The sequence below is a fragment of the Pseudorca crassidens genome, chromosome 13 (genome assembly GCF_039906515.1).
Source record: "Pseudorca crassidens isolate mPseCra1 chromosome 13, mPseCra1.hap1, whole genome shotgun sequence".
NCBI lineage: Eukaryota > Metazoa > Chordata > Mammalia > Artiodactyla > Delphinidae > Pseudorca > Pseudorca crassidens.
In genome coordinates this window covers 4,030,337-4,102,425 of record NC_090308.1, presented here as the reverse complement: position 1 = coordinate 4,102,425, position 72,089 = coordinate 4,030,337, and the positions used below count along the sequence as shown (strand labels likewise).

The 72,089-nt window shown below is 36.6% G+C and overlaps 1 long non-coding RNA gene across 1 annotated transcript; it reads left to right on the top strand.

Annotated features, from left to right (window-relative positions):
- The first annotated feature begins 12,971 nt into the window (after nucleotides 1–12,971).
- Nucleotides 12,972–16,943, top strand: LOC137204924 (uncharacterized). The gene is made up of 3 exons (XR_010933908.1): nucleotides 12,972–13,101; nucleotides 15,200–15,318; nucleotides 16,428–16,943. It is a non-coding gene; the product is annotated as an uncharacterized lncRNA (long non-coding RNA).
- The last annotated feature ends 55,146 nt before the right edge of the window (nucleotides 16,944–72,089 follow it).

Below are 72,089 nucleotides of genomic sequence, written 5' to 3'. Positions count from 1 at the left end.
AAAGGCAATGTTACTAGCCTTCAACCTCTCTATTATCAAATCATGAATTAACTTCATGTTTAATTTCCTCAGAAATATCTCAGTTTTAAGGGGAAAAAAAGCTGGATATGTGTAGCTTTATCATCTTGGGGAGCTCTAAAAAACAACTTTGTTAAAGTTCCTCTTCTGTTTTATAATTCTCTTATTACAAATTTAATTTTCCAAACAACATTTCTCAACACATTTTTCTCTAAGCATATCTTTATTTGTCTATCCATCTTCTCAACTGCTTCATAATACACTTGAGAGCAATGTAGCATGGCATGTGCACTCATAAATGGCTTATAAATGAATAAACCCAGATAGATGATAGATAGATAGATAGGACTAGGTATACATATAGATGTAGATATAGTTATATATCTTCTATCTCTGATAGGAATATGATGGCAGTTGACTTCTGAATTTTTCCTTGTCTTTTCTTGGAAACTTTTAGAGAAATAAATTGAGCAACAACAGAAATCTCAAATCTTCAGGAAAATTTTGAGAAAACACACAAGCTCCAAATTTTATTTAAATGTCACCTACATGAGACCAGCAGGAACTGTGGGAGAAATTTTCAGTATATATTGGTGTGGTGGGGAAGTTCGGGGGACTGTAGCTGTGTCAGATACCAGAAGCCAGGAGTAAATGTTCACCCCTAGGAGGGAACCCCATTTAAACAGAAAGTGGTTTCTGAGCGAAATAGAAAAAGATGCCAGAGGAAGTACTCAACAGAAAGCCAAAGGAGGCAGATTTCAGGAAACAACACCTTCTAAGAAGCATTCAAGGACAGAACTCCAGAATTTCTCTCCTTTATATTCTAGACCATCACATCTTCACTGTCTACTGAGCACAGGGCAGCTAAGAAAGACAGAATAAAAATATCCAAAATAACTTCCAGGTAAAACAAGAACAACAATCTAAATTTTTAAACTTCCAGGAAAAAATGAGGGTGATAAAATGGCACCAAAAGAGATGGAGATACAAATAAGAAATTATTTTTTCAAAGAAAAATCCACCCTAAAATTGGTATATCAATATATAAGAAAGAAGGAAAATACAATACTGAAATACCTAACTCAAAACATTAGAAAAATAAAAGTTAAATATAGAAAAAGATGAATAGCACAATAGAAAAACACACAAGGTTTGGGAATGAAAAGTTCATAGGAAAGAAGTTCTTATTATCAATGCCACTCATAATAAGAGATAAGTAAATTTAAAATTACACAGAGATGCCACTTCTATCTTGTCATATTAGCAAAAATTCCAAAACCTTGACAATATAGTTTTTTTTAATCAAGTTAAAATATACATTCATACAGTCCTAATGGGATCACTAATTGCTTACCCCTAAGGAGGTCAATTGACAATATATAAGGCAATTAAGGCAAACAAAATTGTATTTTATGCTTTGTTCTAGGAATCCAACGTCTTAGAATTTGTCTTACAGATATTACACACACAGACACACACACACACACGTTATTGACACCTAAATACATATGTTGTTATTGTAGCATTATTTTTCATAGCAAAAGATTATAAACAAGATAGTATGATTCATAAGAGAAAAGTTGTTCGGTTTAAGTGAATTAAAATTTTAAAAATTTGCTCTTCAAAATACATTGTTAAAAGTTTGAAAAAATTGAAAATTTCCACAGACTAGCAAAAAAGTATTTTAAAAACAAACATCTGAGAAAAGCCTTGTATCTAAAATAAATAAAGAACAATTGGAACAGTTACAACCCAGTTAAAAGTTAGGCAAGAGGTATGAGCAGATATTTCACAAAATAAAATGAGCATATTGGAAATATGAAAATAACAAATAACCATTAAATGCAAACCAAAACCACCACTACAGATACTGCTATGGATGTCTAGGTAAAATGGGTAGAATTCAATGGCTAAAATTGAAAAGACAAACAGTACCAAGGGCTGGGGAGGATGGGGAGTAAGTGTTCTTTCGCAGGCATGCAAAGTGGTCCAGTCACTTTTTGAAACAGTTAAGAGTGGTCACCAAGATTTCCAGGGAATCACTGATGGATGAAAATATTCTATAGACTGCTTATGTTTTACCGTTTTGAAATTTTTTAATGAAGGTATGATTGACAGACAAAAACCTCTACATATTTAACGTATACATCTTGATGAATTTGGAGATGAATATATACCCTTGAAAAAGTCACCATGTAATATGATCTAAACTTGACCATCATCTCTAAGAGTTCCCCTCCTCCTTCTTTTTTTTGATAAGAACATTTAACATCAATATTAAATCACTGTGTTATACATCTGAAGCTAATATATTGGTGTATGTCACTTACACTTCCTTTAAAAAAATTTTAAAACACAACAAAAAATAACATAACAAAGTAAAATTATTTTCCTTCAAAACTCTTTAAAAAAAACACATTTAACATAAGATATACCCTCTTACCAAATTTTTAAGTGTACCGTGTTGTCATCTTTGTACACCATGCTATATCGGTCTCTAGAACTTATTCATCTTGCGTCATGAAACTATGCAGCCTTTGACCAACATATCCCTGATATCCACCCCCTGCCATGCCTAGTAACCACCATTCTACATTCTGCTTCTGTGAATTTGATGGTTTCAGATTCCTGATGTAAGTGGGTTCATGTAGTATTTGCTCTTCTGTGGCTCCCTTATCTCACTTAGCATAATGTCTTCCAATTTTGAACATGTTTGTAGTAAATGGCAGGATTTTATTTTTCAGGCTGAACAATATTCTATTGTATGTATATACCACATTTTCTTTATCTGTTCATTTGTTGAGGGACATTTATGTTGTTTCCATGCCTTGGCTATTGTAAATAATGCTGCAATGATATATCTTCGAGATCCTGACTTCAATTTGGGTGGATATGTACCGAGAAGTGATGGATTGCTGGATCACCCGGTAGGTCCATGTTTAATTTTTTGAGAAGTCACTATACTATTCTCCATAATGACTGTGCCAATTTACATTTCCACCAAGAGTGCACAAAAATTCCCTTTTCTCCACATTCTCATCAACACTTGTTATCTTTTGTCTTTTTGATAAAAGCCATTCTAGGTATAGGGTGATATCTCTTTGTGGTTTTGATTTGTATTTCCCTGATGATTAGTGATGTTGAGGATTTTTTCATGTACCTTTAGTCACTTGTATGTCTTTTTAGGAGAAATATCTGTTCAAGTACTTTGTCCATTATTTAATGTGGTTATTTTGGATTTTTGATAGTGAATTATAGGAATTCCGCATATATTTTGGATATTCACACTTTATCAGATAGATGATTTGCAAGGATTTTTCTCCATTTCTTAGTCTGCCTTTTCATTTTGTCGATTGTTTCCTTGGCTGTACAGAAGCTTTTTCTTTTGGTGTAATCCCAGTTGTCTGTGTTTGCTTTTGTTGTCCTTGGTTTTGGTACTATATCCAATAAATAATTGACAGGTTGTGGCAGACCTTTGCATCACAACCTTTTCCTCTTCTACCTGGACCTTTTCTGTATTGGAGTATTCCATGCTTTGCTCTTCCTGTAGACAAAGAAGAGAAAAAGACGTTGGCCTTGGAAGCCACATATCAAAGGTGGCAGAGCTTCCCTGTGTCTGAATTTCAAAATGCCTGTTTGGAAAAGAGCTTTTCCTGCCCTTTTCCTTCCCCCAACCCTGGGCTTGGTACTACTCAACAGCATTATGTGAGCAAAGATAAGCTTATGTTCTGCTGAGTTATATATTTGAGGACCAGTTAGTTTTCTGGGTTGGTAACGATCATGAACAGCATATTTTCTATCCATGATGCACTGTGTACATCTAGTCTTTTGATGTTAACTCTCACTTAGTACATCATAATATGCACCCACATTTACATACCCCTCCTCAGTTCAGAAAACCCAGATTGCCTGGTATTCCTCTACATCATAAACAATGCTGCTATACACATTCATGTGCCTATCTCCAAACCTATGAGAACTTCTTTGGAGGGGATAACATACACAAAATTGATTTTTCTGAGCCATATGCCTTTAACTTAACGAAGTACATCCTGTTCTCTACAGTCGCCTTCAGAAGCCAAAATAATATAAATCTCAGCAACAAACTGACAAACTTTTCAAACATAGGATGGATTTATTCATAGATAAACAGCAACTACCTGGTTCTTCTTGGAATAAGGATAGGCATAAATCAGAGTTTTAAAAAATTAGGTAAAGTTAAACAAAACAAAATATTATAGGCAGTGAGGGTGGCTAAAAATGAATTTCTGAAAAAAGTGAAAGGCCATGCTTTTACTGTTTATGTAAACGAGTCATGTCTTCATCTGCTTTTGTAGGCTCTCCTCATTGCTCTATACTTAAACATTGGGTTACCTCAGGACTCTGTCTTCAGGCTTCTTCTCTCTCTGTGCTCACCCTCAAGATGCTACCATTCACTATCATGGTTTTAAATACCATCTGTGTGCTGGAAAACCCAAAGGTACACTCCGGTCCAGAACTCTCCCTGAATTTCCTATTTCCAGCTCTCTACTCAATACCTCCTCTTGGTTTATAATAGTAATCTCAATATTAATGTATCCAACACTAAACTTTTTGCTTGTTTCAGGCTTGGGTTCATTTCTAAATGAGAGAAAAATCAAAACAACATTGACTAAAACAAAATAAAAGTTCTTCTGCCTCATGAAAACATGAGGAGTCAGGGCGGCATGACTGCTCCCTATTAACTATCCACGTTGCTGCCCTTCAAAGCTCCAGCCTTGTCCAATGTCTCATGGGTCAAAACAGTTTAATCAACCCCAGCCATTCAATATCCATTCTAGCCTTTTGAAGAAAGGAGAGATGGAGAAATGTACAAATTCCCCTCCTGGTCTTTAGGGACACATGCCAGAAGTTTCTCGTGCTTTGAAGGTCTCAGAGAAAACCCTAATATATTATTCCCTACTAAGGTTTGGAATAACTTGAGAAAAAAATTAAAGGAGCTACAAAGTGAAACTCAAATATATCTTTGATGACATGGACAAACCTGGTTGTATGTCTGTTGGTCAGGTGATCATGGACCTTGACCTTGGACCAGAGGCAGAGCCCCACAGAGGAGCAGTGGTCATTATCCCTGTGTGTGAGCAACTTATTCCAAACAGGAAGGATGGTGGGGTTAAGCCAAGCATGTGCAGTTATTCCGCCCAAACATACTGATGGGTTACGCCTCCCCACCTCTCAAGGAGACAGAGAAAAGCCAGGAGAGTGCTCTGGATAAATCTCTTCTCTTAAAAGCCAGAAGGGTCTAAGCGTTCATCTTTAACACAGGATACTATCCTCATCTTAGGAGCGGGGTCACATTTCACTGCAAGAAATCCTAACGAATGTGGTATGTTTTCAAGGGGGTCTTGTGTTCAGCTAAAATTTAGAGCTTCTGTTCCCAATGAAGAAGAAACCATAGTTTCTTGTGGCACCAAGTCCATTTCACTGCAACCTGCCTTCCTCTTGGCCACCGGAACATCCCTGTGTATATCTCTTATACACAATGTCTCCCCAAAAGACAGAAGCCCAAGGTGCCAACCAAATGACTTTGCATATTATTCAAGTTTCAGGATGTCTGAGAGATGCTCAGTCATCTTCATCAGATCTGGGTGTGGATCCCTGTGATACAGTGTCTGTGTAATAAAAAGTATGTAAACCGTCATGTATACCAATAGAAAAGGGGAGTAGGAAAAGGTAACCTCAGCAAAATCTGCACTCAGAAGGCAGGCAATGGAACCCTTGTCAGTCCTAGGCTACAGCAGCTTCAGGTCCTGCCGCCCAGGGATTATGCAAACTCTTACCTCACAGTGGATTCAGTTCTTTGAGTCTCAATTTGTCCCTACTCTGCTCTCTCAGAGCAGCAGCCCTTCTTCCTCGTCTTTCTTAGTTCCTGATTACATCCTTTGGAATGTTTTCCCTCATCCATTATTCTCCACGGCCACACCTGAGATGAGCTTTGGGGAGTCCACTCTTTGGGAGATCTGTGCAGACTATAGTTTACCTTTAAGGTTGCTTATCTTCTGTGGGAATGGCAGCTCCAGGAAGGCTGACACTGTGTCTTGTTCAGTACTGTAACCCCAGAATGGGGAAGAGTGGTTCCTGCTTGTACCATGTACTCAGTGACTATTGGTAGAACAATGCCCAGCCTTGTTGAGTCCTCTATCCATAGAAGGGAGAAAAAGAGACCGTTCTCTTTTATCCCCATTGTTCTATTAATTTATGGGTTCGTCGTACAACAGCCAACAGGTTCAAGGAATCTCTGTTGTATGCTTCTGAAATTCCAGGGATCCGTTTCTTTCACCAGACAATACATGCATTACTGCCAGTTCACCTATACTATCTCTTTGCTGTAAAGGTGTCAGTGTATGAAAAGATATGTGACCATGTTTTTAGTAGCAAACCAGCATACGCTACTTTAAAAACCCTTCCTTCCTTTTTTTGAAAAGCTTCTGCCATGTGTTAATTACTATTAAGGGCACTGAGAATATGAAGACAGAAGAATACACAGGTTTTTTTTCTTTAAGAGCAGTAGAATGCAGGAAACCTAGATATGGAAGTTAAAAAAAAAAAAAGAAACTTAGGATGATGTAATATCTTATAATAAAGGGATGTGCTGAGGAGCAAATTGGAGGGAAAGGATAACAAGGGAGGGTGAGGATAGGAGTAAATTTCCAAAGGAAAATAATTATAAAGTAGGCCCTGCTATTCTTCAGAAATCATGGTACTCTGACACCAGATTCCCAGTGCTCTTCGGACCCCTAGGCTCTCAGCTGCATGACCAGCCCATTCCGGCTTCCCAGACTGTAGGACACGTGCTCTGTTGCAACTGCTCTGCCCCTATTTCATCTATTCTATCAAAATGCAATGAATTTCCACTCATTTTCCTAAATTCGACTGCACACACATAGAGTTGTCGTTTCTCAAGAAATCTTATAAACTAATTTTATTCAGTATAAATCGTCATCATTAAGTTAGAAGTGACTTCTCCCAAGGGCATTACTATTTAACACATGAGCAAAGGACTGCTGAAGTTGGAAAATAATTTGATGCTGAGAATGAATTGCTAAAGGGAGCAAGGAGGAATTACTGGGGTCAGAGGGAGTTTCTCGGCACTCCTAAGTGTGTTCCAAGAAGCAGCTTCTTTCTCTGCTGTCGGTGAAGTCTGTTTCGTCTCAGGGTTTAGAACGCCTGATGGATAGGGAATTCTCGCCTGATGATGCCTAGTGATGGTGTCCACTTCAGAGGAATCTGGTAGAGATCTCTGATGACCCCTTAGCCACCCAGCCCCAATATGTGTGCTTGGTTTATTTTAGGACAGAGGTTTCCATGTGGGGAATGATAATGATCTGAACAAAACCAATTTCTCCCCGCTCTCCAGTTGATAACACATGGCCTCCATTATAAACACTCATAAGCACCTTTTCTAAATTCACACATATTTCTGTACAAAAACTAATGGTCCATTGAGTCGGGAGTTCTGTATGTGACAGTAGCTGGTGCCAGATGTTCCAGAGGAAAGCTGAAAGCCCCCATGATGGAGTTAACCATCAAAAACTAAAGCACCGGGAGAAGTCTTAGCTGACCCAAGGTGGAAATCAATCACAGGTCTTGAGCCGAAAAGATCATTACTATTGGCAGAATTTCATCTTGGCAAGTGCTGTTGCACCCACCATTTTTCCATACAAATTAAACTAAATGCATTATGAACAGTTGGTAACTATTAACAGTGACTACACTTTTCGACAGTCTCTAACAATTTTCTTCAACTCTTAACCATGTTAACAGACATGTTAATTACTGCACTAAACAAGGCATATAATGAGACGAGTTAATGTGCTTCTCTATATGGAGAAAGGGGAACACTGAAAATATAACGACAGAATTATACACATTTTTTTTTTATAAATTTATTTATTTATTTATGTTGGCTGTGTTGCGTCTTCGTTTCTGCGCGAGGGCCTTCTCTAGTTGTGGCAAGCGGGGGCCACTCTTCATTGCGGTGCGCGGGCCTCTCACTGCTGCAGCCTCTCTTGTTGCAGAGCATGAGTTCCAGACGCGCAGGCTCAGTAGCGGTGGCCCACGGGCCCAGCCGCTCCGCGGCATGTGGGATCCTCCCAGACCAGAGCCCGAACCCGCGTCCCCTGCATTAGCAGGCAGACTCAACCACTGCGCCACCAGGGAAGCCCTACACACATTTTAAAAATATGTTTTCTTAGATATCACAATAATGAGAATTCTAGGAGGTTCAGGGAAAATTTTTAATAATCTATTTAAAATATAAAAGAAATATATTCAGAAATGTATTTATGTTCCTTACAGTGTTACTTTTAAAGTCAGATTGGAAAAGGTGATGAAGCAGGTAAATAAAATAGATTATATCCACAGGATTAACCTCTCTGTGGCTATTGAAATTAATTTTCTGAAATATATTTAGGAAAAAGTGGTCACAAAAATTTGTGCAGTATGATTCAATCTGTTGTCAGGCTACCATTCTATCTACATAAACATGGACACTCAGACTTATATGCATACGATCCTGGAAGAATATATATCACAATATTCACAAAGGCTCTTCAGAAATGGAAGGATTATATATATTACTTTTATCTTATTTTTTTTGCCTGAAAAAACGTATTAATTACATTTTAGTATGGAAATAGGTGTTATTTTACAAAGCAAACAAACAAACAAGAAAATACCAGTACTACAGTTGTTTTAAAAAAGAAAAACTCCTTCCTAAATATAGCCAGACACCCTCTTAACAGTCCCCTTTAGAATATTTGAGACAGGTAGAATCTTCCAAAAGATTTTTAACTAACTCCGAGAGAGAGAATAAAGGGGAAACAGCAAAGAAAAGACAGGAAATATAAAACCAGTCAAGCTTTCAAAGTACAGGTTTCGTATCCCATAACTACTTTCCAAGCTCACAGATCATGTTTCAGTTGTCATCCTATCTCGTTCCAGCCCTAAAATTTTAGAACAACTCTTCGGGCAACATGCTATGATTCCCACACTCTCAGCTCTAGACAAAGATGCCATTTTATTTTCAAATACACACAAAATAAGTGATCTTCAGGTCATCCCAAACTCTCCATCTGCATCTAGTAAAAAAGACCCATTTCAGGTAATGGACAATTTTTTTCTACTTCCGCTTTTTGCTCTGAGGGATGTCAATTATCAAAAGCCCATTGAACATCCATTTGTAACTGATAAGTGAAGCTGTCACTCAAATATAAGTGTATTTTCCTATTCTCAGGCTCCCCATTACCTCCAGCACTACAGATTATGGAATGACCTACCCAAGTCCAAATTATTGCTATATCTCAAAGGGATTCTTTTCAGGATATTTGAGTCTGAGGCCAAATTTTGAATCTCAAGTTTCCCATGTCTTAGCTCTGTGTTTTTTGAGCAAATTGATTAATCTTTCTAATTCATAATTTGTTCTCCAGTCCCACTTTTATGGACATTTGCTAAAGATCAAAGGGGGTAGCAGCTGTCAATTGTTTGTACTGTGTCTGGCACAGAGTAAACACTGAGTGATAGGAATGTCACAAGTCTTACAGCAGTAGTTCACAGGGACTCTGTTCTGAAACTTTTCCAAAGACTTTTAGTTACTTGTACAGTTATTTATTAGCACATTTAGGACTGGAGTTGAGCCATGAAATGTGTCACTAGCTGCTCTTGAGCGTGGGGAGTGGAGATGACCGTGCCGTTTTTACTTCGAGCAAATAATCTAAGAGGCAGAAATGCATGGCACCTGGGGAGACCCTCCCGTCACTCACGTTCACTCCCTGTTAGTGCAGCAAATGAATTAGATCTTTAGCTACACACACAGCCAGTGGTGGGAACACACGGGAAATCAGACGCAAGAAAACGCACAGACTAGAGACCTAATCCTCTATGAGAAACTAGAAAATACTGCTTAGTCTCACCTCACCACAGACACTGTGTGGTTAAGGAGAGGAAAAGCAGTTTGCTTGTTAATGTGGCTAGCCTAATATGGCTTATTATCTTTTCCTTCTTTCTTTTTTTGGAAAGCTTCCCAGATGATGATTTATTTGCCCTTCCAAATAGCACCTCGGAGGCTGAAGAAAGAGGAGGGGTATGAGGGAAAATGAAACTTGTTAACAGGGTGGAATTTTCTCCCTCTCCAAGTTAGTGGATTCCTTGGTGTCTATTCAGAGGGTAAAGAAAAGATCCTGCCTGTTATTCAGCTTCAGCAAACACAAAAATCAAACACGTCTCTGTCTGCAGCCTGAGGGGCAGATCTGTGAGTTGGGCTGCGGTGAATTCCCGCCTCCGGGAGCTTCACATCAGCACTTGACTAAGAGGGGGACTCATTACAGGAACAGTGATTCCTTGGCAGAATTAAAGCATCATTTTTTTCTCTTCCCATCACTGTGTTCATTTCAACTCCTCTCCAGAAGTTTTCTCTCTAGCCTGGTGAGGGAAGGTGATGGATTTAGAGGAGCTAGGAGAGGAGAGAAAGAAATGAACCAACTGGTCCAGGAGACATAAGATACAACATGCAGGTCCCTTGTTTGCGTGGTTCTATTTCTAGACCGTGAAGAGGAGGAGGTATGAATCGAGAAATGATGCCAAGAGTAGAGATGCAGTGTTTCTTCCTGGTGGTGGAGGGGACAGGGAGACGCAACTAGTTGCAAAAACATCTTTAGCTTTTTCTTGAGTATGAAGAAGAAGGGGTTATTTCAGGTGGGAAAAGTGTTTGAATTCCCAAGTTAAATATGCAGAGTTGGAAGCACACAACTGAAGAAGGTAGGAGAGGGAAGAAATCCCACAACGCTAATTTATTTGTGAGCAGAGGGAAATTAGGAGACAAGAAACATAATTAATATGCACTCAAAACAGTATATGTATCTTCACTGGGTTAGGCACTTTTATAGGTTAAATTGTTTCCCCCAAAAGATATGCTAAACCCCTAATCCCTAGTACCAGGGAAGGTGACCTTATGGGAAGACAGGGTCTTTGAAGATGTAGCTGAGTTAGGATGAGGTCATGCTGGGGGTGAATGGGCCCTGATACAATATGATGGATGGGTGTTCTTACAAGAAGAGAAGAGACACAGAAAGACACACAGGTAGAGAGTCACGTGACCACAGTGGCAGAGATTAGAGCGATACAGCACCAAGCAAACACCAGGGACCATGGCCACCACCAGTGGCTAGAAAGAGGCAACAGAGCATTCCACTCAGAGCCTTAGAGGGAGCCTGGCCCTGCCGGCAACTTGAGCTGGGCCTCCTGGCCTCCAGAACTGTGCTGGAATACATTTCTGTTGTTTTAAACCATCCAGATTGTGGCAGGTTGTTTCAGCAGCCCTTGGAAACTAATATACACCCTGAAGGAACTATGACCAAAATAGGATACCATTTTTACTGTTAAAGGATCTACAACATAACTAGGAAGGTACCTTGTGAGGGTTGAAAACAACCTGTTACCACTGCTGAGAGAAGAAAGAGATCAATGTTACCATACTGAGGCTGTCGGTGAAGTGTTTGTGCTAAAATTTCTGACTGAGGCCTCATGCTATACTTATATAATTATAATTTTAGAACCCTATTATTTTGAAGTTGAAATGGACTAAAGAGAATATGCAAGCTCTTGCAAAATGCGCTCGAATTAGAGTTAAGGTCCCCAAGAGTCACTTCCTCACTGCCCCGGCCCTGCTATTTCTGCCTCTTTAATGGGGCAGGTTCACTGTGATCTGTCCCAGAAACATGACATCAGGTCATTATAATGCTGTCATTTAGCATAAACGTTTAAGAGTTGACTGGCTTACAGAATACTAAGACTTAAGACCTGGATTGTGTAATAAGCAGGACCATGAGCCATCGGAGGAGAACATTGGCCACACCCTGCCGACTCCTGAACGGCCTGGGCATCTCTCTCGCCCACTGCTCTCCTGCCACTGCTGTCCTCGTCCTGAGACCGTGGTTGCCGCCCTCCCTCCTGGTTCTTAGTCTGTGACAAGTCATCTGGGTGTCTGAGCCTGGCCTCATCTTAATCTCATGTAATTAGTTGTACAAGCAGTATGTAAATGTGTAATTAAATGTCAACTTCTTAATCTCAAAATATTTATATTAGCAACTTCATAAGAGTAAGAAATCTGTCATGAAATAAGAAAACGACTAATAGTTACTCCTTTCCAGGAGCAACAGTAAATAATCCAGCATCACACAATGTCCTGCTTTGTAAGAGCAAGTTGGAAATGAAAATAAAGTAAAAGTTACAAAATCTTTTTACTTTTGAGGTTCTTCCAATAAGATAATAAACTCCCAAAGGCAGAGAATATATTCCAATGTTTCTTTATCTCTCCGTGGACAGCTGAGCCTGTGCATTTGTGCCGTCGGTGCTGGTTGAGTGTCACTCCCCAGACCCCGACCAGGAACATCCTAAAACACACAAAGAGATTGACAGGACACCACGGGAGCCGGCTGTCACAGGGGTAGGTCAGCCACCAATGGCCCGGCAGCCTGACCATCTCTTGTGGAAACTCCATCCCAGTGTGTCAGTTTGTCTCCTTTCTATTGTCAGGATATGGTTAAATAGCCAGGAGAAAGGAGCTTTAAATTGAGGTGTACTTCTGACTTGTCTATCTTCCTAGAATTCGAACTTCTTCAAGCATCCAACCGTATTTTCTACTGCTGAAAGTTCCAAGTGCCTTTGCTCACTGCCATTCACTAAAGGGGTGGACATTTTATATTTAATGCAAAGAACAAAATTCTATTATAACTAGCTCACAACAGGATTTATGGATACCTTTTTAAACAATACTCTCTGTCCCTAAGCAATATATGCCAGGAACCAATTAAATGCAATGTGCAGCCCTTCTTGGGCGACTGGAACTTATTCAGAAAAATCACCACTGCTTTTGTTATTATTCAAACCTTCCGAGTGCAGATCAGTTCCAGAGTGAATTCAGTGAAGTGCACTGCAGACAAGGCCCCCTCTGATCCTGATGTGTCATCTCACAGGGAACGTGTGACAGACAGCGGCAAAGAATATTGAGAGTGGCTTACAAGCTGAAAAAATATTGGTGTACTACAGGTATGTTGGTGAGTTGTATCTGAGTGCAAAATGTCATAAGAAAAGCATGACATTTAAGGAAGAGCTGAGACCAGTCATACCCAGTACCATTTGCAAAGAGCCTTTCCCTAGTTTCTTTTGTCTTATCAAGTGATCATACAAGGCTCTAGGTTCAGACTCCTGGACCTGATTGCTAGAGATGTGCCTGCCCAGTTGTCAGAGGGCATCACATAAGCATATATAAAATAGGAAATTAAAGGAAATATAGGAAAACAGTGTCTTTATAAAGCAAACTTGTTTTTCTTTAAATTTACACCTTTTTCTTTAATTTTTTACACAAAACTATTATGTAATTGTAGAACAACTGAAGATAGATAAGCAAATAAGATGGAAAAGTATTATCAAATTTATTAATCACAGTTAACATTTAGCTCATTTCCTTCCATTATATATTATTTATATATATAAAATAAGTTATTAATATACATTATATATAATTATGCTGACATTATATATATTTACACTGTTATATAATATAAATACTATTTTATTATTTATATGTATACATAATTTAGTTTTATACAGTTTTTACACATTTGTATATGGATATGATTATCATGTTCTTTTTCATGTATCAATCAGTTTCATATGTGTCTAAATTATCTTTGAAAATATGAGTTAGGATATTAATAATATTTCATAATTTGATCATTTTGCTGTGAAGTGAACATTTGATAATTTGACAGTTTGACTATCCATGGGTATTCTATTTTGTTTCTAAACTTTTAGTATTATGTATAATTTTGGATGAACATCCTTAATCAAAATCTTTGCCTACATCAAGTTTTACTTAGATTTCTTCCTAAGAGGTAATAAACATTTTAAGAAAGAAAAAGAGAGAACATCCCCCAAATGTCTGATTTTTCAAAAAGTATATGAGAGGGCTCATTTTATTTCAACCTTTCTGAAATTGGGAATTACCATTAAAAAATTTTACTGCTCTCTCAAGCAAGAAAGTGATATTTTTGTTTTAATTTTACTTTAATTATTAAGCTAAACAATGTAAATCACTTTATTCATCATCTGTAATTCCTCTTCTCTAATAGTCCTGTTGTAATCATCTTTCCACTAAATTTTAGTATTTTTCTTATCACTTATATGGACTCTTTCTACGATACTTTATTATTGTAAATATTTAGTACTGTAAATGTAACCCTCCTCGTTTATATTTGTTGTAATTATTTTTCTTATTTGAACTTTTAAAATTACGTCTGTGATTATTTTAACATCTTCAAATTCAAATTCACATTTAATGTTTATTTTCTTCTCTTGTATTTCCTGTTGATTCAGGTTTGGAAAGTGACTTTGATTTCAAGATCAGATATATGATCTCCTACAGTTTTATATTTATCTCTGGTTTTCATTTTTTAATATAAATATTTAATGTATTAGAATTTCAGCATTTCTTCTGAGGTGAAGCCCTAAAGGTCATGTTTTCATTTTTATAATATCAAAATTAACAAAGAAAGTGAATCCACATTCTCATTTCTGTGTAATTGTACTCAAAATTTCTATGTAATTGTACTTAAAATCCTTAAGTGACTTCCCTTAAACACAACGCTACTCTTACTATTTTTTAAGTGGGATGATATTTTAAATAATGGCATCATTTTGAAATGTAAGAAAAATAGATGAAAAATTTTTGAGTAACAAAATTAAAGGTAAAGCGAGATTTAATACAGCTGGTAACCATCCCCTATCTGTATTGGCTGAGTGATGGGATCAGAGAGTAAATCTGGTTAAATTGATATGAAAATATTACCCTATCTGTTGAGGATGTGATTTTTTTAAAACCTACAAGATTAGAATAGTAAACTAGCATGAGTAATGCACAGCTGCAAAGATTAATGCTACTGCTGTCTCTTCAGCTAGGCTGTCTCAACTACTGATGGCATTTATGTAGGACTGGCCTGCTTTGATGAATTGTTTGCAGTAATGACAGATGGACCAAGTTAATCAAAATGGCCACATTTATGATAGAAATAATCCCCAAGGGCTGTTTAATTGTTTGCATTTCTGAATTTTCTGATATTGACTGTTTTTTCTCTTGCCACCTTAGACAATAAAACTCAATGTGAGGAAACTAGACACATATGCAGAAAACAGGCTAAGAACCACACGGGTCTCTGAAACCAGAACAAATGTCTCCATCGACAATGCCTGTAACAGAACCTGAAGGTAAATCACAAGACAATGAAAGCTTATTGTCTCCTATGTGGTGTCCCATGGCTGAAATGTGCCGTGTTTCTGATGGATTTATTCGTGGGGCTTTTGGGGATAAAGAGAATCATGTAAGTTAGGACTTTGCTGACATGAATATGATCTGGCACCGACACACTGGGATCTTTTTGTGTCTACACGTAACTCATTCCCAGGACCCTGGAGGGCATGTACGCTGTGGACTTTTCTGCTGGGCCCTCAGTGCTCTTGAGGATTTACATTAGTGAGACAAATGGCTAATTCACTACAGCCAAATGTTGCACATTTCCTGATTAAAGACAAGCCTCCCAGGACTGGGCTTCATTTATTTCTCCCGTAGTGAAATATGTGTGGATTTATATATTTTCATTACTACATAAATACGAGCAGTTTATAAAATGCTGGAGGAATTATCAAAGTTAAATCTCCCATTCCAAGACTATGAAAGGAATTTTCCTGTTGTTCCTCTCCTCATAAAAGCATGAGCCGCCATGTAATGATTTAATGAAAAAAATGTATTTAATTTCATTACTTAAAAAGTGAAATGAACAGAATTCAGCACATCCACTAATGAATTCAGCTGGAGTGAAACCCTTGGTTTCTGAAAAGTAAAGTCTGCTGAAGAAACTTGTACCACTAATTTCCCCAAGTTACTGATTATTCATAGAGATGGCATTGTATCATAATGTCAAGGTCGTTGGTTTAGTACACATAATTATACTGTAAATTTTCCAGGTTATCAAACTATTCATTTGCCTGTTCACCCATCCCAGGAATACTTCAGTGGCTCCCTTGTGCTTGCCTCCATTTAGGGACGGGGAACTCAGTAACACACAAGACGAAATATTAGTCCCCTGGAGCTGACTGTGAAAGGCAGCCACTAAAAATAGCTCCAGATGATACCTGCCTACTGGCACTCATGCTCTTATGTAATTTCCTCCTTCTTTAGTGTAGAATGGACCTCATGACTCTTTTCTAACAAATAGAAATTAGTGAAAGTGATGGGAGTCCCTTCAAGGTTAGATTCCAAGGAGACTGTGGCTTCCATCTCTGGTAAACTTTATCACTCTTTCTCTCACTTGCTCTAGGAGGAAACATCTACTTTGTGGGCTGCCAGAGAAGAGTCCACATGGGAAGAAACTGAGGTTTCCAGCAAAGGGTAATTAAGGACAAGAGCCAGTGAGTGGACATGGCGGCAGGACTCCCTCCTGTTGAGCATGAGGTGGCTGGTCAATATCACAACCAGAAAACTGACACTGTTAAAGTCAAGACACAGAACATTTCCATCACCTCAGGGAGGCTTCATGTTGCCCTTTTGTTAGCTACGTCCACCGTTTTCCCACCCTTCCGTCTCCTCTTTTACCCTTGGCAGCCACAAATATTCTTTGTATAATTCTGTCATTTAAGGAATGTTATATAAACAGAATCAATGTATACTGACTTGGGGATTTGCTTTTTCACTCAGCAAGGAGATTCACCCATGTTGTTGTGTATATCAATAGTCTTATTTTTTTCTTTTTATTGCTGAGTAGAATTCCATGATATGGCTGTATCATAGTTCATTTAACGGTTCACCTATTGGAGGACATCTCAGTTGTTTCCAGTTTGGGGCTACTATGAATAAAGTTGCTATATCATTCATGTACAGGCTTTGTGTGAATGTGTTTTTAGGGTTAATGCCCAGAAGTGTTATTGTGAGGCAGTATTATAAACAGATGTTCACACAGTGACTGTATCGTTTACATTCCCACCACCAATATCTGAGTAATCCACTTCCTCACACCCATGCCAATATTTGGTGTTGTCATTATTTTTTATTGTAGTCATTCTTATAGGTGTGGAGCAACATCTAATTATGGTTTCAATTTGCACTCCATTAATGGCTAATGACATTGAACAATTTTTATGTGCTTATTTGCCTTCTGTATATCCTCCTGGGTAAAATGTCTGGTTGTGTCTTTTGTCTAATTTCTAATTATATTGTTACACTGAAGCTCAAAATATTTTTGAACTAATATTTTATATGAGGTGTGAGATTTTGGTTGAGGTTCTGTTTTATTTATTTTTGTTTGTTTGTTGTTTTACCCATAGATATCCAACATAATTTATTGGAAGTCTATATTTCATCCATTGAAATATGTTTGTACCTTTATAAAAAGTCAGCAGGGCATATTTATGTGACTCTGTTTCCAAACTCTTTATTCTGTTCCATTGGTTTATGTATCTATTCCTTCATCAACACCACACAGCTTGACTATAGAGGCTCTATAATAAGTCTTGAAATTAGGTAGAGTAATTCCTCCTCTTTATTCTTCTTTTTAATAGTTTTAGTTTAGATTATTAAGACTTTTCTTCTTTCCTAATATATGCATTTAATATCATAAATTTCCCTCTCAGCATTGTTTTAACATTGTCCCACAGATATTCTAGTTTTTTCAACTTTCTATATAAATTTTAGAATAATCTTGTCTATAACTACACAATATTTTGCTAGTATTTTGAAAGAAATGTGTTAAACTTATATTTCAATTTCAGGAAAATTGTTACCTTCATTATGTGAGTTTTCCAACCAATGAGCACAATGTGTCCCTCCAGTTATTTAGATATTTGATTTATTTAATTAGTGTTGTATAGTATTTAGCCTACAAGTCCTATACATTCATTAGATTTACACTTAATTATTTCATTTTATAAATGATCATCAATGGTATTATATTTTAAATTTAAGTCTACATGCTCATTGCTAGTATATAAAAATACAACTGAATTTTGAATGCTTATATTGTATCCCACAACCGTGCTAAAGTCTGTTTTAGTTCTAGCAATATTTTTGTAGACTTATTGGGTTTATTCAACAAAGATAATCATGTAAACTGAAAATAGGAAGTTTTATTTCCTCCTTTAAGATCTGCTATGCCTTTTACTTATTTTTCTTACTGTTTTGCACTGGCTAGAACTTCTGGCTAAAATGGTAGTATTTTGAATGATAGTAGTACTAGCAGGCATCTGTGTCTTCTTCCAGATCTTAAGAGAAAAGAATTCAAGGTTTTATAATTAAGTATAATATCAACTATATCGGTTTTGCAAATATCTTTATTAAGTTGAAGAATTTTCCTCTTTTCTTATTTTTCTAAGGACTTTTATCATGAGCGGGTATTTGTGGATTTATCTTTTTTTTTTTTTTTGCAGTACAATCAGTTTTTGCTTTACATATTTTGCAGCTCTGTTGTCTGGTGCATACATGTTCAGGATTACTATATATTCTTGGTTGATTGACTCTTTCAGCATTAGGTAACATATATCCCCATATTTTGGGTTTAATGTGTTCTTTTTCCTTCCTGATGTTCTAAGTATTTTTAAAATCTTTTACTTATATTTAGGAATTTCTTTTAGCTCTCCTTTTACGTCAGCTCTTCTGACAAAAAAAAAAAAGTTCTCTTTATGTTCTTTCATCTGACAATGTCTTCATTTCCCCTTCATTCCTTAAGGACATTTCTACTAAGTGTAGAGCTCTGGATTAATAGTTCTTTTCTCTCAGCATTTGAAGACTATTATGCTGCTTTCTTTTGGTCTTTATTGTTTTTGGTGAGAAGTCCACTGTCATTTGATTTGTTTCCCCTGTAGATAAAGTGCTGTTTCTCACTCACTGATTTCAAGATGTTTGTCTTTAGTTTCAGATATTTGACTATAATAAACATCAGTGTGGATTTCTTTGGGCTTGTCCTGTTTGGGTTTCACTTAGCTTCTTGAATCTGAATATGAATCTGAAGTTTTATGTTTTTCACTATATTTGAGAAGTTTTCTGCCATTATTTTTAAAGTATTTTTCAGCCCCTCCCACTTTCTCTTCTATTTCTGTAATTTTGATGACATGTATGTATGTTTTGTTATAGTCCTATGGGTCGTCGATGTGGTGTTCCTTTTTTAGCTATTTTCTCTCAGTTGCTCAGACTGGATAATTCCTAATGTTCTATCTTCAGGCTCATCAGTTCTTTCCTCTCTCCCCTGGTTACAGGTTGTATGCTCCTGTGTGCCCCTTCAAAATTCCCATGTTAAAACCTTAAGCTCCATGTGTTGTATTTGGAGATGGGGTCTTTAAGGAAGTAATTAAAGTTTCACGAGGTCATAAGGATGGGGTCCTGATCCAAAGGGATTGGGGTCCTTATAAGCAGTGACACCAAAGAGCACTCTTTCCCCCCTCTTCTCTCACCCTCTCTCTTCTCCCTATCCTTTTGCTTATGCACAGAGGACAGGCCATGTGAGAACTTGGTGAGAAGACAGCTTTCTGCAAGCTGAGGAGAAAGGCCTTACCAGATAGGAACTCAACCGAAATCTTGATCTTGGGCTTCTGACCTCCAGAACTGTGAGAAGTAAATTTCTGTTGTCTAAACCACCCAGTATATAGTATTTTGTGTTGACAGCCTGAGCAGACTAAGATACCCCTTTATTCTGCTGTTGAAACTACTGTTGAGTGTTTTATTTCAATTGGTGGCACTGGACATGGTTACTGATGAAGAACAAGCACTCACTGAAGTAGTGAGGAAAACAATTCACAAGCAATGCAGACTCATCATGTAAATATCAGCTATTATGCAGCAGGCTTTATCTAAGAAAAAAAAAAAATCCTGGGGCCTAAGTCTTGAGTTTGAGATCTTTGGAAATTATCTAAAATTTTTCAGTTAAAGGATTAACACAAATATGATTGATTAGCCAATTATTTGAGGGGCTATCATTGTTTTTCAGTATTGTCTTTTAAATACCTATTATTTTAATAAGTTTCTGAACTGTCTGTATGTATTCAATAAATAAGTATATATCGAGGTCACCTTATTTCCCTGAAACCAAGGTGAGTATGGAAATTAGAGGAAAAAACACTAACATAGTTAATAGGCTTTTGGACTGTGTTACCTTCGTAATCTTATAATAATGATTTCTGAATTATGCCCAGAAACAGAAAGTCTTTTGTATTTAGCATGGCTACTGGCCCTGTGTCTAATTTTGTTTAATATCTGTCTTCTCTACTTTTAGTAGGACCTGTTTCTTCCTCTTGTTTATGACTGTGAAGGAGATAAAGAGCATTAAATGCATGCAGTGTAAGTCTTCTCTTTGTCTCTATCTTTGTATAGAATTTATCCTGAAAAATAACAGAGTCTCAGAGGGCTTCCTGATCCCCATGGGTGGTCCGAGGCTTCATTGTGGCAGCTGGTAAGCCCAGCCCACTGCTGTGGAGCAGCAGGGGAACCACTAGAAAGAGCCAGTTACAAGGATTTATTTTCTGTTTATTTTTTACCCTAAATCAACTGAAAAAAAACAACTGTATAATATTTAGTCTGATAAGTAGAAAAAGGAAAATGCAAGATTTAAATTATTGATTCATAAAATAAGGCAACAGACAATTCAGTTCATTATTGAGCATGGATTTGTCATAGTCAACTAGCAGGCAGAAGTGCTATGCATACAGATACTAAAATAACAGGAAAGGACAGCTGACTGGGAAACCAGTTCCCCTGCCCCAATTATTTTCATAATAGTCTCTATCTACTACCTTCATAGATAATCCATAAACAGAGTGCACCACCAACTCCAGATTTTCATCGCATTTGTTTTTATTTTTGTGGTAGATAAAGTTTTCAACCATGTTGAGATGAAAGTTTAAAGTATTATATTGTCTCTGCATTTATAGGTTTGTCACAGTATTGGGTAATTAGGCATGTTGGCAGTCTAATATCCAAGTTAGATGCATTATGCTTTTGTAAAGAACTGAACCAAAGAGTGGTAAAGATACAGTGAAATTCCTGAATCTCAAAAGCTTTTAAATATTTGAATATATATATATGCATATGTATGTGCAGTATAATATAAATATAGGAAAAGTAGCCAAAAGGAGCCAGTTCTCAAAATCCAGAGTCTTCGTGAGACACAAAATCAGACTTCAGATTTTGAGGGCCTCACCCATCCAAAGATTTAGCTAGTACTGTGGGGTCATTTACTGATTCATGTAACAAATATCTATTTACAGCTTACAGCAAGCCAGGGCCTGTTTTGGTGTTAAGGGTCAATGAATTTTAGGGCTAAATCTGCAGGAATAACTTGTCCCTAAGGAGCAACTACAATATGAGAAACCAGCGATCCTCTCGGCCCTGCTGACACACTGCCTTCCCTCTTCTAGACTTTCAAATCTTATTAAAGATAGGATTGCTTTTCCCTAGAGTTTTTGTCACAGAAGCCATCTAAGACACACTTTCTTCCTTAGAGAGGTCAGGAAGAGGGCTTGAAAACGGCCATCAGTGGTTGTGTTTCAGGGAGAGAGAAATGTAAAGTGTCCAAGAAAAGCATGAATAGGGGGAAGACTAGCTGAGGAATCAACATATACATGTGAAAGCAGACAGCCATGGTGTACTGTGACCTCCTGCTACATGAGAAACCAGCCTGAAACCTATTGGCTCAAACAAGAATGAGCTTTCTGCTGGCCTTGCTGGGCTCACTGACAGGGCTGTGTCAGCTGGTAGCTCAGCTGTGATTGCGGTTCTATGACAGCCTCACAGGCCTGCTGTTGGAGCTGGCTGTTGCCTGGACCTCTCTTTCTCTCTCTCTCTTGCTATTATTCAGCAGTGAAGCCTGGGCTTCTCCACGTGGCAGCAGGAGCATTCTAAGAGATTGAAGACAGAAGCTGCGAGGGCTCTTGAGTCCTAGGCTCTGAAACTTCCAAAACTTAACTTCTGCCACATTCTGTTCATCAGAGTAAATCACAAGGCCCGGCCAGATCTAATGGACAGTGACGGACCCTACTTCTTAAAGGGAGTGGTGCAAAACATTGTGGCCTTATTTGATCTACAATATCAATTAAGGACTTCATGTCCTATTATATCATAATATATTTTATATGTATATATATATATATATATATATATATATATAAAACTTTCAAAATAATCCCCATTGCATAAGAGGTCCCTGGAAATGCATCATTTTTAAACAGATAAAGGAAGAAAAGAAAAGAAGGAGGGTGAAGAAAAGGCTTTTCGTTGTGTTGAAATAATTTAAAACTTATAGAAAATTTGCAAGAATGGTTTAAAGAGCTTCCATATGCCGTTTATTTAAATTCTCCAATTGCAAATTTTTTCTATATTTGCTTCCTCACTGGGATAGCAGAAAACTGATTAGTTGTTGCCTAGCCTGTCGGGGGAGAAAAGGGAATGGGAAGTGACTGCTAATGAGTAAGGGTTTACTCGTGGGGGGGGACAAAAATGTACTAGAACTAACATATTGTCATGGTTGCACAACTCTGCTAATACACAAAAAAACAAAAAAAACCCACTGAATTCTACACTCAGTGAGTGAATTTTATGATATGTGAATTATGCCGCAATAAAATTGTTAAATACGGTCTAAAAGCATTAAAAGAATGGATTTCATTTTTAATGGTATTGAATCAAAGGTTGTGGGCCTTTATTTGTGCTAGGACATTACCGAAAACTTCTCTAAAAATGAATAATCAGAGAATCTAAACAGTCGAAATAAATGGGGAATATCTGTGAATCCTATGATGTGATTTGGGAATTGACAGCGTGGTAGAGTCACGTATTCCACAGACCCAGAGTATTATTCAGGACTCAGTGGACTTAGAGAAATCAAATGACCCGCCAGTGTCCACTGGCAGTGCTGGGTAGGAGGGTACATGGGCCTGACCCCAGCCTACCTCACTCAGAGTTAATTTAAGTGACCAGAGATCTGATAAGACAGCTTTGATTTGATGGCTCACACAATACAAATATGGCATAATTGCAGATTTATAAATATATATAAAAAACAGAAATACTGAATATTGTTCAAAGAAGAAGAAAACTGAAACTATTTCATTTCATGTAAGCAATTGTTCCAAATTTGGTTCATCAGAGCACTCTTTGTACCAGTAACTTTCAGAAGTATCTGGTTTTCCTTCATTTAAAATTTGCTCTCATTTTTTTGGTGTGTGTAGTTGGTATTAAATTTTACATTTTAACTCATGTTCATGTGTCATCATATCCAGAAAATTATTAGTAAGAAATTACCTTAACAATTAAATAATAACCGATGCCTTTTGGAAAGATTTAAATTATTTTTGGATAACTTCTCGATTGCCACTATAGCCAAAATTGTGTTTTGTGAAAAATACAGATGATATTACTGTCAAGGTAAGACGGTGAGATAAGTTAATTTCCATTTTTTACTACCATTTCTATGGTTATATAAACAACATATATTACTTCAGAACATGTTACCATGGTTATTTCAGGTAATTCCAGGTTATTAATGCTTTTAAAATGAAAATAATTTTTTTGTCAGTGGTTGAATACAATTGTTCAAGTTGAATAGAAAGAAATACCCTTTCTTGTTAACATAGGGTATTTCACTTAGTGCCCCTGATGGGAGGTGGGAGGGAGTCACGGCGGGGATGCCATTCTGTCCTCACTCCTCTCCCATCTTTACTAATATCAGAACTGGGTAGAATCTCACGCATCTACTGATAAGCTGTTGTACATGAGACAGAAGCAGCAGCAGATGGAAAATAAGCTCTAAAACTTAGCAGTCCCTCGGCTTCTGGATATAAAAAGAGTGACAGAAAAATGAATGACTGCAAAGCTCCGAAACAGGAAACGCTGACCAGATGCTTGTTCGTTCCATGTTGCTGCCTTTATTACTGTTTATTTGTTTATTTTTCTCACTTTCTCCACTGATGGACGCGCAGGCTGACATAAACTTGAAGAGCAGATGAGTGTTTGGGAATAGACAACTGAAATAATAGTTTAAGTGTTGATTCTGGGCCGGGACAATGTCTTTAGTGCACTCTCCATGTCCAAAGCCTGCCAGGGATAGGAGGAGGTGTGGACACCCAAAGTGCTGGCTGAACTCTGATCCCTTCGAAACAGGATGGGCTTTCTCCTGTCCACACGTGAGCATTTAGCCAATGAGCCCAATTTACCAGGCGTCTGATCTTCGTATTACTTGGTGGTAGTCCCTAAATATCTGAAACCAAATTTCTGCCCCCCTCCCCCGAAAGCCTGGAGCAGAGAATGCAGTTGCAGGAGCAGGGCAGACAAAGGTCATGAACAGCTTAAATTTTCTCTGACTTTTTCTTCCCTTTTTTTTTTTTAAATTTTATTTTACATTGGACTACAGTTGATTTACAATGTTGTGTTAGTTTCTGGTGTACAGTTAAGTGATTCAGTTACACATATACATATATCTATTGTTTTTCAAACTCTTTTCCTGTTCAGGTTATTACAGAGTACTGAGCAGAGTTCCCTGTGCTGTGCGGTAGGTCCTTGTTGATTATCTATTAATCTTCCTTCCACGGTTCCTTAGTCCTGCTTTCTTGCTCTCTCCATCCACGAGATTTAAATTTTATAACATTGTCCTGTGTCATATGTATTTACATAAGCAGAAGTGAACACCTTATGAAGCAGGTTGTGGTAGGGATTCATAAAAATAATAGAAATCAGGAAATATTATTGCAATGACAGCACAAAAGTGAAATAAATACCACATGTACCACTCAAATACACAAATGTACACCACTGCACAACACTACCTTAGTTATCTATCTGCATCTGTAAGTATTTACTATAGAGCAGGTGCATGTCATTTGAGGATTTGTAAATTAATGAAAAGAATATATATATATATATGTATAACTGAATCACTTTTCTGTACAGCAGAAATTAACACATTGTAAATCAACTATACAATAAAATAATTTTTTTTAAAAAAAGGAGAAAAAATAATTATTGCTTAAAATTATCATATCCACAAATATTTACATACATAAATTTTACTCAATTTATATAAGTACCAGGGTTTTCCAGGAAAACTTCACAATCTAACACAATATCTTGTTGAAGGACCCTAAAACTACTTCTACCTTTGTTGTAATGCTGACATTGTTGGAGTGTATAATTGAGCAGATATAAATAATGTGGTCGCTACCCTGTAACAAGTGTATCTTACTGAATGTCCAGGCAAGCTTATGGGTGGATAGTGCCTTGTTTCCTTTATTTTTTTCTCCCTATGGAGACAGAGAGGAATCCTAATGAGAAAGAAAGAAACAATACTCAGAGAAAAAAGACCTGGTTCAATTCAACATGTGGACGAATTAGGGCAATTTAACAGAATTTTCTGCCTGTTTCCTCAAGTGCAAATAGTTCCTGTCCAAAGACCCTCCCAGGGTTGCTGTGAAGTTCAAAGCAAGAAAGTAGCTTGTCATAACCTGTAAGTGCTCTACTAACATAAACCGCCAAATTAATAATGAAAAAGGCAATTCAAAGTTCATCATTTTCCTTACCAAATAAACTTAAAACACTCACACAAAACCAATTTCCATTTCACAAAAGTATTTGGACAGAATACGTTTGAATTATTTATCAGGAAACCCTCTTCACAACTCTCTCTCTCTCCTTCTCTATCTCCCTCTTCTTTTTTTTATTTTTCGTCTTCTTTTTTTTTGGTTTACCTTGAATACTTTTATGTTTTAGACCTGTCATTTTTACAGGATGCTTACTGGACAAACTCTGTCTTTGAACATGCTATTGAGTCAGCCTGTTTCAAAGACTGTTGCACAGAGTATATCAAGGGAAACACAATTCCAGCTCAATTTTAATAACGTTGTGTTTTATTTTAATTATAACATACATTCAATGGCAGTTTCAAAATTAAATGAAAAATTGAACAAGACATTTTAGCAGCCATTGGATAATTGAAAAGGAATATTGGCTGAGTGGATTAGTTTATGAAAGCTAAGATGTCAAAAGAGTTTTGGTAAAAAAAAATCTATATTTATTTCTGGAAACAAAGGGCAGAAGAATCGTAGATCTGGAAAACTAGGAATATTAAAGAATTACCTAGCACAGCCTTCCAGTATAGAAGAATTTTTTTAAAAGAGGAGCCTTTTAAAAAGACTTCAGATTTTTAGAGACCATCACCAAGTAAAATGAACATTAGATGCCTGATTAATTTCCTACTTGAACCTGAAAAGGATATTCTTGCATTTAGTCAGAATATTGAGTAAAGCTCTCTTCAAATCAAGGTAAAAACATGATACTCAGTTACATATTTATTGCTTTATTGCTCAAGGCATTTAAGTTTATCTGTTATATGGCATTTTATATGAGAATCCTTTTGTCCTACATAATATCTGCAGCATTTTGACTATGATATTTATATTAGTAACATGATATTAGACGTTTAATGTAGTCACTTGACCAGGAGCTTTGGTTAAAGAAAAAATACGTTGGGGCTTCCCTGGTGGCGCAGTGGTTGAGAGTCCGCCTGCCGAGGCAGGGGACACAGGTTCGTGCCCCGGTCCGGGAAGATCCCACATGCCACGGAGCAGCTGGGCCCGTGAGCCATGGCCGCTGAGCCTGCGTGTCCGGAATCTGTGCTCCGCAACGGGAGAGGCCACAACAGTGAGAGGCCCACATACCGCAAAAAAAAAAAAAAAAGAAGAAAAACTACGTTGGATTTGCATATTACCAATAGAGTAAACCTACTGAGACTTCCTTCTACGGATACCAAAATGTTTTGATTAAGGCAATCAATTCAAATTGAAATAAAATAGCATATTCTTAGTGATCATTTTAAGATTAGAAATCAAGAGTTTAACCTTTTCCTCTTTTTATCTTTCTTTCCCTCTCTTTCTCTCTCTCTCTCTGTATTTTCATGATTCTTATTTTAACAAATATTATTTCATACATATAAAGTAAAATGAATTTTAAATATTTTCTAATCTTAAAACAATTAATTATTATTAAAGACACAAAATGAGGGCTTTTGATATGCCAAGGTCAAATATGTTTCTTCATCTCATCATAACGACAAACTAACAAAATAGATATGATTACTTTCCACACATAAAAGGTAAGAAAACATTCACAGAGAGGTTAACTTTTCCTGCTCACAACTATGGAAGTTGCAAAGCCCGGGCAGTTTACAGTTTGTTTGTGTTTTTACTAAATATCTTATGCTGTTACGACCTGTGTCATTAGTTCTCAGTAATTCTGATCTCTGGAACAGTGTTATTAAAATGTATTGAGTCCACTAAGAACTTCCATTTATGTAAGAAATATCAATTGACTTTATCATTTCAAAATTTAAAACTGAAAAACTTAAATATGTATTTAGTCTTTTAAAAATAACAATAGATCCATTGTATGTTAACAAAAATAATGTTTTCTGACACCTAATTTTTTCCCGAAACAAAATATTACTGAGAAGGGGGCATTGTTTTACATTTTTGAAAATGTCTTTAATTTCTCTCTTGAAAGAAGACAGCTGGGTTCTCATAGCTGCTTCTGCATTCAGTATATTGTAATATACTGCTTGAGTTAACAAACATATTAAATAAAATCTTGCCTCACACAGATATGTTTTGGGAAAAGGGAGGAATATTTTAGTTTCCTCCCCAAATAACTGTGATATGGATATATAACCTAAAGTCAATAGTAGTTTCAATAAACTTTGTACACTGCACAGTAACAAGAAAATGAGAGAGAAAAGAAAAATATGTTAATATTATTATGAAAATAATTTGCCTGTCTTTCTATTGGACTGTTCATCTTATCCTTACTTATTTGTAACAATTCTTTATGTATGCTAGTAATGAGTCCCTTGTTGCTTGTACATATTGAAAATGTTTTCTCCCCTGTAATGGATGCCTTTTCAATATCTTAATTTCTTTTGATAATTTTTCAGTATATCTCAGTTTATTTTTTCCCTTTTATGGTAAGTGCTTTTCATATTCCTTTAAGAAATCTGCCCCGGTTCCAAGGTCATGATGATGTTCTCTTATGTTTTCTGCTAAAATATTTTTTTATTTTAAATTTGAATTAAATAGTGTATTGTTTGAGATAAGATTCCAAATACTTTTTTTTTCATAAAAGAGTACAGTTAAAAAGCAACACCCATTACCCACTGTACACTATTAATCACATAGCTTTATGATAGGTCTTGATTTTTGGAGTGTTATATTTTCCAGATTTATTCTTCAAGACCATCCTTGCTAATATATTGCTTTTCCATCTTTGTAACAATTTTAGTATCATCATGTCAATTTCTTTAAAAAATTTTGCTTCAATTTTGGTTGAGACTAAAGGAACTTATAGATCAATTATGGTGATATATACCACTCCTGGTATCCAAAAAAAGCAAAAAACACTAATTCAAAAAGATACATGTACCCCAATATCTTTGGGGTATTCCAAAAGTGGAATATCTTTCTCCACTCTTTTATTCTGAATCTATAATTAAATGGATATTTATTTACTTATTCATTTAAGGCAGATTTCTTATAAAAAACATACAGTTGTGTCTTACTTTATAGAAAATCTGATTTCTTTCTTTTTATTTAGTGTGTTTAGATAATTTATATTTAATGTGAGTATTGGCATGCTTGGATTAAAATCTATCATGTTGCTAGGTAATATTTTCTACTGGTTCTTTTCTTCTTTCATACTTCCTTTTGGATTATATAATTTTTAAAAATGATTCCATTTTGTCATCACTGTGGCTTATTTCTTACACTGCTCTTAAAAAATTTTAGTGATTATATTAGGGTTTATAATACAGATCTGTAAGTAATCACAATCTGACTTCAAGTAACACTATACTGCTTCCTAGTGTATGAAAATAAGAATGTAATTCCAACTTCTCAAGCATTGTGCTATTGTGTCCATACATTTTATTTTGTATAAAACCAACAATATGTTAATATTATTTTTGTTCTATAGTCATTTATTATTTAGATTGATTAATAACAATAGAAAGCGAGTTTTATAATTACATTGACCCTTGAACATGAGGGTTAGGGGCTCCAACCCTTCACAGAGTCAAAAGTCCATGTACAACTTTACAGTTGGCCTTCCATCTTCAAGGTCTCACATTCACAGATTCAACCAATGACAGATTGTATAGTGCTGTAGTGCATATTTATTGAAGACAATTCCACCTACGAGTGAACCCATGCAGTTCAAATCCGTGTTGTTCAAGGGTCAACTGCACTTGTATTTTTCAGCTCATTCTTATTGTAATTCATGTGTTTGTCTGATACAGTCCTTTGACCTGAAGAACTTCCTTTAACAATTCTTCTAGTAAAAGTTCACTAGTATTAATTATCTCTGATTTTGATTTTTTGAATTTTTAATTCTCCCTTCATTTCTAAAACATGTTTTTCCTGGATATAGAATTCTGGATTGAAAGTTTTTTCTTTTAGCATTTAAAAAACGATACTCCATGTTCCCTGGCTTATATAGTTTCTAATTAGAAGTCTGCTGTAATTCCCATCTTTTAACTCTCTATATAATGTGTCTTTTCACTGGCTGCCTTTAAGATTTTACACATGTGAATATTTTATTTTATTTTCCTGCTTGTGTTATGTGAGATTCTTGGGTGTGTGGTTTGATATCTTTCATTTTGATAAAAATTCTCAGCAATTATTTCTTCACATATTTCTTCTGCTTCATTCTCTCTGGGATTTATCCTTCTAGGATTTCTCCTTCTAGGATTTCTCTTCTGCATCATTCCACACATCTTCTATACTCTTCTCTACTTTTAATTTTTAGTTTATTTTTTCTTTGTCTTTTAAATTATGTAATTTCTATCACCTTATCTTCTAATTACTAATTATTTGCTACATTTATCAACTTTAATACTAAGCAAAGCAATGCATTTTTTAATGTACGTTACTGTGTTCTATCAGGTTATTTATTATAGTTTGCATCTCTGTTTTTGTTGCATATTAGCACCTGTTCATGTTTTCCTTCTTTTCCACTTGAGTAGGGGCTGGCAAACCACAGCCACTTTTCATAGATAAAGTTTTATCAGAACACAGCCATGTTCATTTACTTACATACTATTTCTGGCTGCTTTTGAGCTACAATGACAGAGTTGAATAATTTCCATAGATTGTATGGTCCTCAAAACATAAAATATTTACTGCCCCTTGGAGATAAATGTTGCCAATGCTTGCATTAGATAAAATTGCCATACATGTGAGTAAGACCACTTTGAACCAATTAGTCCCTAGCTGAGCCGCCTACTGAACTTCTGGCCTATACTTGCCATGCAGTATTATTACTTAAATAAATATTATATTGATTTTATTATGTAGCAAAATCTGACTGATATATCTGTGAGTAATTTAAGATCATCAAAAGCAGGAAAGTCAAACATTTGTAGTGCAATATTAAGTAAAAAACACCAATCTTTTGTGTTTTGTGTGCAACATTAAGAGAACTATTATCCAAACTCAGTGAGTAAAATTACTTGTATCCTGATCAAATGAAACAACTATAAAATTATATTTTGAGACAATTGGATAGTTTTACATGGTAGATTCTGATAAAAGAGAATTTAAATTTGTTAGATATGATAATAATTTTGAGTTTTTAAAAAATCTTAGCTATTAAATCTTGCCTATTAAAAATCTTACCAGGGCTCCCCTGGTGGCACAATGGTTGAGAGTCCGCCTGCCGATGCAGGGGACACAGGTTCATGCCCCGGTCCGGGAAGATCCCACATGCCGCGGAGCGGCTGGGCCCATGAGCCATGGCCGCTGAGCCTGCGTGTCCAGAGCCTGTGCTCCACAACGGGAGAGGCCACAACAGTGAGAGGCCCGTGTACCGCAAAAAAAAAAAAAAAAAAATCTTACCTATTAGAGATGTATGCTATGGTACTCAAAAATGCAATTACATAGCTTTTAAATTTCTTTAAAATATTCTAGCAAAAAGAAATTTAGAGGGTAGTTTAAAAAACAGAAGAGCAAAGTGTTGATAATTGTTGAATTTAAGTATTGGATACATATAAATTAATTACTTATCCTCTTTATTTTTATATATGGTTAACAATTTCCAAAATTAAAAAAAATACATACATACACACACATGTATAATTCTTACATATACATACACATGAAACAATAGGAAAAAATGAAAAAAATATATGGAAGAAAACTTGTACATCATAACATTTTAATTTAGGATCCATCTACATAATACTACATACTGCATAAGAGAAATCTAATAAATGAGTAAGTGCTTACTGAGGGAATGGTAAAAGCACATCTTTTTAGAAAATTATCTAAATACATAATTAGATTATCAATGAAGACTTAAATTATAAAGGTCTCAAAAATGATCATGCTCAAGAAAAACAAATGTTAGTGTTCTGCTCATGTGTGATTAAAAGGACATTGCTATACTGAATGACCAGTAAATAAGACAACCTGTAATGAGGGCACATAAAATTAATCTTTTAAGCCTGTAATACATTTGGCAAATGTAGATGATTTATTATGATATGAGTAGTATCTTGTAAGACATGCTTCATTATTTCCCATGAATAAATTCTAAAAGGAGTAAAAAGTTTCAGTGGTTTACTTTCTAAATCATGCAATATTTTGTTCACCTATATTTTCTTCTTGAAGTTGAGTGTGGTTTATCTGTTCCATAAGGTTACGCATGCGTAAGTCACTGAAATTTTTCAACCCAGTAATGTCCAATGGAATTGTTAGAAATATCTCTCTGCCTGCTTTCTTAGAAACTATGATTATGTTTATTTGTTTAATCCATAATCCTTGTTTGAACGTGGTTTATAGGGTAAGGAACAAACTTTAAATAACCAAGAAAGGCTAGATTGGTTTACGTCTTAAAGGCCCCGAATCAGCCTTCAATCTAATGGCAGTCACAGAGACCATGTCTGAAAGGCAAAAATGAGAGTATGGGTTTGCCTGGGCTGAGTGGACTGCAGGTTTTTCTGAGGATGAAAGTCGAGCAGCTTTTGTCGGGATTCAGAGAGATTCAGTTGAAGAAAGATGATTTTTAGGTCATTTTGTTGTAAGTCATGAATTACGATTTTGTTTTGTCCCTTCTTTGTAGAGCAGCAATAAACGGTTAAGTTGCTGTTTAATTCTTTTATTGTGTATGCAACTATTGTGTGTATACTGATTTTCTTTTGAATATGCTGCTGTTTTGAGGCAGGTTACAAGACAGCCTAGCTTTATTCAGGTTACAGGAAGTTCCTCCTAGATTCTGGTTACATGTTATGGTTGGTCTATGTTTGCAGTGTTCTGAGTTCCCATTTGGTTTTGTATCTTCATCCACATTTTAATGAGAACTGAGGAGAGGCTATTTTAGGGACTGACGCTTTCCAAACACAATTTTAAAATATATTAACTTGTTCTTCTCTCACCTAACTTTTTCTTACTATTTAAACCATGATCACAAAAATCACAGCTCAAAGTCCTTTAGCAAACATTGTTTATTAATTTTCTAGTTACAGAACCAAAATATTAAAGCTATATTAAACAGAGATTTTGATCCCTGTTTTCTCAAAGCAACTAAAATAAATCTCACTGAGATCTGACTGATTGTATTTTGGGGATATCCCCTTTACAAATCACTGAGATTTGTAATACTTACTGAAATCCAACATATGACCTTTCTGCTATATATAACATGACAACAAAAGGATTCTCCAAAGAGAAGAATATTCTCATTAAATGCTGTTTCCTATTACAGTATTTGATTTTTCAGATCGGTGACTCTCACTACAAGTGGTTAATGCTTGAAAATAGTAAAAATGACCTTTTCGGGCCTCCATTAATCTCCATGCAAAGGACAAACAAGTGTTTTATCATAAACCAATCCCAGAATATAACCATTATTTTAAAAATACTAACAATTAGGCAATAATTTAGAGGTTTTGATTTTAACTACCCTGTGTGGAACAGATTAAGAGAATATTGCCTATGTATTCCAGGAGAAAACCAATTAAGCCAACCTTATAAAGAGCAATGATGTTCTCTGACATCTGCCAGCAAAACCAATCAGCTTAAACTATTGTAGACTGGTATCTTTCTATCCACTATTCTATATGGATACCTGAAAACAACAAATCATGTGTGCATTGCATACTCTTGGTGATATATTTGTGAAGTGACAGCTCTCAGAACCAGAGTTATTTCTAAATCACAATGTCAATTGCCAACACTAGATCTTGGGTCAAGCAAGAAAAAGAACATTTTTAATATTCTGCATGCTATACTTTCTGGATATCTATCCTCATTTTACATTCCCCAAATTATCTTTCACTCAATCTGAGCAAATGTTATAACTTTAGAAAATCTAAATTGAGCCTTGTTGATATTCCTTGGGTTCTTTATTTTTCAAACGTTAAGATATTTTTTTCTCAAAATTAAGAATGAAAGCATCAATGGTTTGTCAAATGCTTTTCATGTAATTCAACTACTGATAATATTTATACAATCTTGGGCTTATTTTTACTTAAATATTCAAAATTATTTATGGAAGAAATTGCCACCTCTGAGTGATTTTTTTTGGTAAATTTGGAGGGAGGTATGAGAACTGTATTTATAACCCAAATCATGATTCACAAGGAAGAGTCATTATTCTATCTTTGGGAACCAAAAGTACATAAATCAGGGATATTTATAATTAATGTTTTAGTTCCCCAGGGCCAGATGGGAAAATGAGAAATGAAGTATAGAGCATTCAGCCTTAAAGAGTTTTATTCACTAGTACTTAAGGCTCCTAGTATCTTAAGCAAACGCATAGCTTTCCAACAACCCCAATAAGCCAAATAAGGGCAAATTAAAATTAGCAATCTTGTTTTTATACTTTCAACAAATATTTCTTGAGTGCCTTCTGTATTCTCAGCACAATTCCAAAATAACAGATAAATGTGTTATGTAATTAATAGGTTTATGTAGCAACTCTTTCACTTGCTGTATGATTTTGGTTCAGTCACTTAATCTAAGCCTCAGTTTACTGGGCAAACAATAGAGTTTTCACAAGAAGCGTGCTTGTGTGTGTGTGTGTGTGTGTGTGTGTGTGTGTGTGTGTGTGTGTGAAGAGAGAGTCTGAAGCATAACAGGTGTATAAATCTATAGTCAATCGTGGTAAAGATACATGTGCATCTTGGTCCTGATCCTATTATAAACTTTAATTTATATTAGCACTTTCTAATCACCTGATGTGTTATATCAAATTAGATTTAACAGAATTGTTCTTATATTTACCTATTTCACATTTTGACATGATGGAACTATTACTTTTAAAGATATTACTATTAATTCATTATTTATTATTATATTCATATTTAAATATATTTATGTCTATTAATCTTTTTATACATCCCATCTCTTACATATGTATCACATGTCTAATTTCACCCATCCAAACTTTAATTAACATTTTATTTACTAAAAACGTTATTAGTATTTATATTTCAGACTTGTTAATTATGTCTGCCCATTCCATTAATATTCAAATATATAAAACATAACACATATGCTTCATTAGGACAATGCTTCTTCCTGTCACAGTAACTCTATGCAACCTAAAGAAAGCATCAAGTAAGTTCAAATGAATTAAATGATCATTGTTGTGGGATTTTTTTCAGTGAATTGCAGAGTATCCCAATAATTGCCAATCAAATAAAAGCTGAGAGCATTAAAAGTAGGTAAAATTTCAAATAGCTACTTGGATTAAGAAAACTTTGTAACTGACTGAGAAAAATAGCCAACATTAAATAGTGTTTAATAGTATCCAAGACTCCTCTGTGAAGATAATCTCATTCTTTTTCCAAACATTTGCACAAAATAAACTAAATTTATAAGAAAAAAAAGTTGATCAAACCATTATTTTGAATATTATTATTATTACTATTCATATGAGCTACAATTCATTGCCTAAATTCTTATAGGGAGGCACTTTGTATGCGATACCTAGTTCATTAGTGAAAACGGTATGTTGAGGACATGCTAGATTTTGATAGAGTTCTAAAATCGATGGAATATTAAATAAATTTCTAATTTTATAAATAATAAAAGCCCATTGCAGAGAGCTTGGAAACATTTTTTTCGCATAGGTGTTCATTATTAACATGTTTCCGTACCATATTCTCCTACAACACTTTCAGTGGCTGCCTAATGTTTCAAAAACTATCACGATTGAATGCCAACTTTGTTTTCATTTCAAATAATGCTGCGGTAAGCATCCTTAGTATAGGCATCTTTGCACACATTTATATTGTCCTGAGGAAATATATTTAAAAGAATAATTGCAGGGCCAGATTTCTCTGGTGCATCACCACACTGTATATGCTGCTTTTCACATCACTGTTTTCAAGCATCTTTCCATGCTCACATACTAATAATCTCATTGTTTTTAGACGACATCTCCTCAATTACCCCTGTGATGGAGATTCTTTCTACATTCACTGACTATGTTTCTTTTTCTAGGAACTACCTATGCAAGTTTTCTTATGGTTTTATTTATTAATTAACTTGCAAGCAACCTTTATAAATGAATACTACCAATACTTTATCATATATATGGTACATATATTCTCCAATAAATAATATTGTGTGACCACTTGTTACATTTTCAAAATAAAAAGTGAGCAGAATTTGAAGTTATGTTGCCTATATTTAGATGTTATTTAACTACAATCTTCCTAAAACATCATCTAAATTTTGAGAATTAAGAACAATTCTATGTTACATATTTTGGTTAATATCTATTATAGCTATGTTATTGCCTGACTTACAACATTTTAATATGCCGTGTATATATATTTTCAACACTGAAACCTGTTATAATATTGACATAACTCATACTTGTATAACATAACTTAGAGATAGTATTTTAAGCTGTAAACCATCTTTGTATATGACAATTGTATCAGTCCTGTTGCATGTTTCATTGTCACCATGTCCTTAGCAATATAACTAGTGAACAAAGTTCTATTACATAATTCTCATGGGCAGGAAAATTGGGTCACAACAGTCTAATTATGATCACTTTTGGTCTCACCCTTCATAGCTTGAAGACTGTCTATAATGTTATGCTTTGTAGATACAGGTGCAGCAGCATCGGTAGTGAATAGAATGAAAAGAAAAGGACTGCAGACAACATTTCTTCATGAGGATGAAGGAAGTAAAGGAAAAAGACAAGGAGGAAAAGAGACAGATGGAGGGAAACTGGCCAGAGTAGAAGAAAATCTAAGGGACACAGGGGGCAAGACGGCTGTAAAGGGGATTGGTCAGCTGTGGCATATGCGAAAGACAGAGCAGATGAAGTGCAGACTAAAGAGAATGCTTGGAATTGGTAATAAAGAAGTTCTTAAGCCACATGGGATGGTTCAGTGATGGGAAGAAGCTAAAGACATGTCATGAGAGGTCGTGCTTCTTGGAGCAGCATCCCAAAGAAGAGTAGGTGATATAGGACCAGGGAGACATCGGGAGAGGATAGGCGATTCTAGACCACAGGCATAGAAAAAGGGTAGCCGTGGGTGGATGTGGCTTAAGTTATGTTTCTCGGGCCCTGAGAAGTTGAAGGTGTTCACATGGAGTGGCCCTGACTTTCTCAGTGAGTTAGTTTAGTGGTACCTAGCAGGTGTCTCCAGTCTGTCAGTCACTGGCTGGCATTATCTCACATGTCCTCAGTGTTTTGCTCAGGGTCTTTGTGTTTTTTCCATGTTCTTAAATGTCTATTTTCCTAAAACATTCAAGAACTTTAACATAAGGATAGCAACAGAGAAGTTCAAAAATATTCAATCAATGTCTTAGTCCATTTGGACTGCTCTAACAAAACACCATAGACTGAGTAGCTTATAAGCCACAGAAACTTATTTTTCAAAGTTCTAGGGGCTGGAAGTCTAAGGCCAGGGTACCTGCAGATCTGTTGTCTGGTGAGGGCCTGCTTTCTGGTTCATAGGTGGCAGTTTTCTCTCCATGGCTTCACAAGGCCGAAGTGGTGAGGAAGCTGTGCAGGGTCTCTTTTATAAGGACACTAATCCCATTCATGAGGGCTCCACCCTCATGACCTAAGCACCTCCTACAGGCCCCACCTCCAAGTATCATCACATTGGGGGTTATATTTTAACATACGAATTTGGGGGAACACAAACATTCCGTCCGTAACAGTCAAGGACATTGAAAGAGAAACAACTTAAATGAAGTTATAAATTGCACAGGTAAATAGTGGATGATACATGAAATCTTAACCAACTTCAATCTAAACCTATAAATGTGTTTTCTGTGCAGTGGTCAGTCTTCTTAGCCAATCTTGGTCAAATTATCAAAATATTGGCTATATTGAGTCTGGATGCAGAAACCAGGACCTGGGTCCTAAGAATCTCACCATAGAACATGCATGAGACGCATCCAGTACCACCAGGACCGTTTTGGCACACCTGTATCCTTGTGACTGGCCATCAAATGGAAGTTAATGTTTCAGTACAGTTATCAGTATTCAAAGGAAACACGGAGAAATTTCAAACTGCTACTTTCTTAAGCCATTAGCCCATCTTTTAAGAGTACATAAGGCCACTTTTCTTTCCAGTTCTTCAGTCACTGCTTTGACAGAAACGCGGTGTCATTTTCCTTTAATGTGAAGGCTGCATGAAAGCTGAAAATGAACTAGAGCCTGGACATGTTATTTTGTTAAGATCCATACACCAGAGAGCACTCAAGCCGTGTCTGATTGAACTGGTAACGCACCCTCTCGCTGCGGGAAGCAACAGCGTCTGCAGCAGCCTATGGCCCCGCATCACTATTCCCCGTCCAATCACCTCTGAGGCTGATCCCATTTGATGGAGACAGCCCTATGCTTCTTAGAGCTAAAAAACTAAACTTTCCTTGTACAACATCCTCTCTTACTTAGACACTGCATTTAAACTGTCAGTGCTAGGAAATGTGGTAACAGAAAACCCAAGAACCTCACACCAGATGCCTCTGGACTTCTCTGAATGTTCTTGTCTTGTTTTTTTTCTCCTCCCATTCCTTGTTTATAACTGGAATTCTTCTTCTAAACTATTTTCTGTCAGACCTACTTAACTTTCACTTTGTTTTACTGAAATGTGGACTGGTGAATAGGGTCTTTTCAATCTGTTCTATGTGCCTATTCCTCTTTGCCAACATTAGAATTTGACAGAAATTTGGGAGCTGGCTTGACGCTGGCAGGACAGAGCAAGGCACCATATTTCTTTGTTATTTGTGCTTAATATATTGTTGGCAGCCTCGTCTGTTTTAGCTTCTTGGCAGTATTTGGTCTCTCTTCCCTTTGGCACTATTCCCTCATTTTTGAGCGCTCAGGGAAATTTATGTAGAGAGCTTTTAAATAGTCCATGTTTAGACCAACGGGTATAAAAATCACCAGCTGACCCTGTCCTGTCAAGCAGCCAGGAATTCAGTCTTTACTGTAATCAACAGGCACTGAAGTGACTGTGCAAATAGATGATGAATCTGAGAAACCCAGTATATATTAGCAATTTTGTAACATATTAGTAAAATCCTTCAGAAGGCACTTCTGTGAGTGTGCAGAATCTCACCGTGAAAGAGTTGGCTCTGATGAAGCAAAACGCATTTAACAAAATGCAAAATGCATTGAAACGAAGATCTTAGCAACAGGTAACCATGACAGTGAACTCTATTGTTTGTTTAATTCAGTTTTAACTCACGAAAAAGAAACTAGTCAAGGCTTCTCCCTTACAATCTAAGCATGATCGTAACTGGGTGACCAGCTGCTTTGCTGGGAATTCTTCCTGTTGAGAGCATATTTCAGTTCACACAGAGCACAAGCTATGACATCTTGCACTGGGAGTATTTAATTTAACCGATACTGTTATGCTTCATCAAAAGAGATTTCACCCTGAACACTGGTGTCTGCTCATTAGTTTGTCTGGCCCACATCTTATTTGATGAACAGAAATTTAGAGAAAAAAAATAAAAACTTGTGAAACAATCAATTAAATTGAGAAGAAAATCACTGGTACATTACAGGGCAAGCCCACCTTACTGGATCTAAATTGCAGTACCTTCTAAGCTGTACTTAGACCATTCTCCCAGTTATTACAAACATCGAAACCCTCAGGTACCCTCACTGTCAAAAGAATCTATATTAGCATTTAAGATATGAACTAGAAAGCTTCAAAAGAAATATAACACATTGTTAAGGATATTTATCTCTGAGTTGTGAATTTGTTTCCTTTTTTATTATTTTGTTTGTAATCCTTTTATAATTTGAAAAACAGTAGGTAATTTTAAGAAAGTAGAGAAATGTTCATGTCATTTTTTCTGAGTATAGGTGGAATGAACAATCATAAAAATTAGAATCAATTACATGTGTAAGCACTTTCCTAACACTTGAGCAATATTTGAACTAAATCCTAAAGTTTCATGACTGAAGGTACACTTTGCAAGTCTCTTGGTGTGCATGTCCCAAAACTGCTACACTGTATCAGCACACAGTCTCCACATTAGAGGCTGGAGAACTATGGCCTGTGTGCCCAGTTTAGCTGGCCACCTCTTTTTTTAGGACTCAAGAGTGAAACATGCCTTTTACATTTTCAAATGGTTATATTTTAAATGTTAAATAAGCACCTACACCATAGTCTCATTTTTTTTCCCCCAGAAAAACCTAAAACATTTATTTTCTGGTCCTTTAAGGAAAGCATTCACTGGTTTCTGATTAAGAAAAAAAAAAAAGTGGTCAAGATTCAAATATGTAGAACAATGTAGGTTAAAACTGAAAAGGTGTGTTTCATGCAACCTCAACACTCTAATGCCCTGTTAGTATTACAACTATAATGAAACTGTAACTTTATAAACATTTAGCCTCTCCAAACTGTTTGACCATGGAAAACTTACTTTCCGGCATAACTTTCGATACCTTCCAGGTCTTGGCTGCACAGAAAACTATTTGCTGTAAAGTGTGATGCATATGTTATTCAACTAGAAGTTTTCTCTGTACCTAGTGGGACGCCATGGAGATTATTTCCTATGTTCAAGGCCTGCATACAGCTATTGGTAGAAAATTAGGTCGTGCAAAATGTTGTTTCTGCCAGCTAGTTGTTTAAAATCATTTCGAAAAATGTGGTATTGTTGTTTGGGTAAATGAAGAATGGCAACCTCTCAAAGAGCTATCTAATGGTGAGAGAGGTCGAGAACTAAATGCTGATTTATTACTTTTTGCTAGCACACAGTCTGTGGGATGGGGGAGAAGGCAGAGGAGAAGCTGTGCCCTTCCTTACAGGGCGAGGAAACAGGCATCTTGTTTTTAAGAATTAAGAATGGCTTGTCTTCATCCACAGAATGAGTAAATGGACTTTTTTTTTTTAAAGATTTTTTTGATGTGGACCATTTTATTTTTTAAAGTCTTTATTGAATTTGTTACAATATCGCTCCTGTTTTCTGTTTCGGTTATTTTTGGCCACGAGGCATGTGGGATCTTAGCTCCCTGACTAGGGATTGAACCGGCATCCCTTGCATTGGGAGGCGAGGTCATAAGCACTGGACCTCCAGGGAAGTCCCTAAAGGAACATTTTGATGTGTTGAACATATTGCTAACAATTGTAATACTCTCCTTGTATCTTTTACATGTCATGGCTTTACCAGGGACGGAGAATGCAGAAAAATTGAAGAGGAAGAGACGGGGGAGAGAGAGTGCTGCGAGCTGGTGATGAGCCCAGCGCGCCACCCAGCATGCTCTGGGGCTGTGAATGGCCAGGTGGGTGGGCCTGAGGCCACAGGTGGGCTCAGCCAATGAGGAGCGTGTGGGAGTCGGGGGGGGGGGGGCAGGGCTGGCCACCCCACACCCACATCACGGCTGAGGAACAAGGCTCTCCGGCAATGGGTGTGGGAATAGTGCTTGGCCTGTTCTTTGGAACTCCTTTTATCAACTATGTCCATCGCACGAATGGAATCAATATCCTGCACATGCCTGAGAACAGAAGGGAACCCGAAGACAGCCCAAGCCCAGGACCATTTAGAGGTTTCAAAGATCTGAATGCTGTGGGGCAGGTATTATTATTCCCACTTACCAGAAATAAAAGTGATATTTTTTTAATGTATTGCCTTGACCTAGAACATAAGCAAATCTTCTGACTCCAGATATTCAATGTTTAGCTTTCCTTAAGCTTTATGTCCCTCATAGGGCAGCTGAGTCCTGGCTGGTGGCATCCCGCAGATTCCTGGGCTGCCCTGTTCAGTAATCCAAAAAGGCTTGGTTTTCACCTTTAGGTAGTTCCCAAGCAGGGAAATAACTCCCATTTCCTAAGCATTAATAATATATATCAGGTTATAAAATTGGTTAGACATTCGGATAACGGAACATGTCATATGGCCAAATGAGATACACAAGAACTGGAACTCTTAAGTGGTGCAGACGTCCCTATAAATCAAAGGATGGAAACAGCCTTGAGATACCCTGAAGCACAGTCTCTCAGCATCTCCCAGGTCAGGCCTTGCTGCATCAGGATGTTCCTGACCAAGACTGAAGACATGAGATCTCTAAATGATGTTAGATGAGATGTCACCTACACAAAGGTGCTCTTTGGGCATAAAACGTCTCCATTTTCTGCCCTCATAAATACATACTGTCATTGATATTTTAGGTGGGCCATGCCTCATAAATTCCATCCATAATCCATAAAATTGGTTTACTATAGGAAACCAATATAGGTAGACTTGATATAACCTGCTAAAAGCATTCTATAGATGAGGACTCTTCCTTTTCTGTCACTAGTAAGTACTAACAGGAATTCAGATTAGCATGTTTAAAAAGAGATCTCCTAGTCACCTTCTTTTGCCCTGTCACCCTGTTTTTTCCCTGATAGAAAGGATGGGTTTCAGACCAGCTTCTAACCCTTCCTTCCCCACTCTTTATTTTAAAATATCATTTCGTAAGCACTTTATTATGGAAGCTTTTGAAATTAAAAAAAAAAACAGGGACAGGAATTGGCAAATGCAAGCAAGTCCCAATGTGAGACAGTAGCATGGAAATCAGCTTCAGGATCAGAAAAAGAAGTGGGTTTGACTCCTGACTGCCTGCATTCTGTGATCTGAAAGCTCCTCTCTGTATAATGGGGATTGTCTCAGGGCAGTACACTGGCTCTTAGATTTATTAAGGGCTAAGGAAGATGATGTACCCAGAGTGGTGAGCACAGTGCCAAGTTCTTGGCAAAACCAGAATAAAAGCTAACATTATTTGTTATGGTGTTGAAGGCCATGGGGCATGGCTGTTGGTGAACTTGAGAGATGGAACAACTCAGATGAGACGCAAAGAAAGTAGGCAGCTACTGATGACCTATATCGAGTAGCCTCATCACCTGACTTGTCCTGGCAGATGAGAAGTGTCCTGCGTCCCTCCCAGCTGCATATTCCTACTAACCGCTGTGCCCTCTCCAGGTGGGTCTTCCCATGGGGCAGTGATCGTAGAAGCGCTTACTGCCGTGGGGGAGCCTATCAGTAAGTCCTAATTGTAGTGGCCTCGAATATCAAGCTAACACACGGTGTCAACTGCCTTGGAGATTTACACAGACCTAGAGCAAACTATCTCTGGGAGAGAAACCCTTCTTTCTGTGTTAATTCACTGAGATTGTTTATTTCAGAATAACATAGACTATATGGACTCATCGAACTTGTATCTAGATAAAATTCAGCAACTCGTTATAATTAAGGTAAAATTGTTTGAATTAATGTGCCTGCATTCTACTGCCATTTATATTTCATGTTTCCTAAAGTACAACACAGCATTTAATGTATTGAAGAACATGGAGATACATGCATTCAGGAAAAAGCACAGCTTCTTCTTGCATTTTGCGTTTTCTATACAAAGGTATAAATGCTGCAGTGTACGTGGTGCATCAAGTAGTTGATTTTGCAGGCTATTCCTCAGCCACAGTATGCCACCTGCGTTGAACACACTGCTCAGAATGCATATTGACAAATGCCTGATTCTTTCCAGTCCTGATGAATAGAGCAGGTTGTCACAACAAATTGCTATCTTCTAGAACAGATTTTGAGAGAAAAAAAGCCAATAGCCAGAATGTCAATGACTCTTGGGCTCTTCAGCTTACGATAAGTGGAGATCAATACCATTTATTTAAATGGCCTTGTATTACACCTGCTATAGTTCTTTCTACACTCATGTCAGCTTGGCACTTCCCTAGAAATGTTTCTACAGGAAGAGCAGCAACAATGTAGGCTTTGTGTGTGTGTGTGTGTGTGTGTGTGTGTGTGTGTGTGTGTCCTATCAATCTTTATGCAAGGTGTTTCTATAGAAAGACTTCAATAGTCAGTGATACAAATAAAAATTTGAATAAAGAGAAAGTAATTTCTTGCTAATGAATTACATTCTGTTATATTCCAGGTGAGGAACCTGATTAGAATAGTTATTACAATAGGTAAATTGTCTGAGGTCATTTTAATATCTTACATGGAAAATACATATTTTTCTTTAGTTCAATAGAATTGTATAATTAACTGGCAAACCTTGTAGAAAATGCTAGCTGATTTTATTTATTATTTAAATATATTCCATCATTTCTAAAACCAAAAATATATATTAATTTTTCTTTCAATACCTTTTTTATTTATGGTTCTTACTAAACTCACAATTTAATGGCTGTGGCTCTGTAACCGGTACATTTCAAAGTTGTCCTGGCACTTTTTCTTAAAAAAACTGCAACTACATTTCTGAATGCAGTTACCTGCCCAGCTCATGTAATGAGTGCTGCAATTTCCCCATGTTCCATGGTTTTGCCATAATGTGAAGTTGTGTTTTGTTGACTCTAAAAAGCTCTTCCATTTCTCTCTCGTTATCTTCTCACTTCTGATCAAGAAAAACAAAAGGTTTATCTTTTTCATGTGTACTTTGAAGAGTCACAAGATTCTAAAGGATTACCTATAGGCTTTGTGCTGGGGGGTCACCTCTCATGGTTCTGAATTTTTCATAAATCTATTGTAACCTCAATTTCAAGATGACATAGTGTCCAAAAGGGCTGGGTGGAAAGACATGTGAATCACATGACTGTGGAGCATGTCACTTAGAGGAATGGCTCTGTGGGAACATGGGTCTGGAGAAGGTCCTTCCTGAACAGGGAGTGGCCTTGCAACTGGATGGAAGTGAGCAGGGGTTAATTCAGGGGGTCTTTGCGGAGAGAACAAGTATGTGCTCCAGGCTTTCATCCCCTTGGATAAACCAGAGGAAAAACACCCCAAAACATTGGCCAAGAAAGGGCTCAGAAACAGCCTAAAGATATGGTCAAAGTCACCCTTCCATCATGTACTGATTAATGTTACATTGACTCCCCAAAAGCCAAGAGAGAGCTCACAAAGGGGTTGAGTCTTCTATTCCCTAGAGACTGGGGCCAGAGAACAAACAAAACAGCTTCTCTGAATCCTCAGCATTCAACTGGCCTTCTCTCAGCTCTGTGCCATAGTTACAAAGAGGATGGGAGAGGCAATGTAACCTTCCAGCTCCCTGCAAAACAAATAACCCACATAACCATCTAGGGTAGGCTGAGTGGCCAAATATCTAGAGAGAGGGAGACCTGGCAGAAAACAGGATACTGGCCTGGCAGAGGACACAGATGAGACTCACAAAATTGAGAGAGAGAGAGAATGTTAGGGGTTTGAAATGTACCACTCACAAACACGCAAGTCTTTCTGCAGTAATATAGAAGGCACAAGCTTTTCTACTATAAAATGCATTAGCTGCTCTGAAGAAAAACATAGTCACTATTGAGATCATGGTCCACAAAAGCAAGTACAGGAACTTTCAAAACATAGTGCAAAAATGGAAGAGAATGGACATCCTGAAGGAAATATAAGAACAGTGGAAGGTAGATTAGGATGAATAAAACGTTCATAATAGGAACTTTAGAGGGAGACTATAGACTAAGTAATCTCAGTAATAATTAATTGATTCTTGATAATAGTTAATTAGACAAATGATGATGAGAAGGGAAGGTGTTATAGAAAGGATGAGCTGAGCCTGCAGGTTGGAACGGAGCACCAAACTCCAGAGAAGATTGAAAAAGGGGGCTGCAGACCAAACCAAGGAGGGGTAAAAATCTTTAATTTTGAGGATACAGGGAAAATCTTAAAAGTTTTTAACTGAAAGTCTAGTTTCCTACGGGATTAAAAAAAAATCAAACTTTTCCTTTGCAACACTGGAAGCAAAGAGAAAAAAACATATGCACAAATGATCACATGTGCAATTGTCAGAATAGAAAGACAAAAGTTAACTTAAGGGTATGCAAACTTTAGAGTATATTGCTCACAGAAAACTGCTTGAAAGAAGATGCTAGCCAAGGAAAGCAAAAATGAAAACAAACAATGGAGCAAAAATAACAATGGTTTGTGAAGCCAGAAGAGGAAACGTCAAGAGGAATGGCAGTGACATTTTCATACACTGATGAGGTTTCACTGTGACACACAGAATAATGCGTTTTGCTGTTGTTGACCGAGCAGTTACAGAAATGTCAATTCGGTTAAGGTGCCCCTTCAGAACTACTATATTCCGAATTATTTCTCTTTCTTTTTTTTAAAAGATTTTTTGGATGTGGACCATTTTTAAAGTCTTTATTGAATCTATTACAATATTGCTTCTTTTTTTTTTCTTTTTTTTTTTTTTATGTTTTGGTTTTTTGGCCATGAAGCATGTGGGATCTTAGCTCCCTAACCAGGGATTGAACCCGTGCCCCCTGATTTGGAAGCCGAAGTGTTAACCACTGGACCACTAAGGAAGTCCCTATTTCTCTTTACTTATCCAATAAGTTACAGACAAAGGTGCATTAATATCTCCAACTATGTTTGTTAATATTTCCAACTATGCCTGTGGATTTGTCTATATCTCCCTTAAATTCTGTCAGTTTTTGCTATAATAATTATACTTATGCCTATTGATCATTATTTATCATTTTGAGCTCTCTTTTTCTCCTTCTCTTTTTTCTTCTAGTAATACTCCTGTCTCGAAGTTTATTTTGTCTTTTATTATTATAGTCTCTCCTCCTTTCTCACATTGTTTGTTTCCTGGATATATTTTTCTAACATTATATTTTAAAACTATTTATGTTTGTGTTTTTTAAGTGTTTCTCTCGTGGAATAGAATTCATTTTTTTTTTCAAACAGCCTGATAATCTCTGTCCTGACTGGATTATTCAGTCTATTTAACACTGTTATTAATATGGTTGTATTTAAGTATGCCATTTTACTAACTGTTGACTATTTTCCTCTTCTGTTTCATTATTTCCCTCCTTTCCTTCATTCTTTTTTGTCAAGTAAATGTTTTTATGATTCAGTTTTACTCCCTCTACTGACTTTTTAGCTATATTTCTTGAATTATTTTTGAATTATTTTTAGTAGTTTCTCTAGGGATTACAATATACATCTTTAATTTATCACAGTAGACTTAGAATTATTATTTAATTATTTAAGGAAACTTCTGTCCAGTGTATTTTTATTTAACACTCCAGCCTTAAGTACTTATTGTCGTATTTGCTATACCTATATATATTATAAACTGAACAAAAAAGTGTTACCATTTTTGCTTTATATATCTTTTAATGAGATAGATAAAACACTAATGGCTTCAGTTAGATAGTGTTCGATTTTGTTTGCTGAAGAAGACTCAGGGGACCCCAGATGGCAAAGTCAAGGAATCAAGTTTACTTCAGGAAAAGGATACAATATAGCAATTGCACTAAAGTAAGGATATTTATAGGTTGCCTCACTGCCTACAGAGACCAGTGTGAGCCCCAATAGTCCTCTTTCTTCAGGGCCTCACATGTGAATGCTTGGTCGTATCTCCCTTGTCTTTGCTGTGAAATAGTGGAAGTGTGTGTGAGTGACGGCTGCTTTATCACAGATCTTGGAATAAGTGCACTGGACATGCAGAATGAACAAGAGATAAATGTTTTTTGGTTTAAAACATTGACATTTGGGGGATGTTTGTACTCACCATAAGCTAACTGATCATCACTGAAATATGAAATTAGAAAAATAAATCACTGAAATAAAAGTAGGTATCAGAACATAGAAACAGGTGTTAGCACAATCCAATAAAAAATCAATGGGTCCTTTAATAAACGGTATTGCCACAGTTGACTGTCTATCTAGAAGACAAAAATAAGGGACTCTACACTCACACATATCTTGGACAACGAATGAAAATAAACTTTAGATGGCCAAGTGCTAATGCCAACAGAAAACCTAGCAGACTACAGATAAAATCCAGATATTTTTAAATAAAAAATAGCATATTGGATTATAGAAAAGTTCAAAACTTTGTGTAGCAAAAGTTACCGTGAAAAATGCCAGTAAACAAACACGTGAGTGGAAAAATTTTATTATGCAAATGGTCATGCATAACTGATTATAATATAAAATGAGATACTAAGTATTTGCAGGAGGGAACAAATAATGTAAAGAAAATTAAATATAATAATTAACAGAGGTGCAACTTTAAAGGCTATGAAACATATGAAGTGATCAAATTCACTAGTAGACAAATGTAAATAAAAGTAACAATAATGTCACTTTATAGTACACTAACATCATGTAAGATATGAAGCCTGTTTCCAGAAGGTATGTGTGGTAAAGGATACTTTATAGCATTTCTGATGAAAATGGAAACTGATACTACCTATTTTTTAAGAAAATATGGCAACACCTATTAAAGTCTTAAAGAAGAATATTTACATATCTTTGGACAAAGAAATTTCACTCTTCAGTTTAACCCCTAGAAATCAAGTACTAGAAATACAGAGGTTCCTTCCAGCTTTATTGGAAATGGGAAAAGGATAAGCAAACAAACAAAATTATACACACACACACACACACATGTATCCTGTAATGTGTACACACATCCTGAAGCAGGGAGGCAAGGAGGGAAGGAAAGGGTAAACATGAGAGAGATACATGCATATGCAATAACATTTTAGGAGGAATTTTCATAAAAATAATAAATGAGAGAATCATGCTGCCAACATTTTCTATACCATAGCTCAGTTTTATAAAACAAACAACAACAAAACCCACAACCCCATGTATATACATCAGGCGGCTTACTTTAATCTGAGCCTGGGACAAGGACTTGGATGAACTTAGTTTTGTGGGAGTTGGTGCCCAAGTAAGAGTGAGAAAAGAGAGTATGAGGAACACCTGTGCAGGGCTGTAATATCAAGAAGCCATAACTGCTGTAGGTAACAGCATATTTCTGCTGGGACCACTGAAAATCATAGAGCAGGTCTCTCAGAATTGCCAATCTAAAGAACGGGAAGCTCAAGAATTCCTCTAGAATCTCCAGTCCCAGGTGTTTAAGGGTCACCCTACACTTCCACATGGTGCTTGCTTATCTTTACAGTATTTTATGATCCTGGTGTTGAGAGAAAGGAAAAGATAGACTGATGCATTCTGGTTGTTAATATATGGTCACCACGTGCTAGTAAAGAGGAAGATAGAAGATGCCTGCATAATAAACAGAAAACAACAATAAGAAGGAAAATAGACTTTATTAAGAAAGGAACACACATACATGCATACAATCATATTTATGTATTGCTGCAAAATTATTTTTGTGAGTGGGTATAAAAATGTGCGTAGTGTCCTAATAAATATTTCCTGAATTGGATAAAAGAGAACAGAGACACAGCTTATCCAAACATGATTTAGATCACTTTTTATTATAAAACCTGAGTTTTAATTTATAATAATTAATAGATATATGAAATTATAATAGTTATAGAACATTAAAATGATATAAATAAGGAATAGATGAAAATGATTTAAAATATTTCTACTGCTCAGATTAAATTTTAATTAAGAAACTTGCCTTATAAAGAAAAGGATATATATTTATTTTTAAATTATAGGAAACAAAAAAATAAAAGTAAAGAATCTATTATATGTGCGTAAAGTTTTTATGTGTGTATAATTATCCCTTAAAATCGGACCTTGCTGTGTATACTGCTTCCTAATCTGTTTGCTCTGTTGCATTAACCTGCTTTACTTTAATCAAAGCATTTATTACCTGAAATTATCTTGACCTCACTAGAAGATAAATTCTGTGAGATTAAGGACTTTACCTGTCTAGTCATTGCTTTGCCATGGGTACCTAGGAAAGACCCTGACACAAAGCAGATGTTGAATGAATATAAATTATGAAAGAATTCTATTTTTTTGTTCAATTTGATACGTGTGGTTTAGTGGATAAAAGGATACACCATTATAAGGAAGCTTGAAGTTATTCAACTTCTGAGCTGGTGTTTTACATTTAATTTTGTTTTCAAAGTTGTCACTATTAGAAGCAACGCTGTTCATTCTTGTAGCTAATCTTGGCACACAGCTTTTGTTTGCCTTGATTTAAATTTCCGTCTAGAGATTGATGGATGAAAGGGTATGCATAATTTAAGCGTTTTCATATACTTTGCCAAATTCAGATGTATGACCTTTTATCCTTTCTATCAGCTTTGCCTGAGATTATCTTGAACCTTTGCCAACACTATGCATTACCATTTACCACTGCCAGTTTGAAAGATAGAAAATGACTGCCCATTTTTTTTATATTTGCACTTCTTAGATAATTAACAAGTTTGGGCTTCATCATAGTAATGTATGTGGTACTTGTCCATATCTTTTGCCAGTTTTAATGGAGCCACTGTCTTTTTCTTACTGATTTCTTGGGGGTTTTCAAATAATAAAAATATTAATCTTTTCCCTGTCATGTTATAAATATTTTTCCCAGTTTGTAATCTGCCTTTTATTCAAGCTGATAATTTTCTAATGATATTCAAGCTTAGTTTTTTCAATTTCTGGCACCTCAGTTTATGCCAAGAAATCTCAAATAATACTTTTGTAAAGTCTTCCTTTTATTACCTAAATTTTTGTTGTTTCTTGTATATTCCTTTGAATTGGCTTTCTTTTGAAAATGCACTTAGTATCTGTGGATTTATACACAGCATTTGAAAAACAAACCACTCACGGTACATAACTGTGAACTAAGAGACATTGATTGAATAATGTAGTTAGTTGGCACTGGGGAGGACACCTGAAAAACTCACTAATACGTTACAAGAATTTGAGTAGTTGATCATATGTCAAATGTAGACAGAGACACCTCTGAGTAATAACGAAGTCCCTGGAGTTCTCAGGACGGTCCCAGCAAAAATAAAATATCCCCTGCCTGTATACTGAGAAGAATCAGAAAACAGTAATAAATTGGGTGGGAAGGCAGGCCATGTCACCCCTTCCTCAACAGCAAGATTCCTACCTTCAAGCAAGCCCAAGCCAATAGATTTAACTTCCAAATAATTTGGAATGTTTCCTTTTTCCTCCTAAAATTAGATATTTTAAATATGGAAAATTATGGAACTGAGACCATTTGTGGAAGAATGAAAATGATTGGAAAATGTTCATCACTAAAAAAGTTAATTGGGGACTTCCCTGGTGACACAGTGGTTGAGAGTCTGCCTGCCGATGCAGGGGACACGGGTTCATGCCCCGGTCCGGGAAGATCCCACATGCCGCAGGGCGGCTGGGCCCGTGAGCCATGGCCACTGAGCCTGCGCGTCCGGAGCCTGTGCTCCACAATGGGAGAGGCCACAGCAGTGAGAGGCCCGTGTACCGCAGGAAAAAAAAAAAGTTAATTGAAAGTTATTTTTTTACCTAGCCTAAATTTCATTTATGTGTAGGAGAAAAACTTTTCCCACAGAGTGGTTTGAATGCTCAGTGGGGAGAAAAAAACAATTGTTTTCTGATCCACTGGAAATCCTGTTTCTGCAACATGAGGAATAGAATTATAACCATGGACTCAAATCAAAAGAATACATTTCAGAAAGAAATACTTTAAAGCTGGTCAAAATTACAAGGAAGTTGATCATGGCTCATGGGTGTATCCATTTATGGATAATTATTGAACTGTATAATTACGATTTGTGTACCTTTCTGTTTACCTGATATAATTTAATTAAAACACACAATTTTTTTAAAAAAGGTCTGGTTTGACAAGTTTATCTGAAAATGATTTTATGAATTTTCCCTTGGAAAGAGCAGCTGGATCTTGACTGACCGCAAGGATATGTTGCTGGTAAAAGCTGACAGCTCTAGGCCCCCTGTAAACAAGATGGTCACCGAGATCAAGGGACAGCTAAGAGCCCCGCTCTCGCACGGTCATTCCTAATGCCTGGAAATGTCCACAAGTCTCCCAATAGTTTTATACACTGAAAATGGCTTTCTGTTCCAAAAAGAGTAAAATATCAATATATTACAAAGTCTGTAATTGTGAATCTTATAGGCATCCTTTCCCAAATCATACCTGCTTCATCAGCATTAAAATGCCAGGAGAATCTGCAGCAGAGTTAAGATAACCTTCTCTCTCATCTGGGATGCTTCTCTTGCTTTTTCTCCTTCCCTCTCTGGGAAAATCAGCCCTCATTAAGTGAAGCAGCTGTCCAGCCTGCTGGAGCATGGTCTAAGGCCAACAAACAATGCCCCAGGGAGATAGAAGGAAAAAAGAAAAGGGGGAGAGAAGCCTGAAAGAAAATCTGCTGGAACTCGGCTCAGTCTGTGTCCCACTACTTACGCTGAGCTGCTGGCTTCAGGCACCAGGAAGGTGACTTTGATGAGGGAATTGAGAACACCCAATTAAATGGTGGGGCCTGGGATTAGTTGAAAAGAACATTCCCGAACTAAAGGGACAACTTCAAACGAACTTCAGCTGGATGCCGCCTTGAAGTAATGAGGGCTTACCTTACCACGCCTTGTGAATTTGCAAAGAGGCCGGAAGTCTGGATTTTTATATTCATTGATGTTTAAATACTGACACCTAATTTAAAGGACTGTGTGGTCTAACGCATGTGGGTCAAACGAAACATGTCTGTGGGCTTAATTTGACTATGGGTGACAGGTTTGTGATCTCAAAATGCCAAGACTTCATTCAGTGGATCCAGGAAAACCTGAATTCAGCTTGTGAAAGATGTTTGTGGTGTCAAAAGATAATGTATGAATATATAAGATGTATCAACAGCATAGGTTCTGACTGAAGTGTACCAAACTATTTCTTAAACCAGTAATTCTCAAAATATAGTCTATGGTCCCCTGAGAGTCCCTGAGGATTTTCATGGTGTATTAATTTCTGTTTCTGAATTTTATATTCATGTGGAACAAATACCACAACATTACAGGCTTAAAACAGTGCAGTTTTATTGTCTCACAATTTCCCTGGGTCATGAGTCCAGACATGTGACTGGATTCTCTTCAGGTCTCACAAGGCCACCAGCAAGGTGTCAGCAGGGTGATGTTCCTTCCTGGAGGTTCCAGGGGAAAGCCACTTTCGGCCTGTTTAGGTGGTTGTCAGAATTGAGTTTCACACAGTTTTAGGACTGAAGTCTCATTTCCTTGCAGGCATTGTTCTCAGCTTCTAATTAGTTCTAGCAGCTTCGAGTTGCTGCCTGTATTCTGTGGCACATGGTCACCTCTTTCTTCCAAGCTGGCAGCAGTGCGTCACATCTTTCTTGTATAATACTTCTAAGCTCTTTAACTTCCAGTAGCCTCTTCTGCCAGAGAAAATTCTATGCTTTTAAGGACCCCCGTGATCAGACAAGCCACACCTAGATAATCTACCTTTTTTAAGGTCAACACAAAACAGTCTGGGGAGTGAGAGCTCATCACCTTCCTTCACAGATCCTGTGGAATTTTGGGAACCATGCTCAGGGGCCCATGAGTTAAATCTACTTTTATAATAATACTAACATGTTGCAGAAGCAATTGTATGTAAATTTGCTGGCTCCTTTGTATCAAGACAGTGGCCCCAAACTGGACTGAACAAGTCAGTAGATTCTCCATGGCCAAACACCCACAGTGAGAGGGAGAAAAAATAATCTAAATAATATTCTTGATAAAAAGGTAAAAATGTATGAATTTAAAAAATCACAATGCTTGAGTTCACATCTTTTTAACATAGTTTAATGAAATGGGAAGTATTGATATGTATAAATGATTTCTGATGGCTATCTCTAGGAAAAACATGGAATAGTTTGAGCTGCAAGCTGAACCAGCTGCTTTTTCATGAAATACCATTTTACTTTTCTTTTTTTTAACACCACTTTAAAAAAAATTATATTTTATAATGAAGTATAGTTGATTAACAATGACTTGTTAGTTACAGGTGTAAAGAAAAGTTATACCCATACAAGTATCCATTCTTTTTCAAGTTCTTTTCCCATTGAGGTTATTATAGAATATTGAGCCAAGTTCTTTGTTCTATACAGTAGGTCCTTGTTGGTTATCCATTTTAAATATAGCAGTGTGTACATGTCAACCCCAAACTCCCAATCTATCCTTCCCCGTTCCCCGCCCTTTCCCCCTGGTAATGACAAGTTTGTTCTCTAAGTCTGTGAGTCTGTTTCTGTTTTGTAAATAAGATCATTTGTATCATTTTTTTTTAGATTCCGCATATAAGCAATATCATATGATATTTGATTGACAATTTCTTGAAATTAGCATCAAAGCCATTGCTTAAAGGAAAAATAACTGACAGTAGTTATTGCTGACAATAAAATTTGAGAATGACGTTAGCAAGATGGCAAGATAAGAGATTCTACTGCTTTTCCCCTTACCAACACATCAGTTTGAACATCTACACAGGAAAATACCTTCACAAGAGCTAAGGATTCCAGGTGAGAGACTGCAGCACCTGGGTGGGGCACAGAAATAAGAAAAGACACAATGAAGAGGGTAGGCAGTTCAGTTTCACATTACCGCTGCCACCCGTCCACCATGCATGGAAGGAGATACTCTCCCTGTCGGGAAAGAAGAATGAAGTGAGCACCCAACTTCACTGCTGCTCATGCACAAGATCATGATGGCTAAAAATACCATATTGACTATTGGAAATATGCTAAGACAGAAACGTTTGGATGTGTTCATCAAAAAAAAAAAGAGAAAAATTTAAAATATAAAATATTTTATACATTATATATTTTAAAACATAAAATAATCTTAGAGCTTTCAAGTGAAATTTAGATTTGTGGAAAACAAGTATCCAGCAACATGAACTTAAAAACTTCCAAGTATCTGTAGAGTTTTCTGATAAGATTTGTGGTGATATTAACAAATGTGATTTTTAAAAAAATATTGTACACTAAAATGAGCCAATATTTGAAAGATATGCATAACTCAATAAAACAGTATTTTCTAGATGACCAAAATCACATTTGGTAAAAGATCCATTGAAAGTGCAATATAGACCAGTATAACATAGAATAATAAACCAAAAGGTTATGGTTTGAGAGTCTACACTGCAACTAAATTTTGAGAAACTATCATTTGTTGAATTTGGGTATAATATCAAAGAGGAATGTTCACTATTATCCAGAAACGCTACTAAAATACCCCTACCTTTTTGAGCGACATATCTGTGCAAGACGAAATTTTACTTATAAACTTCAACTAAAACTACATATTGCAATGGATTGAGTACAGAAGCAGATATAAATCCATCTGTCTTCTATTATGCCAGATATTAATAGATATCAACAGTAAATTAATGCCACTCCTTAACTGCATGTTTTTGTTTTGAAAAATGTAGTAATTTGTATAAAATATGTTGTTTATGTTCTAAGACAATGAGTAAATTATGCTTAAATTGATTAATAAATATATTTTAAATTTTCTGTTTTAATTTCTAATTCAGTAAATATTGACAAATTTAACCCACATAAACAGAAACTTCTTAATGTGCTCAATAAGTTTTAAGAGTGTAAAGGAGTACTAAGACTAAAATATTTGAAAAGAATAATAATAACATCACATTTCTCAAGCCAACTGAAAATTAATAAGTTAGTATCTCTTCCAGGACTTTTTCTTAATCAATTCTTCTCAATTTTTTTTCCAAATGGCCAACTGTTTTCTGTTAGTCAAGACTCAGCTTTTACATCTTCTCTTGTAGAAAGTTCCCTAAGGGCTTCCCTGGTGGCGCAGTGGTTGAGAGTCCGCCTGCAGATGCAGGGGACACGGGTTCGTGTTCCGGTCTGGGAAGATCCCACATGCCGCGGAGTGGCTAGGCCCGCGAGCCATGGCCGCTGAGCCTGCGCGTCCGGAGCCTGTGCTCCGCAACGGGAGAGGCCACAACAGTGAGAGGCCTGCGTACCGCAAAAAAAAAAAAAAAAAAAGAAAGTTCCCTAAGACTTATCTTCTCCCAAACAGTAAAAGGCATTTCTCTTATCTGGTTCTATATATCATTATTAATACATTAAATAATAGTATTTATAATGTATTTTCATTATTGCTGTTTTTGACCATCTGCTCCATAGGATGGAAAGATGCCACTGCCTCATTTTCCTTAGGGACAGGATTTTAGACATTTTCTATCATTACTTCAACAATACTTAGCTCAGTCCTTGCATATGACCTGTGTTTAAAAATATTTCATTAAAAGATGAATCTGATTTTGGTTGAATTTTCCAATAGTTTGAAAATGTTGATGGATATGTTATACTCAAAATGTTTTTCTCCCATCGAAGTCTTTTTCCCAGGGGACTTTTTTTGTGTCATGATATATTTCCAATATTATATATGGTAGTGAAGATGTGTCAAAGAGGCCTTGAATTTGAAACCTTGTATCCACTGAAATGTTAACTATTTTCTATTATATTGTATAATAAGCAACATTTTATTTTGTCACATCTCCATGGTACTACTGGTCAACCTTATATCTTAAGGCCTATTCTGATGGTGAAGTGCATAGACCTTTGTCTTTTGGCCTTGCTTATACTCATCTACAATTTCATTTTCCTTTTCTTAATTTTTTACCCTACCACAGAGCAACAGGAGCTAAGATACTGGAAGGGAGATTTAAATTCCTTAATAAACAAATTATTCTTATCAAAATTGTTGCAGTGACATTGTGTCCATTGTATTGACAACTACCCAGAAGCTACCATCTCAAAGATTAGTCCTTCACTGAGTGCTTTAAAAAATGTCACTACTGAGAGCATGCACAGCAGCTGTTTAATAGAGCAGACATATATTCTTTGGAGCACAGTGGTAGCCTCAGCTGTGAGACCTGTCATTTTTTTAGGATTCTGCTTCTTAGATGACCACCTTTCTTGCCCAAAACGAATTATTCCATCTCATGTTGCTGCCTGGCACACTGATTCACGCCTGCTGCTACAACTCTGTCTGAAGACTTGATTCCATATGTCACTGTGCTTGCTTTCAACTCATGCTTCCTGAGGTGACCCTCCTTCATCTGAGATGCTCAGGAGCTGCTCAAATGTCATGCTGTCATGTCATTCATCCTGAAGACAAGCCTGTATCAGGATGCTTGGCTTCATTGCTTCAGGACCTCCTCATTATTGATCTCCTGTTGCCATTTGCTATTAAGCTTCATGTGTGACTCTGATAGAACTTCTCAAGAAACTTAAGGTCACATCCAGACATATTCAAGTCCTGTAGTAAAAAAAAGAAAGGTTAAAATGGACACTTACCTTTAGAAACTTGAGCTTGATGGGACCTTGAAGCCTGGTTTCTCAAGAATGTTAGTTGTTGGAGCTTCCTTGAAATATATTTTAAATTTCTTAGGTCATTTGTTAAACGTCTGAAAGAAAAAAAAATAGAAGCATAACTTTGTAGCTGCTTTAAAACCGTAGTATCAAAAAACTTTATTACTGGGAGAATTATGTCATTGACTCCAATCTCCCATTCATACTGAGAGAGAGAGAGGAAGTATAGCATGGAAAATATGAACATAATAGCATCAAGATTTTCCATGAGATAATTTGATTTCTGATTTGCAATCTCAGAGAAAAATTTACAATTTTTACATTGCTTAAAAATATAATTCTGGTATATTTCAAAATTTGCATGGTAAATTTCATGAGTTTTATGGGGATATTTATAGGGTTTCTTCCTCTGACACTTTCGTATTTCTTCTTGGATATTTGGACACTGTATTAAGATATTCTGAGTAACTTTCCCTTGTTTAATTCAGTCTGTACTGGATGTGCATATATCATAAATAGCATAGCTGAAAATCTGAAGCTTGATTCCATTCTGTTCTATTTAACAGGTAGCTTATTTGCTTAACCAGTCTCAGTGTTTTCATATGTAAAGCTAAGCTACTAATACCATAACCCCTCTCTCCTGAAACTTTGGCATTGTCTTTTAAAAAATATTAACCTATTAAAATATATACATTACTTTATATATTTCTATAAAATCATCCATAATAATGGATATAACACATTTAAGAAATTAATACCAGCTCCAAATTTATGTCACAACATTTACCACTTGGCTGAAAAACACTCATACAATGTGGTGTAAATACTGAGATCTTATATATTTTAATGTTGTTTCTAGCAAATTCTATTGTGTTATCGATAGAGAGACTCCGATGTAAGACCTAAATGTACTCAAGTATTTATATGAAAATAACTAGCAGGACATAAAATTGCATTTTTATAACTCTAGGACTGACGATTCTGCCAATTTGTAAATCAGTGACTAATATTATACATAAGGAAGTCCAGGAGATAAGTGAAGTATGTTGTTTGGCTATATGCAAATCTAACAAGTGTCAATTTCAAGTTCCTAATAAAATTCATAAACTGCAGAAATGTTCTCCAATAAAATATATGCAAAACTCATATTTAAGAGCCATATATATATGCTAGTTATTAATTAAAATTTCAAGATTTACTTTGTTAAACCATCTGAAACACTTCTTATATTTAGCTATCATCATAAAATCTCATTTAGTGTCCACAGTATGTTACTACCAAAAATGCAATCTAAATAACTTCGTTCTATAAATATTTTAACAAAATTTCGTTCAACTTCCAGTTATTAGTGGGAAAACTGTTCATATGTTTGGTCATGACTTTTTCTGCAAGAACCAACTGGCTCCAAACTTTTCTTCTCTGATGAGACCTGGGTAATAAACACCTCACCTCTATGCCCGCTCCAACCTTTGATCCTTTTAGCCTTTCTTGTACCTTGAAAAGATTGGAAAACAAACAAATGAATAAAACAAACTAAACAAACATGCAACACACTACAGATGTGAATTCTGAAAGTAATCAGAATAATTTGTGGTCAGCCTGGTTCTAATTATTTTAGAGACTCTTGGCTCTTTAGAAGCAGGCAAATACATAAATTTAGCTCTTTCGTTCTGGACCTTGGAGGGATTTGGGTTTTAGCCAGAGTTAATGCGAGCAAAGGGAAAAATCCAGGAAATGTAGAACAGGGAGTGGCTGAAGGGAGACAGCAGGATGATGAAGGTAACAGGGCTTTTCTGAGTCCAGAGACAAAGGAATACTTTTCCATATTCCATTTCCTGAAGGCTTGATATCAAAGTTCACTTTCTAAGTCATTTGAACGAGCTACTGTGACTATCTATTGGGAGAAAACAGTCACCTCCTTGGACACCAGGGCTGGTCTATTATTCCCAGGTTTGACAGCACCTAGATTTAGGTGGCATTTATATGTAAGAATAATGCAGTGTTGAGGTATGTCTTTGGAATCTGAATCCAAACAATACAATACTGTTTGTTTTACCTAGAAGATATGTTGCCCCAGCCCAACAATCGTTCACTTGTAGTTCAAGGTCCATCAGGTCAAATGTCACCTGATTCGCTCCTTCACCGTCTCATTCACTCAGTCATTCATTCACTCACCCAGCAAGTGAGTGACTTAATTCAGCATTGTCGGAATGGACACAGCCTGAAGTAGTTGCTAGGAATTCAAACAAGAAAGAAAGACAGCCCTTTTCCTCAAAGACTAGCAAATAATTAAAGCAGAGTAATATGCCACTGTTTGCAAGAATCGGGTATTCATGGACACCAGGAGGGCACACAGGCAAGAAGACCATATTGTGAAGTGTTGCTGCTTATCCCCTCCCAGCTACACTCCAATTCCAGCTCCTCGTTCCCCTGCATCCTATTCATGCCTCGGGGAGGCATTTGCCAGGCTGTGTTTTAATCATCCATAAAATCGCCTCCTTCACTAGACAATTAACTTCTGGAGAACACAAGCTAAGTTTGGTCATCTTTTTATCATCTCCACACTCAGCACAGCTCCTAAAATGTTTGCTAAATATATGAAGAAAACAAAGGTCATTAGCTGGCCTTGGCTGTCTTTGGTTCACTTATATGTCTCTTTAAAGCATAATTCTTCTGATCTTCTCTTCTCAAAATGACTATACCTTTGACAAATGAGTAGCACAATGTGTGATGCAAAACCCTTCTTCCTGTAGCCAAAGTTAATTTGCCTGGACATCATCTGTAATTTCCTCTCACCAGAGCACTGGAACTATTCCCAAGGAGGAACTTGTTTGATTATACTCCCTATTGCCTCTAAATTGGGAGAGCTCAAATTATGATAGAATTCAACATATGAGGCAAACACATGCAGCCATGAAATATCTTTCTCTCTCACCACTAAGTCACTGCTGCTAAATTTATCAACCTGCAGCTCTGGGTCTGCCATCATGCAAAAAAGTAAAAGGCAACAGCAGCTATGTGACCCTATATGAGTTTCCTGTTGCTGCTGTAATAAATTATTCTTAGTGACTGGTAAAAAAAAAACACAACACAATATTATTATCATACTGTTCTAGGGATCAGAAGACTGAAATGGCTCTCACTGGGCTAAAACCAAGGTCTCAGCAGGGCTCTATGTCTTTCTGGATGCTCTAGGACTGAATCTATTTTCTAGCTTTTTCCAGCTTCTAGAGGCTGTCAGCATCCCGTGTGGGCCCCTTCCAACTTCCAAGCCTCCAGGGGCTGGTTGAGTCTCCCAATGCATCATCCTGACACACCTCCGCCTCCTTCTTTCACTTATAAGGACCTATGAGATTACATCGGGTCTACCCAGATAATCCAGGATAATCTCCCCATTTCAAAGTTACGTTACTAGCAAATTAAATTTCATCTGCAATCTTAACTCATTTTACCATAGAACATAGCAAATTCACAGGTTCCAGGGACTCAGATGGGGACATTTTTAAGGGGGCCATTATTCTGCCTACCACACCCCCTTAACGTGCCTGCCTTAGAGCTCCCGCCTATGAAAGCCTGTCAGGGTATCCCTAATGTGTAAATTCTCACCTGCTGCACCGTCATGCTGTCAAGAAGCAGAGAACAAGTTAGTTCTTATCTTATGCCTAAAAGAAAGTGGGTCTCTAATCAAAGAATTTGATACACATAGTCTTTTTACATCAGAGTTGTTTATTCCAAAAGGGACAGATGAGTTTGCAAATGCTTGCATCGCATTCCCTACACTCTCCTTAGGAGAGAGACGGAGAAAGTTGTTTACACTTTGTGCTTTGGCTGGTATTTCAGGTGTCACAACTGGATTGTTGGCATGAGAGCTTTTTGGTCTTTCTCAGTCTCCATAGAGACATCCATCCTGTCCTTCTGGGACTCGGGGCCGTCAGCTGCCTTCTGTCCTCACCACCCCACTGCTGCTCTGTTAGATTTCCTCCCAGTGCTGCTATCAGAACAAATGTGTCAGCACTTTGTAACAGATGGCTGCCTTCAACAGTGAACACAGTCTCTTAATATACCACACAGGCTTCAAGAAATGCTGGGTGCACATCTTAGAGACAGGCTGGCTGCACAGTGAAGCACAGCCTGGGGAGAACAATTGCTGCCCTGGGAAACATGGGGCAGCATCCATGGAAGGTGGCAGCGAAGACCCAGAGCAAACTGCTGTGCTTTCCCTTGCTGCCTTCAGCCAAGAACACGGCATATGTCCTAATGTGGTAAAGATCCACTCCACGTCAAGGGCTTAGAGGGTTGAACTTGCAGCTGAATAGAGACTCATACTTCTACCCACTGGCTGTTTGACTTGGAACAAATCACTAAACCCTTTTAAGTTAAATGTATCTGAAAAGTAGAGATGGCTACCTTTTACAGTTTTTGAGAAGAAGAGTTAGAAAGTCCTTTGAAAGTGGAAGAGCAAACAAACATAAGGAACTATTATTTGTTTCTATTAAATATAATATTGCCAGACTTAATTAAAATAACCTGAAGTTTGGTGTAAGTTAGACATCAGCTCTCAACAGGGTCCTCAAAATTATTTGGAAATATGTGAGTTGTTTCGTGTTGCCAAAAAGTGTAGCAATGTACTGAGTTTTAGTGGGTTGGACCCATATGGGTTAGATATACTAAAATTCATAGGACAGTCCTGGACACTAAAAAGTCGTTCAAAGTCCTTCCTACTTGACAATCAAGTACCCCACTAAGACCCCTTTAGGACGATGAATGTCTGAGCCTAAAGCTACTACTCTTTTGAAACATAAAGTATTTCTGAGCTTTAATATCCATGGAGTTATCCAGAAACAATTATTATGTAAGATGAGGAAATTTGTACTCTTTTGTTCAGACATTTTCCAAAAAGTTGTTTCCAACTCTAGAAAATCAACATACCAACAGCCACACCTCTTGTGGTATATGTCACCCATCCAACACATGTATCAATCTGTATTTGTAACTGTAATATGCACAATGAATTTATTATATGAGTCTTATTTTTGCCTTATTTCAAAATGTCAAAAATAAAGAGAAAGGGTAACACTAATTAATTTTTTGTGCTCTCTTGAATGTAAATTTAAGTGGATGCAAGCATCCAACTATGTCATGATCTATTGTATTTGTCCTCTAATCATTTACATAATAAAATACATATTTTATTATAAATTACATTCTTTTCATTTTTCACTGATTTTAAAGATGGAATATTTGGTTTCTGTTTACTCATGTGTGAATGTACATTATATTATCCATGTATTTTTTAAGATGGCAGGCTGATTAGATTATTGCTTAACATAATCATTTCAGGGAAAGAACAGATTATAACACTGATTATTATCGCAAGAAATTTGGAAGTAGGCAGACCTAAGATTAAATCTGATTTCCAAATCTTAGTAACAATCTGATATCAACAGGTATTGACCGACTGATTTTCTTTGCCTTAAAATTATTGTGGCAATGAGGAAAAAAATTGCAATGTGTAGAAATTCTTGTTTTAATGTAGTTGGAATTATCAATATATTTATTTATGGTTTGCATTCATTAAGTCTTATTTAAGAAAGTCCATCCTGGAACTTCCCTGGTGGCGCAGTGGTTAAGAGTCCGCCTGCCAATGCAGGGGACACAGATTCGATCCCTGGTGCGGGAAGATCCCACATGCTGCGGAGCAACTAAGCCCATGCGCCACAACTACTGAGCCCACGTGCCACAACTACTGAAGCCTGCACACCTAGAGCCCATGCTCTGCAACAAGAGAAGCCACCGCAATGAGAAGCCTGACCACCGCAATAAAGAGTAGCCCCTGCTCGCCGCAACTAGAGAAAGTCCGCGCACAGCAACAAAGGCCCAACGCAGCCATAAATAAATAAATAGATAGATAGATAGACAGATAGATAAATAAGAAAGTACACCCCACCGTAAAGATTTTCTCCTACATTGTTTTAAAAAATATTATGTTCTGTTATTCACATTTAAATTCATGATTCCTATGGAATCCAGTTGTTTATTGACCATATATTATTTGTACTTTTTTTTTATTTCTTATTTTGAAAGAATTGTAGGTATATAGAACAGTTACGAAAATAGTACAGAAAACACACTGCCTTTTTCCAGCTTCTTCTAATGTTACTGTCTTACATATCCATAGTATAATTAGAAACAGCAGGACATTGATGTCAACGCAAGCCTAATAACTAAAGTAAGCATTGTATTCAAATTTCACTAGTCACATGGAATAAAGTGTTGTTTATCAATTAAAATAGAGATCTGTTTCTTGTTTCTCACGTGGATCACTGACTGCTTTCCCTGGACTATGTATTGATGATTTTCCCCATGGATAGGAAATGACAGCTCTGCTTTATTTCGGGTTTTCATATACATATGGATCTGTTTCTGGACTTCTTTTTTCTTTTCTGTGGATCTACTTAACAATCCCTAAATCGGTACCATCCAAAAAATGTAATACAGCTTTACAACCAGTATATATAGTATATACTTAATATATATAATATACTTAACATATAAGATAAATCCTGTCTTGTTCTTCTTCAGGGGTGTCTTGGTTATTGTTGCCCTTGATCCTTCTATATAATTTTGGAATGTGAGGTGGTGTATATAGAATGTAAAGAACATAGTGAGTACTCAATAATGTTCTAAATGAGATGTTGTAAATGAACTAAGTACAAGAATATCTTCAATATTTATTTTTCCCAGCAACTACTATCATTACAAAATTAATAGTAGATTTATACTGAAATGTTTCTTAAAATGTATTCTATCCTCCAGTGTGTATATTACATTTAATTTGCCTCCAAGCTGTCCAGTTATCTAGTCTTATTACATCCTTCTGGAGTTTTTCAGAATCTCTTAAATTCTTCACTAACAAAATATTATGTACCCATTTAACACATTATTTGACTAATTTTTAGGGGTCCTTTGTATATTTTGGACACAAGTCCTTTGTTTCAAGAATACCTATTCAGATCCTTTCTGTATATCACCACTTTCAGAGTTACCACCTTGTTTTGAAACATCATCATTTCTGACCTGGACTAATAAAATAATATCTTAACATCTTAACTGGTCTTACATCTACTATAGTCATGTTTGTTTTAAATGAACCTCTTGATTGAAGTGTAATATACACAGGAAAATTTCCACAAATTACAGACTTACAGATGGAAGTGTATATGTTATATTTGAATATGTCATATTTAATCATCTTCCAGTTCAAAATACTTTCTCATTTCCTTTGTCACTTCTTTTTTGACTCATGAGTTATTTAAAAGTACACTAATTAGTTCTCTATGATTTAGAGACTTTCTACTTACCTACTTCTTATTGATTTCTAGATTAACTTCTCCATATCTCATAGCATACACTGGATGATTTCCACTCTTAGGATGACAGACAGGTTGTATAGTCCAGCAAATAATTACTTCTATGCCAATGTTATCTATATGCCAATTGGGTCAAATGAATTGATCCTGTTTGGATCTTTCACAGCCTTACTGATTTTGTTTAATTTCTTTGTTCTGTTGGATAACTAAGAAAGGTACATTAGAGGATTCGAATTTGGCTATGTTTTTCTTTTTTTCCCTTTCCTCTCAGTTCTATTAATCATTATATCACATTTTAAAGCTATATTTTTAGGTCCATCCAAATTCATAATTGCTGTATTTTCTCAGTAAGTTGATACATAACATTAGAAAATGTCCTTCTTTATCTTCTACTAATTCTTACCTTAATGTCTACTTTGATATTGTTAAGCTATATCAGATTTCTTTGAGATAATGTTTGATTTGTTTATTTTTTCTTACTGCCAAGTTTTATGTAATGTGTATACTTAAGACTATCTCTTGTAAGCAATATTGATTAGGGTATTTTTAATAGAGTCTGATAATCTTTGCATTTTAACTTAAGTACTTAATCCATTTGCTTCTAAATTTACATTATTGCCACTTCATTTAAATGTGTATCTTCTGTTTTTATATTCATTTTTCTCCTTCCTTGCTTTCTTTTGTATAATAAAATATTTATTTTTATCATTCATTCTACCCTTTATTTCATTGATTACCTTATTAGCATCCATCAGTTAGTAACAGCTAACATGTATAAATTCTTTCAGGGCAGGAACTTTAAAAAATTTTAACTGTTTCCTGTTCTTTTAATTTTGTCTTTAATTCCATATATTTTAAATACAACCTAAAATTATTACTAATGTTTTGTACAGCCAATATTCATTTATATTTATTACCGCCAAAACGGCAATTTCCTGGTTCCTTGTCCCCCCGAAAGAATTCAATCAAGAAACATAGTAGCAAGAGTTTTATTAAGCAAAGCGAAAGTACACCCCCCGAGAGAGAGAAGGGGAGTGGGCTGTCTGGAAACCAGAAACTGCCCCGCAATGGGGTAGGGTTGGTTTTTCAAGGTGGTAGAAAGTCCCTTCCTGTGTCCTGTGTCATTTGATTGACAAGTTGATTGACAGCTTTAGGTTATATAACTTTTCTCCTAATGTGCAGGCACTTACCCATAAGCACCCAAGGGAAACCCACGGTGGGCGTGGGGGGCGGCAAAAACCGCAATGCTAATTTATTACAAATACGGCATAATGAGCCCCGAGTTACTTTGGGTCACCTTTTAGGTCTTCATGCGCCTGCGCCAGCCTGTGCCGGCAGATTGTATCTTGTTTGTTCCTGATAAGGCTGGAAACTTAGCAGTCCTTGATCACAAAAACGGAGGATTTCTGGGCATGTTCTGATCACTAGTGTGTGGAGGGGAGCAAGGTAGAGAGAAAGATGACCCCATCCAGGATGGGGCGGGACCTACTCACGTCTGACTAACTACCTAACAGATTTACCCCACGTATAATCTTTCCTTAGTTACTACTTTCTGCATTTTCATGTTCCATTTCTTCCTGAAGAATTTCTTTTATTATTTCTTCGGCTGCAACGTCTACTAAACAAATTCTCTCGGTTTTCATTTATTTAGAAATTTCTAAATTTTGCCTTTATTTTTTGTTTGTTGTTTTTGGGTGCTTTATTGTTTTGTGTAAGTGCATATGTATGTGATTATAATGGAATGCCCAACAAAAATTTATGGACTTGAGAGCAGGTCTAATGTTTCCCTTTTTAATCTGGAGTTAGGAAAACTGCCAATAGTTTTCCATTTGTAAAGGTTAATAGGTTTATTTATATTAAGGATGACTTTTTATTTTCCTGGAGATATCACTACAATGTTCCTTTTAATATCTAGATATAGAAAAGGTATCTACCTTTTGGTTTTGTAAGATAATACCAAATATATATTTTTCTTTGACCAGATGACCAAATTTTAATAAAGGAGGACCAAATAATATGTTTCAGGCTTTGGGGGCCATATAGTGTCTGTCACAATCAACTCTGCTGTTGGACAGTAAAACATCCATAGACAATATTTAAATCAAAGAATGAGGCTGTGTTCCAGTGAAACTTTATTTACAAAAACAGGTGGTGGGTGAGCTTTGGCCTGCAGATTTGCTTTGCAACCCTTAGTCTAAGGCTTGGTGTCTAAGAAGAAATCGGTGGGTGAAGACAGATGTGACTTCTAATAATTTGCATCTATTTGCACTTATATGGAAGCCAAAGAACATTTGGGAAGGAGGGAAGTGGGATCTTGACTCCTTATCATGGATATTTGTACACATTTGCTGGACTTGGGTGGGGTGTGAACTAGTGTCTGAGACTAATCCCAGAGCATAAGGCTGAGAAAGTTGTTTATGGCAGATACTGACACTTCTGAAGATGCAACGACTATGGCATGGTGGAAATGCCTTGGGGAAAATGTCCAGTAGTTACGTAGGTTTGCTTGTGAAAAGTGGATGGAATGTCCATGCAGTTATTTTTCTTGTGTGCATATTTTGTGTGCACGCACGTGTGTGTATGTATGCACGTGTGTGTGCACGGGTGCATGTGAATGTATTGAGTAGGTCATCTTCACTTCCAATGCACTTTCTTCATTCCTGAATGTTCGTCCAAGTTTCCATCAGTACTAATTCTCCAAAGAACTTCTTTTAGCTTTTCTTGTTAAACAAACTGCTGGTAATACATTCTATTAATTTTCCTTAATCTGAATTTTTCTCTTAATTTCTGCTAGATATGAAATTAGTGGCCTGACAATTCCTATTTTTTCATTTGTTTGTTTGTTTTGAGGTGCGTTTTTCCCCCACTATCTTCTAGTCTCTGAACTTCCTGTTGAGAAATCTGCAGCCTTCAAATCATTGTCCTTCTGTGTGACATATATCATTTCTCTAACTGCTTTCAAGATAATTTTTCTTTATCTTTGCTTTTCAGCAGTTTGGTTATGATATGCCTAGAGGGGGCTTCTTTGAATTTAACCTGCTCAGGGCTTAGTTACTTAAATTTATGTTTTTAACAAATTTGGTAAATGTTTGGCCGTTGAGAATCTTACTCTTATTTGGTCTGCCCACTATCCCCTCTTTCTGGTACTGCAGATAGACATATCTCAGAACTTTTGATGAATGCCTGGGATTTTGCTCATTTTATTCTTTTTATTCTATTCATTTTCTGCTCTCGCGAATGAACAATTCCTACTGAAGCACCTTTAGCTCTTTTCTCCACCATCTCTATTCTAATATTGGGCTCCTTTCTATTTGACTCATTTTTATAGTTATCATTTCTCTTCTGGGATTTTCTTTACTTTTATTCATTTCAAGTATGTTTTCTTTTAATTCATGGAGCATAGCTAAGATGCGTACCTGTATTTGTCAGCTCAGGCTGCCATAACAAATTACCGTAGACTAGGAGGCTTAAATAACAAGAAATGTATTCCTCACAGTTGTGAAGGCCAGAAGTCCCACATCAGGATTACTCAAGGTTGGTTTCTGGTGAGGAATGTCTTTTTTTCTGGCCTGAATATGGCTGTGATTTCACTGTGTCCTCACATGGCCCTTTCTTGTTGCATGTTCTTAAAGAGAGAAAGAGATTTCTTTTTCTCCCTCTTCTTACAAGGTCACCAATCTTATAAGTTTAAGACCTTTCCCTTATGACCTCATTGAACCTTAATTACACCCTAAAAGCCTCATCTCCAAATAGAGTCATATTGGGGCTCAGGACTTCAACACATGAATTTGAAGGGGACACAGTTCAGTCTGTAGTGGAACTTTAACCTCTTGCGTTGCTAATTCCAATATCTTGAGTACTTAAAACTTGGAAAATAGAATCCATAGGTCATTATCTTTGAGCAATTGTTTTTGCTAAATAACACTGAAGTATGATACTGAAATCCAACTCACATTCTTCCTGAAAAAGTAATGCAATGTGGAAAATACATTTTTAAAAAAACTATCATAACAGCATCCTACTAATATCCTTTATCTGGATCAGCCAGAGCTAAAGGGTAGACAAGGCTATGAGGATAGTCATATAAAAAGACTCCATCAGATAAAGAGCTTCATAATCAAATATATCAGGAGGTCTTAGGGCACCATACAGAAATTTTGTGGCAGGACTGTGCCTCATGTGTATCCTTCTTGATGCTGATCTGGAGAAGTTATTTCCTGACATAGGGGAAGAGGAGCAGAAGAATGAATCTAATCACATCTTTAATGCAACCAGTGTCCACATTTCTACTGCATCCAGACTCTACCATGCTGAGAACACCAGACAGAACTGCCTTTGAAGCATTAGAGGCTTGTAAGGGAGGTCGTGGGTACTATTAAAAATACAACACAGAAACCTAATTTGCACTGATTGTGGGGCTTTGACTAGGGAGCATATCTCTGAAGTGCTGAAACTTAAAGACCGAAAGGATGCAATAAAGTCATCTAGGGCTTCCCTGGTGGCGCAGTGGTTGAGAGTCCGCCTGCCTAATGCAGGGGACACGGGTTCATGCCCCGGTCTGGGAAGATCCCACATGCCGCGGAGCGGCTGGGCCCGTGAGCCATGGCCGCTGAGCCTGCGTGTCCGGAGCCTGTGCTCCCCAACGGGAGAGGCCGCAACAGTGAGAGGCCCGCGTATCAAAAAAAAAAAAAAATAGAGGACAAAGTCCCTAACCTCATAGAACTTAAACCTCATAGAACTTAACCTCATAGAACTTCCACCATGTGAAAATGAGAAGTCTGCAACCCAGAAGAGGGTCTTCATCAGAACCTGATCATGCACCATCATCTGGGACGTCCAGCCTCCAGAATTGTGAGAAATAAATTTCTGTTGTTCTTAAGCCACCCTGTCGTGGTTTTCTGTTATAGCAGCCTGAACTAAGACAGGGAGGAAAGGGGTCATAGAGAAAACCCTAAACCAAAGCCTAGCAAACATTGATAGATGCGCTTCAGCAAAAGGAAATAATTCTATATATACTTAAAAACAAAGTTAAAGGATAAAGACCTGCAGAAATATTTTCTGCGTATATAACAAAGGAAGAATATGGTAAAAAATAATTAAGAATTAATTTAAAAAATAACAATGCCCCTAAATAAAAAAAGAACTTGGGATTAACATATACACACTACTATATATAAAGTACATAATCAACAAGGACCTACTGTATAGCACAGGGAACTCTATTCAATATTCTGTAATAACCTATATGAGAAAAGAATCTGAAAAAGAATGAACATATGTATATGTATAAATGAACCACTTTTCTGTATATCTGAAACTAACACAACATTGTAAATCAACTATACTCTAATATAAAATAAAAATTTAAAAAACACATTGTTAAACTTTTCCTTAAAAGAAGGAATATAACAATAATTAAATAAAATACTTGATAATATAGGCATACCTTGTTTTATTGTGCTTTACTTTTTTGTGCTTCATAGATAGTGTGTTTTTTACAAATTAAAGTTTTGTGGCAACCCTGTGTTGTCAGGTGACGGTTAGCATTTTTAGAAATAAAGTATTTTTAATTAAAGTATGAACATTTTTTAAGACACCATGTTATTGCACACTTAATAGAGAACAGTGAAGTGTAAACATAACTTTTATATGCACTGGGAAACCAAAAAAATCGTGTGACTCCCTTTGTTGTGATATTCACTTTATAATTTGGAACTGAACCTACAATATCTCCAAGGTGTGCTGTAATAAAGAAAAGTTATTGAACTTGACTGGTATTACAGAATATACAAACTAAACCAGAGTTAATATTTCCACTGGCGAGACTGGTAAAATTTATAGTTTTATACCATCGTTGCCAAGTGTGAGGAAATGTATATCCCTGTGCCTTCATGGTTGACTGTCATTTCAGGTAGTCCTTGAAAGGGGAAAAAAAAAAAGAAAAACCCTACCAATCTAGAATTCTACACTTGGAGCCTTCATTAAGTCAGAGAGGCATACTTAGATGTGTTACAAAAAACAAAGATAAGAACTGAATAATATTAGAGTGTTGGCACAGATTATATTTGTTGCAATTTGTTTGAATTATCTAAACACAAGTTGAAACTATCCAATTTAAGTTGAAGTCAATTCTTTTTGGTCTTAAATGTGATGTGGTTGCCATAGAAACTGTTTTTCTTTTTCCCAAGAAATTCTTTAAAAGAACACCTGTGTCAATAAGCATACATCTGAAATATGTAAACTCTTACAACTCAATGTGCTTTAATTTCTTCTACATTATTTCCTGTATTTCCCCTAAAGAATAAAGATGAATAATGAGTCTCATAACTATCACTGTACGTCAAAATGTCTCCATGTATGCACAGTTACATTTTTTCTGATTTCCTGGGAAAACAAAACAAAAATTCAGCACAAATACTTTTGAAATGATGGCTTTTTTTTATCTGAATAGAAGGGAAGGAAAAGGAAAATGACGGTGGATTTTGAGGAAGAAGGGATACTGGAATGCAGCCTTGATAAGTGAGAGTATTTTAAAGAAATTTAAAATCCACCTGGCACTCTGATATAAAAAGCAATGAAGATTGAGCTGCAGAACTGACATTTCTTTCTGGATGCAGAGAACAGTAATGACTCATTCTTCATTGCTATTGCCGGTCTATCTTCCAGCACAAAGCTTCATTAAGGTTAAAACAAATGTAAAAAGCAAAATGCAAGGCTAGTGTCAGCATGGTACCGGCAAGTCAGTGACCTGTCATGGTGACATAAATCCCGATGTACCCAACTGGAAGCTCCACTAGCAAATATGTCTAATGACAGGGACCTCGGGACGACTCTATATAGAAATGAAATTGGGAGTCACTCTAATGCCACCTGACAGCATGGAGACTGACCTTCACGGGCACTAATGTGACATAAATGATGCCAGAGTAACCAGGCTCAGAGAAACATAATTGGTAAAGTAAGAGATTTTAACAGTGTGTATAAAAATGTGGGGCCGGGGCAGATAGGAATTGTCGCTTCTATATAAGTTTCTAGTAATGGTAATTGTATGTGTGTTAAATGAAAACATGGGTGAGTCCAACTCAGCCTTCATAGAGCAGCAGCAATATTAAATATAAAACAATCATAAAATACTATTTGTGTGTGCTTTGAAGTAAATTTTTCACATGTGAAATTTGTCAGGTTGCAAGTCAAGATTTTTCCTAAGGGCTGGAACAGACTGAGGTTCCCTAGAAATATTGATATATTCCTAGTTCTTCTATCTGGTGATATTACATTGTTCTCTGCACAAGGTGTGTTGTGTGTGTGCGCACACATTCACGTGCATTGAGAGGGGAAGGGATGGATGGATGAGGTGTGAAAACCAGGGATATTGTCACACATTTTCCATATTGCTCATCAGTGGCTCCTAAATTCCTAAGTAAAGGGATCCTGGTGGAGGATTCCTTGTTGGTAGAACTTTTCTTGAAGCTGCATAGCGTGTGTTTCTTAGATTGTGTGTTTATTTAGGATGGCTTGGAGAGGTAACTGAGATTTCACGTTAGCTAAGCCCTCCAGAACTCTCCTCTGCATCCTCACTCCTGACGATGTAACCACATCCCTCAACACTTAACCCTAATGGTCTGTACATGATCATGAGGTCATGATGACCATGGCAGGACAGTTTGATCTTAAATTGCTCTCCTGGTCTCAACACTCTACTCTTTCCACTTTAGAATCTCTAAACCTTCCATTTTCCTACCCCAGTTGAAAACAACAAACATGACCGTCACAGATTCATATTGCCCTATATAATTGTTTGCAAAATATAACTGGAAAGATAACAGTGTCTAGATTATCTAGTATGCAAGCCACTGTCAGTAGGTGGAAATCTTATTTTGCAGGGTTTGTGAGTTTTGATTTTCTCCCCACAGGTACCTTGCAAATGGCATGAACTGTGTCTAGCATCATCTCAGGATGCATGGTAGAGTCACTGGTTCCACTACTTGCTGCTTCCATTACCCTAGACTAGTTACTTAATATATTTGTACCACCATTGCCTAAT